Here is a 72,089-nt window from a genome sequence, read left to right as displayed (position 1 = left end):
CACCAGGCTCAAGGTTGACTCAGCCTTCCATCCTTTCTAAGGTAGGTAAATTGAGGAGCCAGTTTGTGGGGGCAATAAGCTGACTTTGTATAAATATACAAAAGTATGAAGGCTATTGCTTAACGCATTGTAAGCCGCCCTGAGTCTCCGAAGAAGGGTGGCATATAAATCAAATTTTTTTAAAAAAAGTTCTCAATATTTTTTTTACATCGCAGGAGACTTCAGTAAGAAACTCAGAAATGTTATAAAAAGATGGTATTTTTGGTCTTGGTCTTCAGAGAAACTTATCTAGGTATTTCAAATCTTTGCTGGAAATGGAAATAACATAAAAGAATCATATTGTCTTATTCAGTGAACATACAAAACAGCTAAAACATTACAGATACATGATTATATGAGCCTATTCAGTGAGTATATAAAACATTATAGATACTGTATACACCAAACAAAGAGATTTCACAGTTTCCTTCAATGGAACTCAAAAGAACTTAATTTGCTAAGAAATTATAATCTTATTAGGAAGCCAGGTCTGGGTTTAGACCAGATAACCTACAGTAGGGGTGTCAAAGTCAATTTAATTGAGGGCTGCATCAGAGTTGTGTTTGACCTTGGGGAGCCAGAGCAGGCATGGCCAGCTTAATGACACTTGTGTCGGGGGCGCCTGTGGCAGCCTAAGTGCTCTGCTAGTGAAAATGGGCTCCCAAGCTCTGTTTTCGGCTACAACGGGCTCCTGCAACCCTCTGCCAGCGAAAATGGAGCTCAGGAGGGCCTGATGCAGCCTTTCCAAGCTCTGTTTTCACTGGCAGAGGCCCTGCAGGCTGGGTCTTTACTGTTGTGGCCCATACATGGCCTGTGTGGCTGGTGGTTGATTCGGACAGCGAGGAGGCTGGTGTGATGCTGCGCCAGCAGCCTGTACAGCTGGCACTCGAGTCGGACAATGAGGCTGGAGAAGATGTGGTGCCAGAGGCGGGGATTCAGCCAGGGCCTTCAGAACTTCCAGAAGCTCTTTTAAGTGAAGAGGATGAAGAGGAAGAACCTCTTCTCGATGCACGGGCGTGTGGAACTGCCAAAAGGCAGTAGTGGCTCCTCAGGAGGAGGTCTCCTCGAGACTAAGGCTTGGGTCTAATTGGCCACTCCCTTAGCCTATTTAAGGAGGAATGCCAACTGAAGAAATCTGCAGGGAACAACTTGTTCACTCTCCTTCGTGCCTTGATCTTAATTCTCTGCAAATTGCTTCTGGGCTTTCTGCCAATCATAGTAAAATTAAGATTATTTATTGTTTGGATTTTTGTAGGCTGTTAAGAAAGTTAATTAACAGCCTTTGTTTGGGAAAAAAAACTTATTTAATTTAGTAAACTAAGGTTTGTACAGACTTTGTGTGTTCTGCATTCTTTGGGGTCCGTAGCTAGGGCAGAACATTCACTGTTTTCAGGGTGACCTCACGGGCCAGATCTAAGCACCCCAAGGATTCTAGCCCCTAGGCCCTGAGTTTGATACCCCTGACCTACAGCATTTTGGATATTACAAAGTTAATTATTTATTATTCTGTTTCAATTGAGAGACTGTATTTGGTCACACTATGACTTAAGCTTTAATTTGTGAGTTGGGTGGACCCAACTTGCTTAGTTGAAAAGTGTTCCTTAAAGGTAGTTGGGATTTTCCATCAAATAAACAATGGATCAGGAAGCAAAATCACATCAAACATTCTAATTCAAATTTTCTAGTTTTTTTTAACCCTCTCTAATAAGTTTCCTTAAATGAGAATGAGTGTCAGTCAGTGGTGGGTTGCCCCCGGTTCTGACTGGTTCGCAAGAACCAGTAGTAAAACTGGTGGGAGGCTCTGCTCACTGCCCCAATGTCATCATCGGCGATCTGCGCATGCGTTGCGAACCGGTAGTAAAGGTAAGTAGAACCCACCTCTGGTGTCAGTGTATTCTCTAATACATAGAATCATTTTGAAAAGTAATGAAATTTTTCAGGCCTTTTTTTTGTAGTTAATCTACAATAAACTGGCCCTTTCCTTCATTAACTCCAGGAAAAAAAAATATGTGTCCAACCCTTTTCTTAGGACTGGAATGTTACTTATGAAATGTACATGTAAATTATGTTCACTGAAATGTCTTTTATCCCAACAGATATGTAAATTCAGACACAATTTCCCCTTTAAAAGAGCCCCCTGGTTTCCCTCTTCAGACAACACCCACCAACCTAAACCTTGTGCTATTTGCTGAACCCTCTCTTGTCAATTCCCTCCATTCATTAGAGGAAGCAAAAAATGGGGCTAAACCTTGTGTCCTTACTAGTACTCCTCAAAGGTAATTATTCCCTCCATATAGAGTTTATTTCCATGTTTTGCTCCTCTATCTCATTTTTTTTTTAAAAAAAAAAAAACACTTTTCTTTTTAGGAGTCCAATCTCAAGTGCAGCTGGTGGAGTCCGGAGGAGATGTGAGAAGACCTGGGGAGTCCCTCCGTCTCTCCTGCCAAGCCTCTGGATTCACCTTCAGCAGCTATGAGATGAGCTGGGTGAGACAGTCTCCTGGGAAAGGACAGGAATGGGTTTCATGGATATATCCAACTTCATCTAGCATTTACTACTCAAAGTCAAGGGTCGCTTCACCATCTATAGGGACAATGCCAAAAGCCATCTGTACCTGCAAATGAACAGCCTCAAAGCTGAAGACACGACAGTCTATTACTCTGCTACATACTCACATACACAGAGAGTGGAAGTAAATATGATGCCATGCAAGAACCTTCCTTTCTTCAGAGAATCTCTTCACCTTGTCTAAGCCTCAAATCCTGGGTTATCAATGAGGTTTGATAATTGTCTAGTGAGAACTTGAAGAAGTTTGGATGTAGGTATTAAAAAAGTTGCTGTAACTAAAATAAAAAAATTCCAATTCTACCAGTTGATTTGACTTCACTGGAATGAAATGTGCTTGTTTAGTGTTGGGCGGAAGGGTGAAAAGGAAACCTTAGGATAATCCTTCTACATATCCAAACTGATAAACAGACATTGGGGAAATACCTGCTGTGAACGAATCTCCTTGGAGAATTAAGAAGATGTGTCCTGACTTCAGTTTTAACTCTGGAAGCCATGTTGCCATAGAAAGTCCAATTGCCCATTTAGCTGGAGGGGATGTGCTAGGGAATAAAATATGTTTAAGTGTCAATTGTCTTTTTGGACAATTGTCTTCAATTGGCCGAAATTCGTTTTCAGTGCCAAAAATGGTCATAAGTCACTTTTTTCAGTGCCATTGTAACTTCCGTCACTAAGCAAACTTTTGTAAGTCAAGGACGACCTGTACTTTATCACTTTTTTCTTTTTTCCTTTTTCTTTTTCTTTTTCTTTTTCTTTTTCTTTTTCTTTTTCTTTTTCTTTTTCTTTTTCTTTTTCTTTTTCTTTTTCTTTTCTTTTCTTTCTTTCTTTCTTTCTTTCTTTCTTTCTTTCTTTGGTCATCAAGTTTTTGACACCTTGCTAGGTGACTGGTGGTACTCGAATATTGCTATAGCCAAAAAGTGGTACAATCTGCAAGAAGTTTGAAAAGCTCTGTTCTAAACCTCCAAACGGCCCTTCTCACATTGAGGAAACATCTGCACCAAAAGAATCTCCTTGGAGAATTAGGAAGATGGGTCCTCTCCTCATTCTGGACACTAGAGGGCAATGTTGTCACATGGAATCCCATTGTCTAGGCACCTGGTGGGGGAGGGGAAGGGAATTTAAAAACTGTCATTAGATATTGTCTCATTGTCAAAGTCAGATAATATATATTTTTTATTTTATTTCTGTAATAATTCACTGTCATTAGGGTAAAGAAGCGATGCCACATGACCACGTGGCCACACCTACCAGGTCACATGGAGCACTACAGTTGTGAAATGAGTGACACGGTTGTTAAGAATGCTGCAACAGGCATAAATGATGAGCGGTCATAAGTGCGAGGACCAGTCAGAAATCATATTTTTCATCCTTCTGGGTAGTCCCTATGTGCATAGAAACTAATTAGAGGGCTGAAAAAGTTATTTTTGACTTGTCCTCACACATTTCACTGGTCTTTGCACTTACGACTGTCCTCACATTTTATATTTTGCGCCCTATCTTGTGACCACGGCAAAGAGAAGCAGTTGTGAAATGAGTGACACTCTTGTTATGAATGCTGCAATGGGCATAAATGATGACCAGTCATAAGTGCGAGGACCGGTCAAAAGTGCAAGAACTGATCAGAAATCACTTTTTCAGCCCTCTGAGTAGTCCCTATGCACATAGCCATGCCCACCTGGTCACATGACCAGCTAGCCACACCCACCTGGTCACAAGACTACCAAGCCATGCTCCCCAAATAAGCCACGCCCACAGAACCATTTGTTAAAAAAGTGGAATTCCACCACTGCTTATAGATTCAAATCGGGGTGGTTTCTACTTACCTTTACTACCGGTTTGCAATAGGACGCGCTTCTATGCATGCACAGATCGCCAATGACGACATCCGGGGCAGTGGGCAGGGCTTCCCGCCAGTTTTACTACCGGTTCTTGCGAACCGGTCCGAACCGGGGGCAACCCACCACTGATACAAATGCTATACAGCAATCCAGAAGATTTTAAACTTTTTCCCCATGGAACTCAAAACAACTTCACTTCTTCTTCACTTCACTTTAGGAGTCCAATCTCTTTAATCCATACTGGGAAACCATGTCTGGGTTTACAAAAGAAAACTCAGAGCAAACAGAATCTTTTGGATAATACAAAGAGAATTATTTATCATTCTGTTTGAATTGAGTAATTGTATTTGGTCACAATATGAGTTAAGTTTGACTTTGTGAGTTGAGTGAACCCAACTTGCCTAGCTGAAAAAGTGTTCCTTGATTCTAGCTGGGATTTTCCACAAAATAAACAATGGTTTAAGAAACAATCTGATAGCAAACATTTTAATTCAAATATAGTAGCTTTTTTTAACCTCTCTAATAAGTGTCCTTAAATGGGACTAACGTGTCCATTTATTCCGTATTACTAAAATCATTTGGAAGTGTAGTGAAATTTTCAAGCCTTTTTTGTAGTTAATGTACAGTAAACTGACTCTTTTATCTATTAACTCAAGGAAAAAAATGTATCCAAAACTTTTCTTAGGACTAGAATGTTGATTACAAAATGTAGATGTAAGTTATGTTCACCCAAATGTCTTTTATCCCAACAGATATGTAAATTCAGACACAATTTCTCCTTTAAAAGAGCCCCATGGTTTCCCTCTTCAGACAAAACCCACCAACCTCAACCTTGTGCTATTTCCTGAATCCCATCTTGACAATTCCCTCCATTCATTAGAGGGAGCAAAAATGTGGCTAAACCTTGTGTCCTTACTAGTACTCCTCAAAGGTAATTATGTCCCAAATATAGAGTTTATTTCCATGTTCTGCTCCGCTATGCAGGAGATCTCATTAATTTTTTTTTCTTTTTAGGAGTCCAATCTCAAGTGCAGCTGGTGGAATCTGGAGGAGATGTGAGAAGACCTGGGGAGTCTCTCCGTCTCTCGTGCCAAGCCTCTGGATTCACCTTCAGCAGCTCCAACATGAACTGGGTGAGACAGGCTCCTGGGAAAGGGCTTGAATGGGTTGCATGGTTACGTTATGATGGAGGAGATGTCTACTACTCTGACAAAGTAAAGGGACACTTCACCACCTCCAGGGACAATGCCAAAAGCCAGCTGTATTTACAAATGAACAGCCTCAAAGCTGAAGACACGGCAGTCTATTACTGTGTAGGAGACACAGTGAGAGGAAGTGAATCTGAGGCCAAGCAAAAACCTTCTTTTCTTCAGAGCAGTCCTTCAACTTGATTGAGCCACAGATCCTGGATTATTCAACGAGGATTTATTATTGTTATTTCCTTCACGATATGATGTCACCGAACCGGTGCTGGGCCCTCCCCCCACGTTATTCTTACGTTTTATTTGGCCCCATTTCCAATCTATTGCTGCCTCCTGAGTCCCAGCTGATGGCTAAGGGAAAAAAACTGTTTAAACTCTGGCCGCGGGGCTTCAAAGGGCCGCCCTACAGTGTTAAAAGAAAACAAATGCGTAGACATGAGTAGGTGTCTTAGGGGGGAGGTAAGAGGCAAGGGGGGCGGCAGGGGGGCGCTAGAGGCAAAAGGGAGTGACAGGGGGGCGCTAAGTGGCAAGGAAGGGTGGCCCCCACCCTTTGGCCTGTGCCTCACAGCAGTTACCTCCTTGCAAGCAAACAGCAAGAAAAAACAAAAGAAAAGCTTCAGCATAGGCTAATTAGCCCGTTGATTAGATATGCCTCCCAACTCTCAGCTGATTTGGTCTCAGCTGTTTTGCGCAGGGCTTAGCTGCTTGCTGCAAAGAGCTAAATTGCTGGAGCAGATATTTTTTTTCTCCTTATGCAAATCAAGCTGAAAGCGAAACTGAAAGTAAAGCGGGTGTTGGCTGTTATGTTGGAAAATTAGGCAGAGGCAGATTTCTTTTCTTTTTCCTCACCAAAAAAGATAGGTGCAAACAATGGGAAATTTAGGGCAAAAGAGGAGAGTTCAAGATTTTAAAACACAAAAGAAAAAAAGCTCTATTTAACTAGGGAATTGTAATAATTGAGATACTATTAATTGTACAGTATATTGTGTTGAAAGCAGAAATGGTTAAGTTGTGGTTTGGAGGAATATATGGGGGAAATTATTTGGTTTATTATTATTGGTAAATATAATTAATTGATTTGTAAGAAATTGGAATGCATGGAAATAATTGGAATATTCATGTTTATATTGATTAATATACGAAAAAGATTGTTAAACTAATTGATTTATATTAAAATGTTGAATTTGTATTAAACAACTGTAATATTACATAATTAACCAATGTGAGGATGGATATAAAAATAGACGACAATGGGAAGGGATATAATATAGAATAGAAGGGAAAAATTGAATTTGATTAAGATTAGAGATGAGGATGAAGGGTAATATTGGTTTTTTAAAAAAATAGATGAGGAATAAATATGGCAAAAAGGAAATATAGAAATTGTAAATTTAATTGAAATGACTAAACACTGTTTAAATTTGTGAACCGGCCAAATATTCTGTTCAAAGAAAATACATTGTATGTTTGTATGTGTGTTTCTAATTATTGCTATTTATTCATATTTGTTCTCTTTTATTCTTTAAAGTTTAACAATTCATTCTTTATCTTAATATCTTTATATTTGTTTGGTATTGGCTTTCTTCCCTTTCATCTTTTTTATTGTACAGCAATCTTTCTCCTCAAACCTACCACCTCTCTCTTTTCTTTCCTTCTTACTTTCTCTTCCCTCCTCTTCTTCTCCTCCCTACTTCCTCTTCCTTTCTCCTTCTCCTCCTCTCTTCCTCCCTCTCTTACCCTCATTACGACTCTAATTTCCCTTCCCTTCCTTCCTCCCTTCTCTTCCTTCCCTCCCTCTCCTTCCTTCTTCCATCTCTCTTCTCCTTCCTTCACCCCCTCTCTATTGCTGTATCCTTTTGTGCATATGGATTACTCAGAGGGCTGAAAAAGATATTTTTGACTGGTCCTTGCACTTTTGACCAGTCCTAGAACTTACGACTGTCCTCACATTTTACGTTTTTCGCCCTATGTTGTTGCCATGGTGAAGAGAAGCAGTTGTGAAATGAGTGACATGGTTGTTAAGAATGCTGCACGGGCACAAATGTGAGGATGGTCATAAGTGTGAGGACCAGCCAAAAGTGTGAGGACCTGTCAGAAATGACTTTTTTCAGCCCTCTGAGTAGTCCCTATACACATAGCCATGGCCAGCCAGTCACATGACCAGCTAGCCATGCCCACCCAGTCATATGACCTCCAAGCCACACCCACAAAATAAGCCACGCCCACAGAACCGGTAGTAAAAAAAATTAGAACCCACCTCTGGTGAACATATAAAACAGCTAAAACATTACAGATACATGATTATACGGGTATATAATACATTATATATACTGTATACACCAAACAAGAAGATATCACAGTTTCCTTCAATGGAACTCAACTTGCTGAGAAATTATAATCTTTACTAGGAAGCCAGTTCTGTTTGACCTAGTGGGCCAGAGCAGGCGTGGCCAGCTTAATGTCACTCGTGTCGGGGTCGCCTGTGGCGGCTTAAGTGCTCTGCTAGTGAAAACGGGCTCCCAAGCTTTGTTTTTGGCTATGACGGCCTCCTGCAACCCTCTGCCAGTGAAAACGGAGCTGGTTGGTCCTTCGCTGTTTTCAGGGTGACCTCATGGGCCAGATCTAAGGGGCTGGATTCCAGCTCCTAGGCCATGAATTTGACACCCATGACCTACAGCAAACAAAATATTTTGTATATTACAAAGTTAATATCCAAACTTTGGCTATTCCAAAGTGAGATTCAAGGTGCTGGTGATGACCTATAAAGTCCTACATGGCTTAGGCCCAGGTTATTTGGCGGACCACCTGCAGCCAGCAATGACACCCCATCGCCCGGTCTGCGCCCATAGAGAGGGCCTGCTCAGGGTGCCGTCGGCTAGACAGTGTCAGCTGGCAGCCCTCAGGGGTAGAACCTTCTCTGTGGGTGCACCCACCCTCTGGAATGGACTCCCCTTGGAGCTCTGGTTGGTGCCTGACCTTTGCACCTTCTGCCGCGAATTAAAAACTTGGTTATTCAAGTTCCCCAACCTGGACTGATGGGGTTTTAAGGGTTTTAAATTTTATTAGGTTTTAGATTTTAACTTTGTATTGTGGCTTGTGCATTTTATTATTGTGAGCCGCCCTGAGTCCATTGGGAGATAGGGTGGCATATAAGCCAAATAAATAAATAAATAAATAAATAAATAAATAAATAAATAAATAAATAAATAAATAAATAAATAAATGAATGAATGAATGAATGAATGAATGAATGAATGAATGAATGAATGAATGAATAAATAAATATTTATTATTCTGTGTCAATTGAGAGACTGTATTTGGTCACACTATGACTTAAGCTTTAATTTGTGAGTTGGGTGGACCCAACTTGCTTCCTTAAAGGTAGTTGGGATTTTCCATCAAAGAAAAAATGGATCAGGAAGCAAAATCACACCAAACATCCTAATTCAAATTTTCTAGCTTTTTTTTTTTTTTAACCCTCTCTAATAAATTTCCCTAAACGAGAATGAGTGTCAGTCAGTGGTGGGTTGCCCCCGGTTCTGACCGGTTCGCAAGAACCAGTAGTAAAACTGGCGGGAGGCTCCACCCACTGCCCCAATGTCATCATTGGCGATCTGCGCATGTGTTGCGAACCGGTAGTAAAGGTAAGTAGGACCCACCTCTGGTGTCAGTGTATTCTCTAATACATAGAATCATTTTGAAAAGTAATGAAATTTTTCAGGCCATTTTTTGTAGTTAATCTACAATAAACTGGCCCTTTCTTTCATTAACTCCAGGAAAAAAAAAAATGTGTCCAACCCTTTTCTTAGGACTGGAATGTCACTTATGAAATGTACATGTAAATTATGTTCACTAAAATGTATTCTCAGCACCGCTAAGCTGCTGGTGCAAGAAGTCAGGAAAGATGCCAAGCCTCAGGCAGTAAACCCAGTTTAATATCCTGCTACACAGCGGCTGCTAGTTGATGCCGGTACAATAACATGTATAAAGTCGGTGCTGAGGGGTCCACCCCTCAGCTATGCTTTATAGGTCCGCCCTCAGCTGATTGCTAGCCAGCGCGTGTTCGTAACTTTCCTCAGCTGAAGGGCGTTCAAATCCGCCGCTGGTGCAGTTGCAGGGAGATGACATCATCGGGGCTTCATCGCTTCTGGCTGTTTTGCTATCTGACACACACCGCACCAGCACCCCACGCGAGCCCCACTATATACCATCACCAGTGTGTATGACACCTAGCCGCCATGTTTCACCCTCCATTGTCACCCGTACTTATGTCCCCCCTCGCATAGCGCCTTTCTTTTCCATCGTAACGTCAGGGTGTCGAGTGTTGCTTGATGCTCAACATGTATTTTATCCCAACAGATATATAAATCGAGGCACAGTTTCCCCTTTAAAGGAGCCCCATTGGTTTCCCTCTTCAGACAATACCCGGCATCATAAACCTTGTGCTATTTCCTTAATCCTCTCTTCTCAATTCCCTGCACTCGTTAGAGTGAGCAAAGATTTGGCTAAACCTTTAATCCTTACTAGTACTCCTCAAAGGGAATTATTTCCCCCATATAGAGTTTGTTTCCATGTTCTGCTCCTCTATGCAGGAGATCTCATTTAAAAAAAAAAAAAGCCTTTTCTTTTTAGGAGTCCAATCTCAAGTCCAGGTGGTGGAATCTGGAGGAGATTTGAGAACATTCTGGGGGCAACATTGTCACAGAATTCAACTGCCTATGCACCCAGAGACAGTGTGATAGGCAGTAAAACATAAATAATTGTATGTTGTCTTATTTTGGAAGTGTAATAACAGAATAACAGATTTGGAAAGACCTTGGAGGAAGAAATGTCCACCTGGGTTCAATTCCAAGTGGGGAGAAAGACGCTGGAAAAATGGAGGCTGCTTGGAAAGATGGTTTAATTGAGCAGAACCATTAAGCACATGGTCCTGGTGCAGTTGAACACAATGAGTGGAGAGTGAGAGATATTTACATCCTCTCTTGGGCCTTGCCCTAGACTAGAGCTTCCTGTTCCTGTGCAAGAAATGTATCCTGTGTCAAGCTTCGTTGTTATCTCCAAATAAATGAATTTCCAAACGTCCGATCTTTGAGGAAATTTTTCTCTTTATTGAGCATAACGAACTGACCCTGACTCAATGTGCAGTTAGCACTGAACTTTGGCCCCCCAAAACCTCTCTTTCCGGTTCCCAATTCTCTGCGTCTCATTGGCCATCTTCCAAGCCACTCTACTCATCCCATCTCTGTCAGTTCACAGGAATGTCCCCCTCCCATCCTATCTCTGTGGAGACAGTTCTTCAGGGGAATTAAGTAGGTGAAAGTTCAAGCCTCTCCTCTCATTCCTTATGGCAGCTTGGAAGCTGACAGCCTGTTGGTTGTCAGACTCCCAAGAGGCTATGCAGCAGTGGTGGGTTCTAACCGCCTTTACTACCTGTTCTCTTCGTGCACACGCTTTGCGTGTGATTGCCTCTTCGTGCACGCACTTCGCGTGCAATCGCTGCCAAACTTGCGCTCCGCCAAGCACGTTACAAATCTGCCCAGCTGAGGTGTGGCAATCCACTCTGCCGCACCTATCGGCTGGACTAAAAAAGAAGAAATAAAAGGTAGGAATAACGTCGGACGGGCGGGAGGGCCCAGCTCCCAGACAAAGAGAACCGGTTCAGTGATGTCATATCGTCACTGCTACCAGCTCGGCCGAATCGGGCCTAACCGGGAGGAACCCACCACTGCTATCCGGGGTCCAGCTGAGGTTGTCTGAATTAAGGTTGGTTGAACCTTGCTGGGTGATGTAATGTAGAGGTTTGGTCGTACCATGTGGTGAGCTACATAATCCTATTTGTGTCCTGGAGGGTCATGTCTTAATCCCATCACCCTGGAGCTGAGGTCCATTGTTCTGTAGATAGGCTGGCACCAAAATGTCTACTGGGGGCAGGGAGGTTCAGGGAGCTGCTCTTTGTCTTTAAAAAACTGTTCCTCCTTTTCTCATCCAGGGAAATATAACATTCTGCCTTTTTAATATTTCCTAAAATATTTCATTCTTCTAATAGGGGGTGGTTGCTAACTTTCTTCATAGTTCAACCTCCTGCATAGTTACAACCTCCTGCATAGTTCAAACTCCTTCTTCATAGTTTCAACCTCCTGCTATAGGAGACCTTATAGATTTTCAAAAAATGGTTATCCAATCTCTTCTTTAAAACCTCCAAGGCTGGAACACTCACAACTTCTGGAGCAGGGGTGGGTTCTAATTTTTTTTTACTACCGGTTCTGTGGGCGTGGCTTATTTTTTGGGTGTGGCTTGATGGTCATGTGACAATTCTTTAGGATTTAGCAGAGGTACTGGTCTACCAGGTTTTTAACTGCTTGCAGAGCTATACCGGTTTACCCATTTATTTTTGCAGGCACTGGTCTACTCATTTATTTTTGCAGGCACTGGTCTACTCATGTATTTTTGCAGGCACTGGTCTACTCATGTTAAAAGAAAAAAGGCCTCTGCCGATCAGGCAACTCAGCTGGGATCATCAGAGCCTTTTGAAACCATTTTTTTACAACCTCTTAAAATGGTTTTAAAAGTAAACAAAAAAAATGGCCACGCCCACCCAGTCACATTACCCACCACCACCAAGCCACGCCCACAGAACTGGGCCGAACCGGGTGGAACCCACCACTAGTTTCTGTGTTGAGTGAATACAACTAGTTTAGCATTTGGGATGTTCCATAAAGTAAACAAAGGTTAAGGAAGGAATTTGGTAGCAAACATTCTAACTCTGATGTTCGAGCCAATCTGTAATGAGTAAGTTTATTATCTAATATCTTGAGTCATTTTGAGAATGGCTGAAATTTTTCAGGCTTTCTTTTTCTTTTTCTTTATTATTTCTTTTTATTTTATTTATTTATTTGTCAAGCATATATAAGATAATAGATAAAAGAATAAACATGAATTATGAATACATGAAATGGATATGAATAAAAAGGGACATTAGGACAGGGACGGAAGGCATGTTGGTGGGTTTATGCACGCCCCTTACAGACCTCTTAGGAATGGGGTGAGGTCGGCAGTAGACAGTCTAAGGTTAAAGTTTTGGGGGTTTGGGGATGAAACCAGAGTCAGGTAATGCATTCCAGGCATTGACCACTCTGTTGCTGAAGTCATATTTACTGCAGTCGAGTTTGGAGCTGTTTACCTTAAGTTTGTATCTATTGTGTGCTCGCATATTGTTGTGGTTGAAGCTGAAGTAGTCATTGACAGGTAGGACATTGTAGCAGATAATTTTATGTACTGCGCTTGGGTCTGACCGAAGGTGGCGTAGTTCTAAGTTGTGTAAGCCTAAAATTTCAAGTTTGGTGGCATAAGATATTCTGTTGCGAGCAGAGGAGTGGAAGACTCTTCTCATGAAATATCTCTGGACTCTCTCGATTGTATTTATGTCCGATATGCAGTGCGGGTTCCAGACAGATGAGCTGTATTTGAGAATTGGTCTAGCAAATGTTTTGTAAGCTCTAGTTAGCAGTACAATATTACCAGAGAAGAAGCTACGGCAAGATTAGGTTAACAACTCTTAATGCCTTTTTGGCAATGTTGTAATAGTGGGCTCTGGCACTTAGATCTTTAGAAATGAGTACTCCTAGGTCCTTGTTCATATACAACAATCTGGCCCTTTTTCCTATTATCTCATAAGGGAAAAAATGGGCCTGAATCCTTTTCTTAGCACTGGAATGTTAATTGCAAAATCACTGAAATATATTAGTCAAGCCCTGAGGGCTCTTTTATCCCAACAGATATGAAAATTCAGACATAATTTCACATAACTCCACCAGAGTTGGAGTGAGACGAAGTGAATCTGAAGCCAGACAAAAACCTTCTTTTCTTCAGAGCAGTTCTTGAACTTGACTGAGCCATAGATCCTGGATTAGTCAATGAGGATTGATTTTTGTTATTTCCATCATAATCCACTGAGACGTAACAAAATTTGGCATCTCAGGAGGGTAGAAGGCTCACAGGGAATATGAGAATTGGTATAAAATAATTTACCTTTGGTGTTTGTCACCAGAGAACGTGTCAAGGTATTTCAAATCTTTCCTGGAAATAAAAACAAAAGGAAAGGATTTTACTACCATATTCAGTGAACAGTCAAAACATTATAAATACAAATCCTGCCTCAAATCTTTGATTAGTCAATTAAAGATGTAATTTTGTAGCAAACATCAGATGTGTTAGATTTTTTATATGCTTTCTAATAAATAAGTTTATTCCCTATTACCTTGCGTCACCTTGAGAAGTATTTAATTTTTTCTAGCCTTTGTTACACTGAATGTACAGTTGAATCTACAGTAAACTCATGGGAAAAATGGAAAAATCCTTTTCTTAGCACTGGAATATTAAATGAAAAACACACATGGAAGATATGTTCACTCAAATATTTTAGACAATGCCATGTTGGGCTTTTTATCCCAACAGATATGTAAATCAAGGCATGATTTCCCCTTTAAAGCAGCCCCGTGGTTTCTTTTTCAGAGGCAATCCACTGATATAACCTTGTGATATTTCCTGGATCCTTTCATGTCACTTCCCTCCATTCACTACAAGGGAGCAAAAGATGTGGTTAAATCTTCTGTCCTTACTAGTTGTCCTCAAAGGTAATTATTTCCTCTTTGTAAACTTTATTTCTATGTTCTGTTCTTGTATGCAGGAGATCTCATTAAAAAAAAAACCCTTTTCTTTTTAGGAATCCAATCTCAAGTACAGTTGGTGGAGTCTGGAGGGGATGTGAGAAGACCTGGAGAGTCTCTCCGTCTTTCCTGCCAAGCCTCTGGATTCATCTTCAGTAGCCATGAGATGGTCTGGGTGAGACAGTTTTCAGAAAAAGGACTGGAATGGGTGGCATATATAAACACCGATTCTGGTACTTCCTACTCAGACAAAGTGAAGGGCCGCTTCACCATCTCCAGGGATGATGCCAAAAGCCAGTTGAATCTGCAAACGAACAGCCTCAAAGCTGAAGACACAGCAATCTATTTCTGTGTAAGAGACACAGTGAGAGGAAGTGAATCTGAAGCCAAACAAGAATCTTCCTTTAGGTTTAGATCTGCTCTTCAACTTCACTGAGCCCCGTCCGGTGATGGAGTACCCACAACCTCTGGAGGCAAGTTGTTCCACTGATTAATTGTTCTCATTGCCAGGAAATTTCTCCTTAGTTCTAGGATGCTTCTCTCTTTGATTAGTTTTGATCCATTACTTCTTCTCCTGAAGCATACACATCTGTGTGGCATTCATAGCAAAGTTTCCAGTAACACTTACTAATATATATATATGTATGTATATATATATATATATATATATATATATATATATATATATATATATATACATACATACATACATACATACATACATACATACATACATACATATATATATATATATATATATATATATATATATATATATATATCTGTTGTGGTGCAGGAGGCCAACTAGGCCACGCCATGGCCACGCCAACCCAGCAACTAAGCAAAAACCCCTTGCTAAATTTTTTGAAGCCCACCCCTGCAGGAGAAGATACAAAAGGAAGAGATTTTTGAGGGTAAAGTGGAAGAAAAAAAAGACAACAGGGAAAGAGAAGATGACAGGCCTCTCTGAGACAAGCAGAGGGAGAGAAAGGGGATAGAACAGTGAGAAGATTAATGTCAGACAAACAGGCACAATTTTCCCATTAAAAGAGGGTGTACAGATAGTTCTCAACTATCTACGACCACAATTGAGCCTGTGGGAAGCCCTCCCTGCTAGAAGAATGAAATATTTTTGGGAAATATTAAAAAGGAAGAATATTATATTTCCCTATAGGAAATATAGGGAAATATAGGAGAAATGGAGAAAAAAAAAATCTTAAGGGAGGCAGGAACCAGCCCCAGTTTCCAAGCAGAAACTGAGGAGGCCAGCTTTTAGAAATGCAGATTTGGTAATTCACTTAGAAAGACTGGGTCAAGAGAGAAACTCAGGTAAGCAACGAACAAAAGGTTGACAAAATTAGCTCAGACAAAGATCTAGGATTTGCATTTCTCCTTTTGCCTATAGAGCCAGCTATGACCCCTACATGACCCCCATAGGAATCTGACAACAGCCAAGGGAATATTAAAGGATATGTTCTTGCCCAGGAACAGGAAGCTCATATACAAAGTCCAAAGAAGGTGTAAAAACCCATGCACTCTCAACTCCATTTTCTCAGCTGCCCAGAATCACGTGTGGTTGGTTCTGCTTCATCAATTTATTTATTTATATTTAGTTAGTTACAGTGGTGGGTTCCTCCCGGTTCGGTCCGGTTCGGCTGAGCCAGTAACGGTGACGATATGGCGTCACCGAACCGGTTCTCCGCCCCCGGCCTCCCCCACCCACCCACCCACCCACGTTATTCTTACCTTTTATTTGGTCCCACCCTCAATCTATTGCTGCCTCCTGAGTCCCAGCTGATGACTAGAGGGAAAAAAACTGTTTAAACTCTTGCCGCTGGGCTTCAAAGGGCCGTCCTACAGCTGATCAGTGTTAAAAGCAAACAAATGAGTTGGGTTGTAAGTGCGAGGACTTGGTCGTAAGTGCGAGGACCTTCCAGAAATGACTCTGACCAGCTAGCCACGCCCACCTAGTCACATGACCTCCAAGCCACACCCACAAAATAAGCCACGCCCACAGAACCAGTAGTAAAAAAATTTAGAACCCACCCCTGGTTAGTTAGTTTGTCAAATATGTACGAAATAACAGGAATAAGTATAAACATGAATGTGAATAGAGGAAATGGGTACGAATAAATGGGGACAGTAGGACAGGGACAGAAGGCACGCTGGTGCGCTTATGCACACCCCCTTACAGACCTCTTAGGAATGGGGTGAGGTCAACAGTAGACAGTTTAAGGTTGAAGCTATGGGGGTTTGAGGATGTAACAGAGTCAGGTAGTGCATTCCAGGCATTGACCACTCTGTTGCTGACGTCATATTTTCTGCAATCGAGTTTGGAGCGGTTTACTTTAAGTTTGTATCAATTGTGTGCTCGTGTATTATTGAGGTTGAAGCTAAAGTAGTCATTCACAGGTAGTAATAAAATAATACAGAATAAAATTAAATAAAGTAATAAAGGGAACCTTTCTTTCCAATCAGCCTCCAGCCCCCATTTTGTCTCCAGTACCTTTCTCCCGGCTTGGAACTGAACCAGATGGATTTTCGTTCAAACAAGCCCAAAATTTATGTTGCTAAGCAGGGCCGGATTTAGATTGAAAGAGGCCCTAGGCTATTCCACTTATGAGGCCCTTTCACCAGTGGTGGGATTCAATTTTTTAACAACAGGTTATGTGGGCGTGGCTTAGTTGGGGGTGTGGCTTGGCAATCATGTGACTGGGTGGGCGTGGCTAGCTGGTCACGTGACTGTGTAGGCGTGGGTAGCTCGTCATGTGACCGGGTGGGCGTGGCTATGTGCATAGACTTTTTTCAGAGGGCTGAAAAAAGTCATTTCTGACTGGGCCTCGCACTTTTGACCGGTCCTCACACTTATGACCATCCTCACATTTATGCCCGTGCAGCTTTCTTAACAACCATGTCACTCATTTCACAACTGCTTCTCTTCACCATGGTGACAAGATAGGGCAAAAACGTAAAATGTGAGGGCAGTCGTAAGTTCGAGGACTGGTCAAAAGTGCGAGGACCAGTCAGAAATAACTTTTTCAGCTCTCTGAGTAGTCCATATGCACAAAAGGACTACCCAGAGGGCTGAAAAAAGTCATTTCTGACTGGGCCTCGCACTTTTGACCGGTCCTCACACTTATGACCATCCTCACATTTATGCCCGTGCAGCTTTCTTAACAACCATGTCACTCATTTCACAACTGCTTCTCTTCACCATGGTGACAAGATAGGGCAAAAACGTAAAATGTGAGGACAGTCGTAAGTTCGAGGACTGGTCAAAAGTGCGAGGACCAGTCAGAAATAACTTTTTCAGCCCTCTGAGTAGTCCATATGCATAAAAGGATACAGCAATAGAGAGGGATGAAGGAAGGGAAGGGAAATTAGAGTAGGAGAGAGAGGGAGGAAGAGAGGAGGAGAAGGAGAAAGGAAGAGGAAGTAGGGAGGAGAAGAAGAGGGGGAGGAAGAGAAAGTAAGAAGGAAAGAAAAGAGAGGTGGTAGGTTTGAGGAGAAAGATTGCTATACAATAAAAAAGATGAAAGGGAAGAAAGCCAACCCCAAACAAATATAAAGATATTAAGATAAAGAATGAATTGTTAAACTTTAAAGAATAAAAGAGAACAAATATGAATAAATAACAATAATTAGAAACACACATACAAACATACAATGTATTTTCTTTGAACAGAGTATTTGGCCGGTTCACAAATTTAAACAATGTTTAGTCATTTCAATTAAATTTACAATTTCTATATTTCCTTTTTGCCATATTTATTCCTCATCTATTTTTGTAAAAAACCAATATTACCCTCATCCTCATCTCTAATCTTAATCAAATTCAATTTTTCCCTTCTATTCTATATTATACCCCTTCCCATTGTCATCTATTTTTATATCCATCCTCACATTGGTTAATTATGTAATATTAGTTGTTTAATATAAATTCAACATTTTAATATAAATCAATTAGTTATATAACTACCTTTTTTGTATATTAATCAATATGAACATGAATATTCCAATTATTTCCATGCAATCCAATTTCTTACAAATCCATTAATTATATTTACCAATAATAATAAACCAAATAATTTCCCCCATATATTCCTCCAAACCACAACTTAACCATTTCTGCTTTCAGAAATATACAATTAATAGTATCTCAATTATTACAATTCCCTAGTTAAATACAGCTTTTTTTTCTTTTGTGTTTTAAAATCCTGAACTCTTCCCTTTTCCCCTAAAATTCCCATTGTTTGCACGTACCTTTTTTGGTGAGGAAAAAGAAAAGAATTCTGCCTGCCTAATTTTCCAACCTTGCAGCAACAGCAAAGCAGTTTCAGTTTCGTTCCTTTGCACGGAAGCAGAAGAGCCCTGAGCAAAACAGTGGAGACAAATCAGCTGAGAGCCGGGAGGCCAATTAGCCTCTGCTGAAGCTCCGGGGGCCAATAAAATTACAAAAAAAACCACCGAACCCTTTGTTAAATTGCTGGCTCCCCCGCCCCTCGCCCACCACTATTTATTGGCAATAAATAGTGGTGCAGAGGGGCGGGGGAGCCAGCAATTTAACAAAGGGTTCGGCCGAGCCACCTAGAACCCCCAGAATCCCACACTGTGTAGGCCCCTCTGGATCTTGAGGCCCTAGGCTGAAGCCTAGTTAGCCTATAGGAAAATCCGGCCCTGTTGCTAAGTGAGAAACTTGTTAAGGAACTTTTGCCCCATTTTACGACTTTTCTTGACGCATTTGTTCAGTGAATCACTGCCATGGGGAAATTGGGTCACACGGTTGTAAAGTGAATCTTGCTTCCCCATTGGCTTTGCTAATCAGAAGTTTGCAAAACACTGTGACCGTCATAAGTATGATGCCAAGCATCCAAATGTAAATCGTGTGACCCTGGGAATTCTGCAATGGTCTTCAGTGCCAAAAATGGTCATAAGTCACTTTTTTCAGCGCCATTGTAACGTCCGTCACTAAGCAAACTGTTGTAAGTCAAGGACAAACTGTACTCTATCACTGTTCTGCCCCAGCTACGGACCCCAAAGAATGCAGCACACACAAAGTCTGTACAAACCTTAGTTTACTAAATTAAATAATTTTTTTTTCCAAACTTTCTTAACAGCCTACAAGAATCCAAAGAATAAATAATCATAATCTTACTATGAAAGCCCAGAAGCAATTTGCAAAGAATTAAGATCAAGGCACGAAGGAGAGTGAATGAAGTTGTTCCCTGCAAATTGCTTCAGTCGGCATTCCTCCTTAAATAGGCTAAGGGAGTGGCCAATTAGCCCCAGGCTTTACTCTCGAGGAGACCTCCTCCTGAGGAGCCACTCCTGCCTTTTGGCAGCTTTCGCGCCCATGCATTGAGAAGAGGCTCCTCCTCTTCGTCCTCTTCACTTAAGGGAGCTTCTGGAGGTTCTGAAGGCCCTGGCTGAATCCCTGCCTCTGGCACCACATCTTCTCCAGCCTCCTCATTTTCTGACTCGAGTGCCAGCTGCACAGACTGCTGGCGCAGCACCACACCAGGCTCCTCGCTGTCTGAATCAGCCACCAGCCACACAGGCTGCATATGGGCCACAACAATCACTTTTTTCCTTTTTTCTTTTTCTTTTTTCTTTTCTTTTCTTTTCTTTTTTTTCGGTCATCAAGTTTTTGACACCTTGCTAGGCGACTGGTGGTACTCGAATATTGCTATAGCCAAAAAGTGGTGCAATCTGCAAGAAGTTTGAAAAGCACTGTTCTAAACATCCAAACTGCCATTCTCATATTGAGGAAACATCTGCAGCAAAAGAATCTCCTGGGAGAATTAGGAAGATGGGTCCTCTCCTCATTTTGGACACTGGAGGGCAATGTTGTCACATGGAATCCCATTGTCTAGGCACCTGATGGGGAAGGGGAAGGGAATTTAAAAACTGTCATTAGATATTGTCTCATTGTGAAAGTCAGATAATATTTTTTTTATTTTATTTCTGTAATAATTCACTGTCATTAGGGCAAAGAACTGATGCCACATGACCACCTGGCCACACCCACCTGGTCACATGAAGCACTGCAGTTGTGCAATGAGTGTCACGGTTGTTAAGAATGCTGCAATGGGCATAAATGATGACTGGTCATAAGTGCGAGGACCAGTCAAAAGTGCGAGGACCTGTCAGAAATCACTTTTTTCAGCCCTCTGGGTAGGCACTACTCAGAGGGCTGAAAAGTTATTTTTGACTGGTCCTCACACTTTTGACCGGTCCTTGCACTTATGACTGTCCTCACATTTTATGTTTTGCGCCCTATGTTGTCAGCGTGGTGAAGAGAAGCAGTTGTGAAAACGGTTGTTAAGAATGCTGCAACAGGCATTAATGTGAGGATTTATGAGTGTAAGGACCAGTCAAAAGTGTGAGGACCAGTCAAAAGTGCGAGGACCAGTCAGAAATCACTTTTTTCAGCCGTCTGAGTAGTCCTGCACATAGCCATGGCCACCCAATCACATGACCAGCTAGCCACGCCCACCCGGTCACATGACCACCAAGCCATGCCCACCCGGTCACATGACCACCAAGCCACGCCCGCCAAAATAAGCCACCCACAGAACTGGTTGTTAAAAAAGTTGAATCCCACCACTGCTTAGAGATACAAATCAGGGGTGGATTCTACATACCTGTACTACCGGTTCGCAACAGGATCACGCTTCTACGCATGTGCAGATCGCTGATGACGATATCCGGGGCAGTGGGTGGGCCTCCCGCCAGTTTTACTACCGGTTCTTGCGAACCGGGGGCAACCCACCACAAATGCTATACAGCAATCCAGAAGATTTTAAATGAAACTCAAATGGAACTCAAAACAACTTCACTTCTTCTTCACTTCACTTTAGCAGTCCAATCTCTATAATCCATACAGGGAAACCATGTCTGGGTTTACAAAAGAAAACTCAGAGCAAAGAGAATCTTTTGGATAATACAAAAAAAAATTATTTGAGTGGACCCAACTTGCCTAGCTGAAAAGATGTTTCTTGATGGTAGCTGGGATTTTCCATAAAATAAAAAATGGTTTAAGAGGCAATCTCATAGCAAACATTTTAATTCAAATGTCCTAGCTTTTTTTTTATTGAAAAGGTTTTTTAAATACAGATTTTTCCCCGTTTTTCCCCCCTCCTCCCTAACCCCCCCCTCACCCTCCCCTCCCCGCATGGCTTCTCCAAAATAAAATCCAAATTGATATCAGATTATATAATACTTTACCATCCTTTTACACCACCCCCCATATGCTAACCATTTCTTTCTAACATTATTATTATATCCCCCCTATACTATACATTTCAAAGCAACATGCAGCTATAAAATTATATGATAAATCCTAATTTAGCATTTATTCAACTCATAATCTACCCATTTCGTCCACCCCCATACATATATCTCTTAATTCAAATCTTTTACGTATATTAATATCTGAACATAACATCCCTTTTCCTAAACTAAACAATCAATAACCTAACCTATCTCCACCCATTTTCCTACAGGTCTACCATACATAATATTTTTAATATCTTTGTTCTTCTGCCCACACCACACCACTAAAAGATATATAAATAAAATCCTCAAATGACTTTAAATTTGTAATCCATATAATATCTTCTGTAATGTCTTTCAACTGGATTGTTTATTCCATCGCCCATGTTAGGGTAACATCAAGTTCTACATCCAACAGTATGTTCAGTATCTTCAATTACCATCTGCCCCCATCAATAATAAGTATTTTTGTATATAAAAAACCACCCGAGTGACTTTATATTGATATTCCATGTAGTATCTTCTGTAGTGTCTTTTATCTAGATTATTAATTCCAACCACCTTTAATCCTCTCTAATAAGTTTCCTTAAATGGGACTAAATGTCCATTTATTCCCTATTACATGAAATTATTTGGAAATATAGTGAAAATTTTCAAACCTTTGTAGTTAATGTACAGTAAACAGGCCCTTTCTCCTATTAACTCAAGGGAAAAATGTGTCCAAAACTTTCCTTAGGACTAGAATGTTGATTACAAAATGTAGATGTAAGTTATGTTCACCAAAATGTCTTTTATCCCATTAGATATGTAAATTCAGGCACAATTTCCCCTTTAAAGGAGCTCCCTGGTTTCCCTTTTCAGACAACACCCTCCAACCTAAACCTTCTGCTATTTGCTGAATCCCCTCTTCTCAATTCCCTCCCTTCATTAGAGGGAGCAAAATGTGGCTAAACCTTGTGTCCTTACTAGTACTCCTCAAAGGTAATTATTCCCCTGTATAGAGCTTATTTCCATATTCTGCTCCTCTCTGCAGGAGATCTCATTTTTTTAAAAAAAAAAACACTTTCTTTTTAGGAGTCCAATCTCAAGTACAGTTGGTGGAGTCTGGAGGGGATGTGAGAAGACCTGGAGAGTCCCTCCGTCTTTCCTGCCAAGCCTCTGGATTCACCTTCAGCACCCATGGCATGAGCTGGGTGAGACAGTCTCCTGGGAAAGGACAGGAATGGGTGTCATACATAAATTACAATTCGGGTATTCTTACATACTCAGACAAAGTCAAGGGCCGCTTCACCATTTCCAGGGACAATGCCAAAAGCCAGCTGTATCTGCAAATGAACAGCCTCAAAGCTGAAGACACGGCAGTCTATTACTGTGCTACATACACAGTGAGTGGAAGTGAATCTGCTGCCATGCAAGAACCTTCCTTTCTTCAGAGCATCTCTTCACCTTGTCTAAGCCTCAAATCCTGGGTTATCAATGAGGTTTGATCATTGCGCTTCAAGGTTTTGGTTACTATCTTTAGAGCGCTCCATGGCTCAGGACCAGGGTACTTACGAGACCGCCTCCTGCCACCAGTAGCCTCTCACCGACCAGTTCGCTCCCATAGAGAGGGACTCCTCAGGGTGCCGTCAGCCAAACAATGTCGACTGACGGCCCCCAGGGGGAGAGCCTTTTCTGTGGGGGCACCTACCATCTGGAACGGGCTTCCCCCGGAGTTACAAAACATCCAAGACTTACGCATTTTCCGCCGTGCCCTTAAAACGTTTCTATTCCAACAAGCTGGTCTGGCCTAACTCTCCCTTTTTAAATTGGCTTTTAAATTGGCTTTTAAATCGGGTTTTAGACCTCTTTTAGATAAATCTGGATGTTTTAATCTTTGAGCCAAATTACTTAATCTGTTTTTTAATAGTTTTTAACTTCTATATGTATTTGTATTTGTTATGGCTGTTCACCGCCCTGAGTCCTTCGGGAGTAGGGCGGTATACAAATATGAATAAATAAATAAATAAATAAATAAATAAATAAATAAATAAATAAATTGTCTAGTGAGAACTTGAAGAAGTTTGGATGTAGGTATTAAAAAAGTTTGCTGTAACTAAAATAAAAACAGTTCCAAGTCTACCAGTTGATTTGACTTCACTGGAATGAAAGGTGCTTGTTTACTTTCCCGATGGAAGGGTAAAAAGGAAACCTTAGGATAACCCTTCTAAGTATTCAAACTGGCAAACACATATTGGGGAAATATCTGCTCTGAACGAATCTCCTTGGAGAATTAAGAAGATGTGTCCTGACTTCAGTTTTTGTTAGGTTGATGGATCTAGCCCAATAACTCACAAGACAATATGATATCTTCCATTAACTCTTTTATTGTAGGCCTGAACTAATCTTAGGCCTATTCAGTTAATAGCAACTGCCCTTTATCCTTCTCTTACAGGTACACATCTGGAACTGCTGGATGGCCTCGTGGTCTGACCTCTTATACCCAAGGGGAGGAGTTAGAGGTAAGGTGGGATTGTGGGAGTAATGGGATATGTGGTTGCGTTAACCGTTGCAGGACTGTGGGGAATTGGGATACAAGTGAGTTAGACATTTTATATGACAAAACCCCCTCTAAATGTCTAACTGATGGCTGGTACATGGCGTTTATATACATAAAATCACATGAGTTACATATAAACACATATTTTCGACATGAGGTATGCGTATTGTTTGGTAGGTAAAGGTTTGGTAAGTATGTCTGCGGTTTGCTCTTCTGTGTCACAGTGTATGGCCTTCATAAACCTGATCTCTGAGAATTGCCTAACATGCTTACACTTAATATCGATGTGTGTTGACCGTTGACTAAAAGCATCGGCCTTCGATATTTCTATGGCTGCTTTATTATCCTCGTGAATGATTATTGGGTATGATGGTTCTGCCCAGATGTCGCTGAATAAGTCATCAAACCAAATTAGATTGTTTGCGGCTTTTGACAAGCAGACGAATTCTGCCTCGGTGGTGGAGGTGGCTACCAGTTTTTGTTTTCCTGTGTACCAATGTATTGGGCTGTTGTTGAGGAAAAACACATATCCGGAGGTGCTTTTCCTACTTTTGATATCTCCTGTCCAATCAGCATCCGCATAACATGATAGTCTCAGGAATGCCGTGCGAGACGCAATCAAAACACAGCTACAGCCTTATTCAGCTCTTTTTGGCACGCTGGTTTATTCGCATCCGCATCCGGCTACACACTGTGATTCGTAAACACGATTGGAATCGGCGCTACGTTACGCCAAGAATGGGGCGTTTATATAGCCCATCTTTCCATTGACTCATTAGGACCGTGCCCTTGTTTGTTACTATGCCCCTCATTTAGGGGCGTAGACCGCGCCCTTGTTTATTACCACGCCCCTCTTTTAGGGGCGTAATTGGTCTTCAGCGTGTTCTGGAAGGTGCTGCTGCTGTGTTCTCCGGAATGGCCCTAATCCCGTCACACCCAATACCACCACCCCACACCCCGCATACGGCCACCTTCACCCAGTGCCACCACCACCAAGTATGTATATGTCCCTCGATGCTTTCGGCACGTGTTAGCGATGTCAAGCAGGTTGCCAGGCTCGACAGATAGTTTTGGTTTCGTGGATAAGTCTGGTTTAAAGCATAAGTGGGCATTAATACTATATTTTAAGTATCTGAGTAACCTTTTAATGGCATCCCAATGGAAAGTTGTGGGTTTACTCACATGTCTGGATAGTAAGTTGACAGCTAAGGCAATGTCTGGTCTTGTCTATATACAGTAGTGTATATAGCTATTACAGTAATAGTATATATATATAGTAATTAGCTATATACAGTAGTGATCCTATGGTAGACCTGTATAATTTGTTATCAGTGAAGGGTTCTGCTTCATTATACATATTCTTTAAGAAGTCTGGTTGCATGGGAGTTTTGCTTCTGACATATTACATTTTGATTCCTTAATTCAGTGGCGAACTAGTCACATTTGGTTTTTTGCTTACCTACGTATAATATGTCATCCATGGAGACAAGGATGCCTTCAAATGATTCTTCTTCTCTCTTTATGAAGAAGCATTTGTCTGCTGAGGTGGTGGTGAAGCCCATAGAGTTGAGGGCTTTGGCCAGGCAGTCGTACCATCTCTTGCCTGACTGTTTGAGCCCATATAAACTTTTGTTTAGAAGCCACGTATTGTCTTTTCCTTCATTATATCCCGGTGGGGCCTTGACATAAATTTCCTTGTCCAATTCTGCATGAAGGTATGCAGTTTGTACATCGAATTGAAATACTTCTAGCCCTAGGACGGTGGCTATCACTAGGGCGCTCTTGACGCTCTCAGCCCTGACCGTGGGTGAGTAGGTGTCTGTGTAGTCCTCTGGGTATTTTGGGGCAAAGCCTTGTGCGACTAGCCTTGCTTTGTATAGTACTTTGTTTTCTTCTAGGGTCTTGATCCTGTATACCCTCTTGGTCCTGATGGGTTTTTTATTTTCTGGTGCTTGGGCTGGTGAATATACTTGCAGGTCCCTGAGGTTCTTCATTTCTCTTTCCATAGCTTGTTCCCATTTTTCTTTCTCTTCTTGGGGAAGGTTGAGTATCTCTTCATAGGAGCTGGGTGTGGTGTTGTTTGTCTGTATGGACATGACATAGTCCTCAAGTCTTTTTGGCATCCTGTTTCTGCTTGCTCTGACTGGTCTGTCAGGTGGCGTGTCTGTTTCATGCAGGCACTTTGCTTCTTTGTTTGTGAGACTATCTAAGTTTAAGGTGGGGTGCCCTTCCTTCCATTCTTTGGTTTTTAGTTCGTGGCGTTTGGGCTTGTGTGTTTTGGTCTCTGTTGCTTTTTCAATGGCTTGGTTCTCATCTCTTTGATTATGTGGGTGTACATTCCCACCAAGGAAAATGTCATTGGAGTGTAATCTTGACCAATTAGAATGTTCATGAAAGTCCGCTGATCTTGAGACAATAAATTTGTTATTGCAGTCTACAAACCTGAAGCCTTTTGTTCCTGGTTCATACCCCATGAATCTTAGTCTTTTGGATATCTTTTCCCCCTTTTTTCTTAATTGTCTGGGGATATGAACATCCGCTGGGACACCGAATATATGCAGGTGGGCTATGTTAGGTTTCCTTTTATGCATTAACTCATATTCGGTTTTATTGATTGAACTAGACCATAACCTATTCAATGTATAGTTTGAGTAGTGCAATGCTTCTGACCAGAATGATTGGCCCATCCCTGCATCTTCTAGGACACATCTCATCATTGTTTGGAGTACGCCGTTTTTGCGTTTTACGACTCCATTTTGGAAAGTGGAAAAAGGCAAAGAAGTGAAATGTAATATGCCTCGTTCTTTTAACCATTTCATAAAGACTCTGGCCATAAACTCTGAACCTCGGTCAGTCATTATCTGTTTGATCTTAGTGGCTTGTTGTAATTCCACCCTTTTATAGAATTCTTTGAACCTTTGGAATGCTTCATTTTTGTGTCTGAGTGAGTATCCATAACCGTATCGACTATAATCATCTACGATGGTTAGGAAAAACCTTTTTCTACACCTAATGGATGGTTTCAGTGGCCCTACCAGATCCATGTGCACTAATTTAAAGATAGAGTCAGTAGTTCGCCCTGATTTCTTTGGCCTTGCTTTGACTTTAATTTTTGAGCACTTACAAATGGAACACTCTAGGTAATTCTTACAATCCTTTACTTTTAAACCCTCTGCACATTCCAACATTTTATTAACAACTGGAAAACTGATGTGTCCTAGTCTTCTATGGAAAAGATGAGCACAATTGTCATGGATGGGCTTTCCCATGAATACAGTACCTTTACCTGGTGACTTACAATTGGTTGTCCCCTGGTGTGTCCCCCGTTTCTTTGTTTCCCTTTCTCTCATTAACAGTACTTATGTTTACACTTCCTCCGTCACTTTTGTTAGGTGTAAAGTAAGGTAGTCCATCGTGTATTGTTACTTCCCCAACATTTTCCCCTTCGTTGGATATGTATGCCTTGCCTTCCTTGAACATTATCTCGGTGTCTGTGTCTTGTGTTAGTTTAGTGGTGGCTAATACGTTATATGGTATCTCTGGCACATATAACACCCCCTCTATTTCTCCCATTCCTGGGATATGTACACTTCCCTTTCCTATTACTTTGGCACTGCTCTGGTTGGCCACTCTTATCTCAAAATCTGTCTCTGTAAGGGAAATGAATAATTTTGGGTTATACATGGTGTGGTTAGTGGCTCCTGAGTCTAAGAGCCACATGTCCTCATTTATTTCTTGCCTGGTGTTTGGCCCCCCATGTCTAAAACCATACATTGACCATGGGTTGATTTCCCCGGGAACTGTCCCTACGTTCACTATTTCATCTGGGGTTGGGAGACCACCCACACCCTTGTTCCTTAAAGGACCTGCGGTCTGGTGATTGCCTTCCCTGGTGCTTCCTCCCGGATTCAGGTCTCTCTCTGTGATTATTGTATCCCTGTCTCTGTTATTCCTGGGGCAATGTCTTTTTAAATGGTTTCTAGATCCGCAAGAGAAACATTCTGGACTATTGTTTATCCTATCCTGGAACTCAACCCTCTTAACAGGTCTAGGATCTCTCCTGGATAGATGGCAGTCCCTTCTTAGGTTATCTTCTGCAATTAAGCGATTGGTGAGTGTGTCTAAAGATATGTGTTCTATGCTAAGGCTGTCCAGTTCTGTCACAAAGTTGTCCCAGCTGGGGTCTAATGAGTTTATGATAATGCTCATCATGCTCTGCTCTGTGATTGCTTCCCCCCTCTGTAGCAATTCTGCCCTGGTGGCATTGAGCCTCAACAAATGCTCACTCATGGGAACCCCTGGTCTGAGTCTGGCAGAATGAAAGTCCCTGGATATCCTTGTAGTGGTGGCTCTACTTCTACTGTAGAATAGGCTATAAAGTTTTTGCATGACCTCATGTACCATCATGTCATTACCTATGCTTGGGACCCATGGTGGGTGAAATGCTAGTTAACAATAGACAAAAAGCCTTGTGATGGATACAATCAATTTCAAATGACCAAGGTTTCTGGGGTGGTTTTGAAATTAGGAAAAGTACATTTTCTTTCATAAATATTAATTGTAGTTGCTGACTCCACTCCAAAAGGTTTTTCCATCTACTTGGAGTTTAGGGAAATTAACTGGTAATGTTCCAGAATTATGTGGATTATTCCTTACTGAGGGCAGCTGTCCATGGTCCTGGATGTGAGTGAATTCACAATAGGGGATGGGTATGCTTGATGCTAGGTTAAAAAAATAGTCAGTAATTTTTTTTCTCTCTTCTCTCCCAGCAGGTGAAGACTGAGCATGCATGAGGCTCATTTGTTGCTGGAAGTCACTGGGTGAGGAGCTCTCAGCCGCGGCTCCTAGGTCTAGGCCCAGGCCTGCTGGAGGGAGGTCGGATTCACCCCTGGAGTACCTGGACTGGGTGCTGGATGTCCGGAGTTGCTCCTGGATGACCATTTCTCCGCTGGGCATTGATGGAAGGCACGGGAACATCGTGGTCACTGAGCAAGGTCTCCAGGAGTCCAGCGGCTCGGTGGCGGCAGCAGCAGTGGCGGCGGCGGCGGGCTCCGATCCACAGATGCTGGATTCAGGATGAGCAGGGAAGCCTGGTGTAGGTCGTAGGATCGGTGAGTATCTGGCTCAGTCTTCTTCTCTTGGGTCTCGTGCCAGTGGTAGGTAGTGTGGCTCATCTGGGGTTCGTTGCGGGGCCGGTGTGGTGCCCGTTGTTGATCGGTGGCTGCTGCAGGCGGTGGTCGTTTCCCCGTTAGTCCTTCGCATCTCTGAAGTCTCCTCGCAGTTTGCGGTTTGCGGTTTGAAAGTGGAGCCAAATGCTGCCGCTAGAGTTTCAATAGCTTTTTCTATCTCGAGCTCGGTAGGTGAGCTCCTGGTGTTTTGAGTTTGTTCTTCACTGTTGCTTTTGAAACATTCTTCGTTCCTTTTGGGGTTCTCGCTAGTTCGTGCTATTGGATTTAAATCCAGTTCCCCATTGGTTGCTGGCCGTTCAAAGATGGCCACCGGGAAAAGGGCGCAAAAATGAATTCAGCCCGGTCCGGTGTGTCTGGTTGAAAGAGCCCCTCTCTTACCGGGGTGGTGGTCTCTTGTGCTTGTTCCTGGGCTTCCATCACTGCTCCACCATTTCCTAGAAGGCTTTGGAGTTTCGTGATGAGCTCTTCATTGCTGGCAGGCATTTCCATCATTTTTAGTATGGATAGCCTGAGTTCGTCTCTCTCTTGCGGTGCGTCCCTTTTGTGATCACTTGTTATTTCCTGTTGTCTCTCGTTCCTGAGTAGTGAGTCCGGCTCGATGCCCTGCTCACTTTCAGCTGGTGTGGCTCTTGATATGGCACCTCTGGGTGTCAGTTGTGCAGCCATTTGCCTGGTAAACGTTCTGGTGTTTATTTTGCTCTTCTTTTCAGAATAAACAATTCATTCAGTCATTACTCAGAGTTATGGGTAACCATCCTCTGCTACCATTCTGTTAGGTTGATGGATCTAACCCAATAACTCACAAGACAATATGATATCTTCCATTAACTCTTTTATTGTAGGTCTGAACTAATCTTAGGCCTATTCAGTTAATAGCAACTGACCTTTATCCTTCTCTTACAGGTACACATCTGGAACTGCTGGATGGCCTCGTGGTGTGACTTCTTATACCCAAGGGAAGGAGTTAGAGGTAAGGTGAGATTGTGGGAGTAATGGGATATGTGGTTCCGTTAACCCTTGCAGGGCTGTGGGGAATAGGGATACAAGTGAGTTAGACATTTTACGTGACAGTTTTAACTCTGGAAACCATGTTGCCATAGAAAATCCAATTGCCCATTTAGCTGGAGAGAATGTACTAGGGAATAAAATACGTTTAAGTATCAATTGTCTTTTTGGACAATTGTCTTCAATTGGCCAAAAATGATATTCAGTGCTAAAAATGGTCACTTTTTTCAGTGCCATTGTAACTTCAGTCACTTAGCAAACTCTTGTAAGTCAAGGCCGACCTGTATTTTATAACTTTTTTCCTTTTTCCTTTTTATTTTCTTTCTTTCTTTCTTTCTTTCTTTCTTTCTTTCTTTCTTTCTTTCTTTCTTTCTTTTTTTTTTTTTTGTCATCAAGTTTTTGACACGACTGGTGGGCGACTTGCTAGGCGACTGGTGGTCCTCAAATGTTGCTATAGCCCAAAAGTGGTACAATCTGCAAGAAGTTTGAAAAGCACTGTTCTAAACCTCCAAACTGCCCTTCTCACATTGAGGAAACATCTGCACCAAAAGAATCTCCTTGGAGAATTAGGAAGATGGGTCCTCTCCTCATTTTGGACACTAGAGGGAAATTTAAGTGCTAGGACCAGTCAAAAGTGTGAGGACCTGTCAAAAAACACTTTTTTCAGCCCTCTGGATAGTCTCTATGTGCATAGGGACTACTCAGAGGGCTGAAAAATTTATTTTTGACTGGTCCTCACACATTTTTAATCTGTTTAATTATGGGGTATTTTAAAATTCAGCATAAATTATTTAATTTGTTTTAATTTATTTTAGATTTTGTATTTCCTGTGTTTTATCTTCTGGCTGTTCACCGCCCTGAGTCCTTCGGGAGAAGGGCGGTATAGAAATTTATTAATAAAAATAAAAAATTTCACTGGTCCTCGCACTTACGACTGTCCTCACATTTTACGTTTTGCGCCCTATATTGTCACCGAGGCGAAGAGAAGTAGTTGTGAAATGAGTGTCACAGTTGTTAAGAATGCTGCAATGGGCATAAATGATGACCAGTCATAAGTGCGAGGACCGGTCAAAAGTACAAGGACTGGTCAGAAATCACTTTTTCAGTCCTCTGAGTAGTCCCTATGCACATAGCCATGCCCACCCTGTCACATGACCAGCTAGCCATGCCCACCCAGTCACATGACCACCAAGCCACATTCCCCAAATAAGCCACGCCCACAGAACCGGTTGTTAAAAAAGTTGAATCCCACCACTGCTTATAGATACAAAGCAGGGGTGGGTTCTACTTATCTTTACTACCGGTTCGCAACAGGATCACGCTTCTATGCATGGACAGATCACCGATGATGACATCCGGGGCAGTGGGCGGGTCCTCCTGCCGGTCTTACTACCGGTTCTTGCGAACCGATCCGAACTGGGGGCAACCCACCACTGATACAAATGCTATACAGCAATCCAGAAGATTTTAAACTTTCTCCCCATGGAACTCAAAAAAACTTCACTTCTTCTTCACTTCACTTTAGGAGTCCAATCTCTATAATCCATACTGGGAAACCATGTCTAGGTTTACAAAAGAAAACTTTTAGATATTATCTTTTGGATAATACAAAGAGAATTATTTCTCATTCTCTTTGAATTGAGAGACTGTATTTGGTCACAATATGACTTAAATTTTACTTCGTGAGTTGAGTGGACCCAACTTCCCTAACTGAAAAAGTGTTCCCTGATGGCAGCTGGGATTTTCCACAAAATAAACAATGGTTTAAGAAACAATCTGATAGCAAACATTTTAATTCAAATATACTAGCTTTTTAAACTTCTCTATAAGTGTCCTTAAATGGGACTAATGTGTCCATTTATTCCATATTACTAAAAGCATTTGGAAGTGTAGTGAAATTTTCAAGCCTTTTTTGTAGTTAATGTACAGTAAACTGACTCTTTTATTTATTAACTCAAGGAAAAAAATGTGTCCAAAAATTTTCTTAGCACTAGAATGTTGATTACAAAATGTAGATGTAAGTTATGTTCACTGAAATGTCTTTTATCCCAACAGATATGTAAATTCAGACCCAATTTCCCCTTTAAAAGAGCCCCATGGTTTCCCTCTTCAGACAACACCCACCAACCTAAAACTTGTGCTATTTGCTGAATCCTCTCTTGGCAATTCCCTCCCCTCATTAGAGGGAGCAAAAATGTGGCTAAATCTTGTGTCCTTACTAGTATTCCTCAAAGGTAATTGTTTCCCCCGTATAGAGTTTATTTCCATGTTCTGCTCCTCTATGCAGGAAATCTCATTTAAAAAAAAACATTTTTCTTTTTAGGAGTCCAATCTCAAGTACAGTTGGTGGAGTCTGGAGGGGATGTGAGAGGACCTGGAGAGTCTCTCCGTCTCTCCTGCCAAGCCTCTGGATTCAACTTCAGCAGCTATGGGATGAACTGGGTGAGGCAGGCTCCAGGGAAAGGCGTGGACTGGGTGGCCTACATAAACTCTGCTTCCAGTGATATCAAGTACTCAGACAAAGTGAAGGGCCGATTCACAGTCTCCAGGGACAATGCCAAAAGCCAGCTGTATCTGCAAATGAACAGCCTCAAAGCTGAAGACACGGCAGTCTATTACTGTACAAGACTCAAAGTGAGAGGAAGTGAATCTGAAGCCAAACAAAAACCTTCCTTTCTCCTGAGCACTTCTTCAAGTTGTCTAAGCCTCAAATCCTGGCTTATCAATGAGGTTTGATTATTGTCTAGTGAGAACTTCAGAATGTTTGGGTGTAGATCACGACTCTCCATGCCCCTCTGTCTCACACTGCCTTCTTTAGGTCCTCCATGGTCATCCCAGTGTCGTCCTTTATAGTGTCCACTCAGTGGGTGCTAGAGTGGCCCCTTCTTCTTTTTCCACTGATTATTCCCAGCATGAATGATTTTTCTGAGTGAATCAGCTCTTGCAACATGATCAAAGTATGATCTGTGTTTGGTGATCTTGGCTTCCAGCAGTGGTGAAATCCAATTTTTTTTATGACCGGTTCTATGGGTGTGGCTTGGTGGGTGTGGTGTGGCTTGCTGGTCATGGCTTGGTGGGTGTGGCAGGGGAAGGATACTGCAAAATCCCCTTCCCCCCCCCACTCCTGGGGGAAGGATATTGCAAAATCTCCATTCCCACCCCACTCTGCAGCCAGCCAAAGGTGGTATTTGCCAGTTCTCCGAACTGCTCAAAATTTCTGCTACCTGTTCTCTAGAACCTGTCAGAACCTGCTGAATAGCACCCCTGATGTAGGGCTCTTTTATCCCATCAGATATCAAAATGAAGGCACAATTTTCCCTTTAAAGGGACCCAATGTTTTCCCTTCTCAGACAACTCCCACTGGCATAAAGGTTGTGCTATTTCATATTCATTGAACATGTAAAACAGTTAAAGGATTATGGATGCAAATATGTCCAGGAACCAAGAAAATATTGGAGTTTCTCTCAAGGGATCTCAAAAGGATTTAATCCCTCAAGACACCGAAATCCTTACTGGGAAGCCCTAGAGATAATTTACAGTAAACAAAATATTTTGGATAACACAAAGAGAATTATTTATTATGCTCTCTGGAATAAGAGAGCGTATTTGGTCACAATAGGACTGAAGTCCGACTTTGTGAATTGAGTGGCCCCAACTAGTCTAGCTGAAAATGTGTTCCTTGCGGCTCAACTGCCATTGAATGTATTTGGGATTTTCCATAAAATAAACAAATAAAACAGTGCAAATAAAACAGTGCATTTAGTGTATTTTCCAGGCTTTTCTTTTAGTTAATGCTCAGTAAATTTGCCCTTTTCCCTGTTAATTCATAAAATAGATAGATAGATAGATAGATAGATAGATAGATAGATAGATAGATAGATAGACAGACAGACAGACAGACAGACAGACAGACAGACAGACAGATAGACAGATGAGTCACAATCCTTTTCTTAGGACTGCAATGTTATTTACAAAATGCACATGGAAGTGATGTTCATAGAAGTGTTTTAGCCAAGGGCTCTTTTATCCCAACAGATATGTAAATCGAGGCACAATTTCCCCTTTAAAGGAGCCCCATGGTTTCCCTTTTCAGAAAACACCCACCAACCTAAACTTTCTGCTATTTGCTGAATCATCTCTGATCAATTCCCTCCACTCATTAGGGGGAGCAAAAATGTGGCTAAACCTTGTGTCCCTACTAGTACTCCTCAATGGTAAATTATTTTCCCCATATAAAGCGTATTTCCATGTTTTGCTCCTATATGTAGAAGATCTCATTTAAAAAAATCACTTTTCTTTTTAGGTCCAGTTGGTGGAGTCTGGAGGAGATGTGAGAAGACCTGGAGAGTCCCTCCGTCTCTCCTGCCAAGCCTCTGGATTCACCATCAGCAGCTATGGCATGCACTGGGTGAGACAGGCTCCAGCGAAAGGTCTGGAATGGGTTGCACTCATCTCTACTGATTCCAGTGGAAAGTACTACTCATAAAAAGTGAAGGGCCGCTTCACCATCTCCAGGGACAATGCCAAAAACCAGCTGTATCTGCAAATGAAAAACAGCCTCAAAGCTGAAGACACGGCAACTTATTTCTGTGCTGGAGACACAGTGAGAGGAAGTGAATCTGAAGCCAAACCAAAACCTTCCTTTCTTCCGAGCACTTCTTCAACTTGTCTAAGCCGCCAATCCTGGGTTATCAATGAGAGTTGATTATTGTCTAGTGAGAATTTAAGAAAGTTTGGGTGTAGATCACGACTCTGCATGCCCCTCTGTCTCACACTGACTCCTTTAGGTCTGCCATGGTCATCCCGGTGTGATCCTTTATAATGTCCATTCAGTGGGTGCTAGAGTGGCCCCTTCCTCTTTTTCCACTGATCATTCCCAGCATGATTGATATTTTTGAGTGAATCAGCTCTTGCGACATGATCTAAGTATGATCTGTGTTTGGTGATCCTGGCTTCCAGTGATATTTTTGATGAGGTTTAGTCTAGGACATATTATTATTATTGGAAAAGGGCTGTTATAAGGAATTGGGGGTCAATCTATTCTACAAAGCCCCTGAAGGCAGAACAGGAAGCAATGGATGGAAATTAATCAAGGAGAGAAGGAATCTAGTACTCTGGAGAAATTTCCTGACAGTGAGAACAATTAATCAGTGAAATAAATTCCCTCCAGAAAATTTTTCAAGTTAACTACATTTGATAGTTAATGTACAGTAAAGTGACCCTTTCTCCTATTAACTCAAAGAAAAAAAAATGTGTCTATGCCTTTTTTTTAGGGCTGCAATGTTAATTACAAAATGCACATGTAAGTCATGTTCACAGAAGTGTGTTGGTTAAGGGCTCTTTTATCCCAACAGATATGTAAATGGAGGCATGATTTCCCCTTTAAAGGAGTCCCATGGTTTCTCTTGGAGAACTCTAACCAAAGTAAACCTTGTGCTATTTCCTGAATCCTTCCCTATCACTTCCCTCCATTCACTACAAGGGAGCAAAAGTGTGGTTAAATCTTCTCTCCTTACTAGTTGTCCTGAAAGGTAATGATTTCCTCTATGGAAAGTTTATTTCCATGTTCTGCTCCTGTATGCAGGAAAACAACACTTTTCTTTTTAGGTGTCCAATCTGAGGTTCAATTGGTGGAGTCTGGAGGGGATGTGAGAAGACCTGGAGAGTCCCTCCGTCTCTCCTGCCAAGCCTCTGGATTCACCTTCAGCAGCTACTGGATGGCTTGGGTGAGACAGGCTCCTGGAAAAGGACTGGAATGGGTTGCAAGCATGGGTACATCTACAATTTACTACTCAGACAAAGTCAAGGGACACTTCACATCTCCAGGGACGATGCCAAAAGCCAGCTGTATCTGCAAATGAACAATCTGAAACCAGAGGACACAGCTGTCTATTACTGTGCGAGAGACACAGTGAGAGGAAGTGAATCTGAAGCCCGTCAAGAACTTTCTCTGCCTCTGAGGAGCTTTCCAAGTTGATTCAGTCATACACATTTGTATTAGCATACTAGAACTGAGAAAAGTCTGATCAATCTATATCACAATAAGACAGATCTTGGTATATGTTCTCCAAACTGTCTTGGAATAAGCCACAGGGAAAATTATTAGCACTTGGTTGAGGGGCAAGTAGGAAACTTCCTGGTAATAGAAAAAAATTGAGAAGTTTAAACAACAAGAAGAACAACAAAGTAATAATAATAATGATTTTCCTAAGTGGGAGAAATGTGGATTCCTAGCTTGCTTTCTTCATTCTTTTGTTATTTTGAAATTAAGTCTCCAATCATTCTTTCCATATCACCAACTCTCCATTTAATACTTCTTTTTCATTGCTTCTCCATTCATTTATACACAGTCTGCTTTGTTTCTGTCAAATTGACAAATCCCTTCAGTTTCTTTCTTTTTGTATCTGTGGCTTCCTTTTGCCACAGTCATCGTATTACTATGTCCAGGTCTTTGCATTTTGTTATCTTCTTTATTTCTTTCTCTTCTATTCTGCTGTCTCCAAGGACTGCCAAGTCCACTATCCAGAGTTATTAATGCCAATAGTATTGGTACTGTGAATCAATCAGAATAGCACTAGAAGGGACCTTGGAGGTCCATATACCATTTCTTTCAGGCAGGCTGTCCAGTCTCTTCTTAAAGTCCTCCAGTGACGAAGCACCTACAACTTCTGAAGACAAGCTGTTCTACAGTCAACTGTCCTCACTGTTAGGAAGCTTCTCCTTAATTCCAGGTTGCTTCTCCCTTGATTAGATTTCATCCACTGTTTCCTTTAAAAAAATGGAATGGAATATTGTTCTTTAATATCATGGCAGAACTCTGGAAGTGAAACTTCAGGATAAACCTTCTAAACATACAAACAGCCTTTCTCATATTGAGGAAACATCTACACCAAAGAATCTACTTGGAGAATTAGGTAGATGGGTCCAATGGTGAAATCCAATTTTACTACCAGTTCTGTGGGTGTGGCTTGGTGGGGGTGGTGTGGTTTGATGGGCATGGCAGGGGAAGGATAGTGCAAAATCTCCATTCCCACCCCACTCCAGGGGAAGGATACTGCAAAATCTCCATTCCCACCTCACTCCAGGGGAAGGATATTGCAAAATCTCCATTCCTTCCCCACTCTGGGGCCAGCAAGAGGTGGTATTTGCCGGTTCTCCGAACTACTCAAAATTTCCACTATCGGTTCTCCAGAACCTGACAGAACCTGCTGGATTTCCCCCCTGGATGGGTCCTATCCTCGTTTTGGACATTGGGGGGCAATGTTGTTACATGAAATCCCATTGTCTAGGAACCTAGTGGGGGTGGGGAAGGGAATTAAAACAATTAGATATTGTCTCATTGTGGAAGTCATATTATTATTTATTTTATTTCTGTAATCATTCACCGAAACATTCTCAAGAAAATTTTACATCTCAGAAGTCATTAATTAATATTTCAAATCTTTTCTGGAAATGGAAACAAAATGAAAGGATCACATTATCATATTCAATGAACTTATAAAACAGTTAAAACATTATAGATACAAATACTTTACAGCAATCAAGAAGATTTTAAAGTTTCTCTCCATGGAACTCAAAAGAACTTCACTTCTTCAGATAGTATAATCCTTATGGGGAAGCCATTTCTGGATTTACAACAGAAAACCCAGAGCAAAGAGAATCTTTTGGATAATACAAAGATAATTATTTCTCATTCTGTTTGAAGTGAGAGACTGTATTTGGTCACAATATGACTTCAGTTTTACTTTGTGAGTTGAGTGGACCCAACTTGCCTAGCTGAAAAAATGTTCCGTGTTGGTAGCTGGGATTTTCCACAAAATAAACAATAGTTTAAGAAACAATCTGATAGCAAACATTTTAATTCAAATATATTAGCTTTTTTTAACCTCTCTAATAAGTGATCTTAAATGGGACTAAAGTGCCCATTTAGTCCCTATTACTAAAATCATTTGGAAGTGTAGTGAAATTTTCAAGCTTTTTTTTGTAGTTAATGTACAGTAAACTGACTCTTTTATCTATTAACTAAAGGAAAAAAAAATGTCCAAACCTTTCCTTAGGACTAGAATGTTGATTACAAAATGTAGATGTAAGTTATGTTCACTGAAATGTCTTTTATCCCAACAGATATGTAAATTCAGACACAATTTCCCCTGTAAAAGAGCCCCATGGTTTCAGACAACACCCACCAACCTAAACCTTGTGCTATTTGCTGAATCCTCTCTTGGCAATTCCCTCCATTCATTAGAGGGAGCAAAAATGTGGCTAAACCTTGTGCCCTTACTAGTACTCATCAAAGGTAATTATTGCCTTGTATAGAGTTTATTTCCATGTTCTGCTCCTCTATGGAGGAAACCTCATTTAAAAAAAAAAAAACACTTTTCTTTTTAGGAGTCCAATCTCAAGTGCAGCTGGTGGAGTCTGGAGGGGATGTGAGAAGACCTGGAGAGTCCCTCCGTCTCTCCTGCCAAGCCTCTGGATTCACCTTCAGCAGCTACAGAATGAGCTGGGTGAGACAGGCTCCAGGGAAAGGTCTGGAATGGGTTGCATTCATCTATACTGATTCCAGTTCAATCTACTCAGAAAAAGTGAAGGGCCGCTTCACCATCTCCAGGGACAATGCCAAAAGCCAGCTGTATCTGCAAATGAACAGCCTCAAAGCTGAAGACACGGCAATTTATTACTGTGCAAGAGACACAGTGAGAGGAAGTGAATCTGAAGCCAAACAAAAACCTTCCTTTCTCCAGAGCACTTCTTCAACTTGTCTAAGCCGCCAATCCTGGGTTATCAATGAGGTTTGATTATTGTCGAGTGAGAACTTAAGAAAGTTTTGGTGTAGATCACGATTCTTCATGCCCCTCTGTCTCACACTGCCTCCTTTACGTCTGCCATGGTCATCCCGGTGTCATCCTTTATATTGTCCACTCAGTGGGTACGAGAGTGGCCCTTCTTCTTTTTCCACTCATCATTCCCAGCATGATTGATTTTTTTGAGTGAATCAGCTCTTGCGACATGATCAAAGCATGATATGTGTTTGTTGATCCTGGCTTGCAGTGATATTTTTGATGAGGTTTAGTCTAGGACATCTTACTATTATTAGAAAAGGGGTGTTATAAGAAATTGCTTAACACATTGTGAGCCGCCCTGAGTCTCCGGAGAAGGGTGGCATATAAATCGAACCAATAAATAAATAAATAAATTGGGGGTCAATCTATTCTACAAAGCCCCTGAAGGCAGAACAAGAAGCAAGGAGAGAAGTCATCTAGAACTAAGGAGAAATTTCCTGACAGTGAGAACAATTAATCAGTGAAATAGATTCCCTCCAGTAATTTTTCAACTTAATTACATTTTTTAGTTAATGCACAGTAAACTGACCCTTTCTCTTATTAACTCAAAGACAAACAATGTGTGTAAGTCTTTTCTTAGGGCTGCAGTGTTAACTACAAAATGCACATTTAAGCCATGTTCACAGAAGTGTGTTAGTCAAGGGCTCTTTTATCCCAACAGATATGTAAATCGAGGCATAATTTCCCCTTTAAGGGAGCCTCATTTGTTTCCCTTTTCAGACAACTCTAACCAAAATAAGCCTTGTGCTATTTCCTGAACCCTTCCCTGTCATTTCCCTCCATTCACTACATAGGAGCAAAAGTGTGGTTAAATCTTCTGTCCTTACTTGTACTCCTCAAAGGTAATTATTTCCTCTGTGGAAAGTTTATTTCCATGTTCCATGTTGTCACATGGAATCCCATTGTCTAGGCACCTGATGGGGGAGGGGAAGGGAATTTAAAAACTGTCATTAGATATTGTCTCATTGTGAAAGTCAGATAATATTTTTTTTATTTTATTTCTGTAATAATTCACTGTCCTTAGGGCAAAGAAGCGATGCCCCATGACCACCTGGCCACACCCACCAGGTCACATGAAGCACTGCAGTTGTGAAATGAGTGACACGGTTGTTAAGAATGCTGCAATGGGCATAAACGATGACCGATCATAAGTTCGAAGACCGGTTAAAAGTGCGAGGACCGGTCAGAAATCACATTTTTTATCCTTCTGGGTAGTCCCTATGTGCATAGGAACTAATCAGAGGGCTGAAAAAGTTGTTTTAGACCGGTCCTCACGCTTTTCACTGGTCCTCTCACTTACGACTGTCCTCACATTTTATGTTTTGCGCCCTATCTTGTCACCATGGCAAAGAAAAGTAGTTGTGAAATGAGTGACACGGTTGTTAAGAATGCTGCAATGGGCATAAATGAGGACCAGTCATAAGTGCGAGGATAGGTCAAAAGTGCAAGGACTGATCAGAAATCACTTTTTCAGCCCTCTGAGTAATCCCCATGCACATAGCCACGCCCACCCAGTCACATGACCAGGTAGCCACGCCCAGCTGGTCACAAGACCACCAAGCCACGCTCCCCAAATAAGCCAGGCCCACAGAACCGGTTGTTAAAAAAGTTGAATCCCACCACTGCTTATAGATACAAATCAGAGGCAGGTTCTACTTACCTTTACTACCAGTTCGCAATAGGATCGTGCTTCTATGCATGCGCAGATTGCCGATGATGACATCTGGGGCAGTGGGCGGGGCTTCCCACCAGTTTTACTACCGGTTCTTGCGAACCGGTCCAAACCGGGGGCAACCCACCACTGGTACAAATGCTATACAGCAATCCAGAAGATTTTAAAGTTTCTCTCCATGGAACTCAAAACAACTTCACTTCTTCTTCATTTCACTTTAGGAGTCCAATCTCTGTAATCCATACTGGGAAACCATGTCTGGGTTTACAACAGAAAACCCAGAGCATACGGAATCTTTCGGATAATACAAAGAGAATTATTTATCATTCTCTTTGAATTGAGAGACTGTATTTGGTCACAATATGACTTAAGTTTTACTTCGTGAGTTGAGTGGACCCAACTTGCCTAGCTGAAAAGGTGTTTCTTGATGGTAGCTGGGATTTTCCATAAAATAAAAAATGGTTTAAGAGGCAATCTCATAGCAAACATTCTAATTCAAATGTCCTAGCTTTTTTAATCCTCTCTAATAAGTTTCCTTAAATGGGACTAAGCGTCCATTTATTCCCTATTACATAAAATCATTTTAAAATATAGTGAAATTATTCAAATCTATTTTCTAGTTAATGTACAGTAAAATGACTCTTTTATCTATTAACTCAAGGAAAAAAATGTGTCCAAAACTAAAATCATTTGGTAGTAGTGAAATTTTCAAGCCTTTTTTGTAGTTAATGTACAGTAAAGTGACTCATTTATTTATGAACTCAAGGAAAAAAATGTGTCCGAAACTTTTCTTAGGACTAGAATGTTGATTTCAAAATGTAGATGTAAGTTATGTTCACTGAAATGTCTTTTATCCCAACAGATATGTAAATTCAGACCCAATTTCCCCTTTAAAAGAGCCCCATGGTTTCCCTCTTCAGACAACACCCACTAACCTAAACCTTGTGCTATTTGCTGAATCCTCTCTTGTCAATTCCCTCCATTCATTAGAGGGAGCAAAAATGTGGCTAAATCTTATGTCCTTACTAGTATTCCTCAAAGGTAATTATTTCCCCCGTATAGAGTTTATTTCGATGTTCTGCTCCTCTATGCAGGAGATCTAATTTTTTTTAAAAAAATCACTTTTCTTTTTAGGAGTCCAATCTCAAGTACAGCTGGTGGAGTCTGGAGGGGATGTGAGAATACCTGGAGAGTCCCTCCGTCTCTCCTGCCAAGCCTCTGGATTCACCTTCAGCAGCTATTACATGAGCTGGGTGAGGCAGGCTCCAGAAAAAGGACTAGAATGGGTGGCATCCATAAGCTCTGGTTCTAGTACTTACTACTCAGACAAAGTGAAGGGCCGCTTCACCATCTCCAGGGACAATGCCAAGAGCCAGCTGTATCTGCAAATCAACAGCCTCAAAACTGAAGACACGGCAATTTATTTCTGTGCTGGAGACACAGTGAGAGGAAGTGAATCTGAAGCCAAACAAAAACCTTCCTTTCTCCAGAGCACTTCTTCAACTTGTCTAAGCCGCCAATCCTGGGTTATCAATGAGGGTTGATTATTGTCCAGTGAGAATTTAAGAAAGTTTGGGTGTAGATCACGACTCTCCATGCCCCTCTGTCTCACACTGCCTTCTTTAGGTCCTCCATGGTCATCCCAGTGTCATCCTTCATAGTGTCCACTCAGTGGGTGCTAGAGTGGCCTCTTCTTCTTTTTCCGCTGATCATTCCCAGCATGATTGATTTTTTTGAGTGAATCAGCTCTTGCGACATGATCCAAATATGATCTGTGTTTGGTGATCCTGGCTTCCAGTGATATTTTTGATGAAGTTTAGCCTAGGACATATTATTATTATTATTAGAAAAGGGCTGTTATTGGGAGTCAATCTATTCTACAAAGCCCCAGAAGACAAACAATGTGTGTAAGCCATGTTCACAGACGTGTGTTGGTCAAGGGCTCTTTTATCCCATCAGATATGTAAATCGAGGCATAATTTCCCCTTTAAAAGAGCCCCATGGTTTCCCTCTTCAGACAACACCCACCAACCTAAACCTTGTGTTATTTCCTGAATCCCCTCTTATGACTTCCCTCCATTCATTAGAGGGAGCAAAAATGTGGCTAAACCTTGTGTCCTTACTACTACTCCTCAAAGGTAATTGTTTCCCTCCGTATAGAGTTTATTTCCATGTTTTGCTCCTCTATGCAGGAGATCTCATTTAAAAAAAAAAAAAAAAACATTTTCTTTTTAGGAGTCCAATCTCAAGTACAGTTGGTGGAGTCTGGAGGGGATGTGAGAAGACCTGGAGAGTCCCTCCGTCTCTCCTGCCAAGCCTCTGGATTCACCTTCAGCAGCTATGGCATGAGCTGGGTGAGACAGGCTCCTGGAAAAGGACTGGAATGGATTGCACATATTTGGTCCGATGGCAGTAAGCAATTCTATGTAGAGTCTGTCAAAGGACGCTTCACCATCTCCAGGGACAATGCCAAAAGCCAGCTGTATCTGCAAATGAACAGCCTCAAAGCTGAAGACACGGCAATTTATTACTGTGCCAGAGACACAGTGAGAAGAAGTGTATCTGAGGCCAGTCAAGAACTTCTCACAGAGCAGCTCTCCAAATTGCCTCAGTCACAGATGGTTGAATTTGAATGAGAAGGGGTAAACAAATCTCCATGATACTATGTGGAAACTGAGAACTGACCTTGGAGTAAGCAGTGGGCAGCCTGGTTACCACTTTGGTACAGGAGAAAAAGAAATTTTCTGGTTAGTAGAATCAACTGGTTAGTTTATAAAAAGTTAAAGTTTATGTTGCAATATTTTCAGGATCAGACTCAATAAAGATAATAGGAGTTAGAGCTTTAAATATATTTCTCTTTAATTATGATAGGCATTCTATATTCACTGAATATTCAAGGTAGAAGCGACGAGAATGGTGAGGGTGGCTCCTTATATATACAAGGGGTGGAGCTAGGAATGGGAGTGGTAAGTTATGAATACATTAAAGTCCAAAGAATAAGTTAACCTCTGATGTTCCATATATACATTATTTACACATTGGAGAATAAGGCATTTACATCTGACAAATCCCCCTCTAAATGCCGGTTCGTTACACAACACCAATTACATTCTGATTCAGGACAATATAATACATATAATTTAGAAGTTAAATATTTGTGTTGTTTAGAAGGTAAGGGTTTTGTTAATATGTCAGCTAATTGTTCAGAAGTATCGCAATGTATTGCTTTAATGAATCCGTCTTGAGACAGTTGTCTCACATGCTTAAACTTTATATCAATATGCCTGGACCTTTGTCCAATTGCATCGGATCTGGATATTTCAATGGCCGCTTTATTGTCTTCATGCATAATAAATGGTAAGGTGGGTTTCTTCCAAACATCAGTGATCAGATCATTGAACCATACAAGGTTATTTGCAGCCTTGGACAAACAAACATATTCCGCTTCTGTAGTAGAAGTGGCTACTAGTTCTTGTTTACCAGTATACCAGTAAACTGGACAATCATTCAATAGAAAAACATAACCAGAAGTACTCTTTCTGCATGATGTATCACCAGCCCAATCTGCATCAGCATAACAAGTAATTTTTGGTTCTCTGTCATTATTGGGTTCCAACATTAAACAAAAATCTAATGTACCCTTCAGATATCTTAGAATTCTTTTGACAGCTTCCCAATGATACAAGGTTGGTTTACTAACATATCTTGACAATAGATTGAGAGGTAATGCAATATCTGGCCTAGTCCAATTAGATATATAAAGGAGTGAACCTATAACTGATCTGTAAAATGTGTTGTCTTTAAACTCAGGGGAAGATTCATCAGTGTTTCTAAGAAAATCAGTTTGCATAGGGGTGTCACAGGTTTTAGCATTATTTAAGTTACATTTGTTTAGGAGTTCGATGATTTTATCTTTCTGTGTAAGTTTGAATCCCCTTTTAGTTTTGTTAATTTGCACACCAAGGTATTTATTCACTTTACCCAGAGATTTCAGTGAGAAGTGTTCATTTAACTTATTTACAAAGATTTCCCTGCTCTCTTTATGCTTTCCAATGTATAAAATATCGTCCACGTAAATTAATACAAATTCAATATGATCATTACTCTTTTTTACAAAGAAACAGTTATCAGCAGTGGAGGCGTTGAAATCCATGGTCTTAAGTACTTTTACCAAGCAATCGTACCATCTTTTGCCGGATTGCTTTAATCCGTACAGACTCTTATTTAATAACCAAATTTCGTTCTTATTAGTGTATTGACTGTGTGGTGCTCTTACATATATTTCCTTATCTAATTTTGCATGTAAGTATGCGGTCTGTATGTCATATTGGAATACGTCCAGATTGAGTGCAGATGCTACTACAAGGGCTGTTTTGACACTCTCTGTTCTCACTGTGGGTGAGTATGTATCAGTATAGTCTTCTGGATATTTTTGTGCATAGCCTTGTGCAACTAGTCTAGCCTTGTATAAGGTATTGCCTCCTTCTAAGTTCTTAATTTTATAAATCCACCTGGTACCTATAATTGTTTTATCCTTAGGTGCGATCGCAGGTGTGAATACATTTAATCCTTGTAAACTTTCCATCTCTTTTTCCATAGCTAGTTCCCATTTTTCTCTTTCTTCATGTGGAAGTTTCAATACTTCTTCATATGTATTAGGTGTTATTTGTTCTCCATTCATATGCATTATGTAATCTTTGTATTTATTTGGTATTTGGTTTCTATTGTTTCTAATAGTTCTTTCAGGCTTGCTATGGTTATCATGCAAATATCTAGCTTCCTTTTTTGTTAATGTGTCTGTCTTTATTTTATGCTGACTATTAGTCCAAGTTTTGGTTTTGTTCTTACTTTTGTTAATATTTTGATTTTCTGTTGTTCCTTCCTCGCAAGATATCGTATCTTTACATTTATTAGGAAATATTTCATTAAGGTGCAATTTTGACCAATTGGCCTGTTCATGGAACACAGCTGTTCTGGATACTATAAATTTGTTATTACTATCAATAAATCTGTACCCTTTGGTTCCAGTTTCGTATCCCATGAATCTTAATCTCCTGGATACGTTTTCTCCCTTTCTCCTCAATTGTTTAGGTATGTGTACGTCTGCAGTGACTCCAAATATGTGCATGTGTGATAATTTGGGTTTTCTATTGTACATCACCTCATATGGTGTCTTATTCACAATACTGGACCAGGTTCTATTTTGAGTGTAATTCGAATAATGTAATGCCTCTGACCAAAATTGTTTGCCTAAACCAGCATCCTCTAATGTGCACCTAATCATGGTTTGTAGTGTGGAATTTTTCCTCTCTGCAACTCCATTTTGAAATGCAGAAAAAGGATTGGACGTGAAATGTAACATTCCTCTATCCTTTAACCATTGGGAGAATTCTTTAGACATGAACTCACATCCCCTATCTGTCATAATTTGCTTTATTCTGATATTATGTTGTGTTTCTATACGTTTGTAGAATTCCTTAAATTTCTGAAATGTTTCATCCTTGTGCTTTAATGTGTAAACAAAACCATATCGGCTGTAGTCATCCACTATTGTTAGGAAGTAACGTTTTCTATAGGTAATTGAGGGACTTAATGGACCAACTAAGTCCATATGTACCAAATCAAAAATATTGTTAGTTGATCTGTTAGATTTTTTTGGTCTTGGACTGGTTTTTAGTTTGGTGGACTTACATACTGAGCATTCCAAATAATTTTCACAATTTTTTATTTTGACACCTTCTGCGTGTTCAGTCATTTTTTGTACTACAGGAAAGCTTGCATGTCCTAACTTCCTGTGTAAGATGTGAGCACACTCATCATGAATTGGTTTACCTATTTTTGGTTTCTTTTCCTTGTATGTATTTTTGTGATCATGAGTTATTCTACACTCATCATTGTCACTGTTACTGACATTTTCATCATCTGCTTCAATACAATCTTCCATATTTGAATCAATGTTATGTAAACATCTTTCTTTAGTTATCAGATAGGGTAGACCTCCTTTTATCATTACAGTACCTACATTTGTTTTGTTCTTTTCTATAGTTGCTTTCCCCTTTGAGAAAACTATATTGATATCAGATTCTCTGCTTAATTTTATGGCACTTAGTATGTTGTGAGGTATTTCTGGGATTAATAATACCCCCTCTATTTTCCCTAGACCAGGCAAGGTCACATTTCCTTTGCCTAGTACTTGAACCTTTTCTTGATTAGCTACCTTTATCACAAACTTATCTTCTATAAATGAAGATAATATACTTTTGTTGTTGGTGGTGTGATTTGTTGCACCAGAATCAATAAGCCAATTGTTATTCTCATCCTGCTGTGTTCTGGTGCTGTCTTGTTTATTTAGCCCATTCAGTGACCCAGATTTCCTCTCTTTTGAATTTTCTCTACCCCTTCTACCTTCTTTGTAATTTGGTGGACTTCTATATTTGTGTCTATCTGTGGAAGATTGTCTGTAATTATATTTGCTCCTATATTCTGGTCTATGTCTCTCTCTTGAGACTTTGGGGCAGTCTCTTCTACTATGTTCCCTGGATCCACAATTGTAGCATCTAAAGGCCTCATTATGTTTATCTTGAAAGACTACTTTCCTAAAAGGTTTGTGGTCTGTTTGGTTACTGGATCGATTTTTTCTAGAATTGTCTTCTGCTATCAATTTGTTAGATAGACTTTCTATGGATAAATATCCCAAATTAATGGTATCTAAGTGTGACATAAAGCTATCCCATGATGGATCAAGTGAATTGATAATAACACTTTTCATTGTTTGATCTGAAATCACTTCCCCCCTCAATTGTAGCTCAGCTCTTATTTTGTTTAGATTTATCAAATGCTCACTTATAGAAACCCCTGGTTTTACTCTAGAGGAAAAGAAATCCTTAGACATTCTTGTGGTTGTAGCTACGCTATCGCTGTGAAATAGATTAAACATGCATTGAATTATTTCTGATACAGTTAGGTTTGGTTTGATGCTATGATACATTGCAGGAGACACGCTAGATATTATTATGAAAAATGCTCTATGATGTAAACAATCTATTTTTAAAGTCCAAGGTCTTCTTGGAGGGCTAGTTATAAAGAATAGTAAATTTTCTTTCATGAAAATAACCTGAAGCTGTTGATACCACTCTTGTAAATTAATGCCATCAATTCTAAGTTTTGGGAAGTCACTGGGTAAGTTACCTACATTATTCTGTCCATTACTTACAACCTGGGGCAGTCCGTGATCTCTCAAGTGCAGGAAATTACAGAACGGCATTGGGATGCTTGCAATGAGTCTGCGCGGTTCTCTGGCCAGTTCAAGTCCTTCTGGGTCGTCTACGTAGTTTCGCACATGCGCGTTGCTCATTTCTTCTTTGGTGGCGTCGTGGAAGGTTCTCTCCCTTTCAGCTCTCTCGATCCGCTCCTCCTCAGATGAGTCGGTCTCTGGCTCGGTTTTTGGGGTTCTGGTGGTGGCGACGGTTCTTTTCTTCTTTTTGTGTGCGTTGGTATTCGATTTTGTCTGTGGTGTAGGGCGAAATCGGCATGGCTCTCTGGGCTCGGGCGTCGTCGCTTTCGAAGTCAGGATGGGAGCGTGCAGGTCTTGAGTCGCCGGTTTGATTTCTTGCTTCTTCGTAGATGTCTTGGTAATTTTCAGTCTTGGCCCAAAAGCAGCAAAAAGCGTTTTCATTGCTGATTTTACTTGAGATTTTGTTAAATCGTCTTCACTTTCTGATTTTGGATCATCTGAAGAGTTTGAGACTTCTTTCTCACTTTCTTCGTCTGATAGTGTTTTTCGCGCCAGAAATTTTGAACTGAGCGTTTTGATTGGCTCTGCTCCATTCTCTTTTGAAGTTCGTTGAAACCAAGATGGCTGCCATTCAAAATTTCGCGCGGGATCACATCTTTTCTTTTTAACAACTATTTTCTCAGTAGTCATCTCACTTACGGTTTTTTGATCTTTGGGTTTTTCTTTAATGACGTTTTTCTCTTTCGCTGCTCCGCTGTTCTTCAGCATCTCCTGGAGGTCCGCGATGAGACTTTCATCATTCTTTTGGCTTTTTAGTATCTTTAATATCTCTGACCTGAGTTCGTTATTTTCTATTTCGATTTCTTTCTGGTCATTATTTTCACTCATTAGTTCTTCTTCTTCAGTGGTGTATTCTTCGGATTCTCTCGAAATCGCATTGGTGGATTCGTTGATCATCTCTTGATCAGTTTCTATTTCTTTGCTGTAGGCCCTGGTGTTGGGCCTATCTTTCTTGGACATTTTTAATTACTTATTGAGTCAATTAACCATCCTCTGCTACCAGCTTGTTGCAATATTTTCAGGATCAGACTCAATAAAGATAATAGGAGTTAGAGCTTTAAATATATTTCTCTTTAATTATGATAGGCATTCTATATTCACTGAATATTCAAGGTAGAAGCGACGAGAATGGTGAGGGTGGCTCCTTATATATACAAGGGGTGGAGCTAGGAATGGGAGTGGTAAGTTATGAATACATTAAAGTCCAAAGAATAAGTTAACCTCTGATGTTCCATATATACATTATTTACACATTGGAGAATAAGGCATTTACATCTGACAGTTTAATTCTAGGTACTAAAATGGAATGTGTAATTCCTTGATATATTTTACAATTCAGGCACCTTTGATTCTTAGTGCTGCCAATTCTCCTGCATTTAGCTATTTTCTGTATTTTCCTTCCTTTTACAGTAATATATATTTGATGCCCTTAATCCTCAAGCTCTCTTCTGTCAGTTGGGTTGAATCAAGGGTGGAAGATATTGGTTATATCCAACCTCCCTTCCAAGAAGCCCTCTGAGATTAAATATTTGGGACTGTCTTCCTATCTTGATGTAGTTGCTTGGGAATTCCTGCTATAATCCCTCTAACTTCTTGGGGTGAGTAAAATTGCAATCCCTCATCTACCTTGCTTAATAAGGAAATTAATGTGAGAAAGAATGTGGTGCCCTCATCCTTTACACCTTCACCATTTGACTAAGGAATATCAATCCCATAATGTCCACATCACAGAAATATAAAGGTAAAGGTAAAGGTTCCCCTTGCACATATGTGCTAATCGTTCCCAACTCTAGGGGGCGGTGCTCATCTCCGTTTCAATGCTGAAAAGCCAGCACTGTCCGAAGACGTCTCCGTGGTCATGTGACCGGCATGACTTAATGCCAAAGGCGCACGGAACGCTGTTACCTTCCCACCAAAGGTGGTCCCTATATTTCTACTTGCATTTTTTACCTGCTTTCGAACTGCTAGGTTGGCAGAAGCTGGGACAAGTAACGGGAGCTCACCCCGTTAGGCGGCATTAGGGATTCGAACTGCTGAACTGCCGACTTTTCGATTGACAAGCTCAGCATCTTAGCCGCTGAGCCACCACTCAGAGCTATACACTTACTCAAATGAAATCACTCCCATTGACCTCTCTACTAATAATTAAACATGTCTATCTGTACATCCTCTACAACCCATAAGAGAAAAACTGTTCTAAAGGTATTTTCCTACCATAAAACGAAAGTTGGGTTTTGGATGATTTAGTAAACCTAAAAAAATCTCCCTGATTTTCTTCTCTTTCCTTCCTGCCCCATAAAATTATTTTTGGAAATTAACTTTTTGTATCCAGTTTCTATTATATTTCTTAAAACATGCCTTTATGCACATGTAATCTCCATTATATTGGGTCATTTTTGAGCAGTGGTGGAATTTTTCAAATCTTCATTCTATGGATGACAACTCTCCATGCTCCTCTGTCTCACAGTATCTTTTTTAGGTCCGCCATGGTCATCCCAGTGTCATCCTTTATTGTGTCCAGTCAGCGGGTACTAGAGTGGCCACTTCTTTTTATGCTGGTCATTCCCAGCATGACTGATTTTTAGAGTGACTCAATCCTCATGACATGCCCAAAGTATGACCTCTGTTTGGAGATCTTGGCTTCAAGTGATATTTTTGATGAGGTTTGGTCTAGGACTTATTATTATAATTATTATTATTAAAGGGCTGTCAAAAAAAAACATGGGGTCACTCTATTCTACAAAGCTCCTGAAGGCAGAACAAAAAGCAATGGATGGAAATTAATCAAGGAGAGAAGCAATCTAGAACTAAGGAGAAATTTCCTGACAGTGAGACTAATTAACCAGTGGAACGACTTGCCACCAGAAGTTATAGGTGTTCCATCACTGGACATTTTAAAGAAGTGATTGGACAAACATTTGCCTGACATGGTATAGGTGACATGATAGCAGTGTTCCAATATCTCAGGGGCTGTCACAAAGAAGAAGGAGTCAAGCTATTCTTTAAAGCACCCAAGGGCAGGACAAGAAGCAATGGGTGGAAACTAATCAAAGAGAGAAGCAACTTAGAACTAAAGAGAAATTTCCTGACAGTGAGAACAATTAATCCTTGCCTCGAGAAGTTGTGGAGTTTTTAAGAAAATGTTGGATAACCATTTGTCTCAAATGGTCAAGGGTTTCTTGCCTGAGCAGGGGGTTGGACTAGAAGACCTCCAAGGTTCCTTCCAACTCTGTTATTTTGTTATTCTATTATTAATACTCAAAGGAAAATAAATGGAAAGTCTGCCTTGTATCAGATTTCTTAAGACTGGAACACTATTTGAAAACGACATATGTAGGTCTGTTCAAAGAAATATGTAGATGAATGCACCGAGGAACTCTTTTATCCCAAGTGATATGTAAAGCAGAAAACAATTTCCTCTTTAAAGGAGTCTACTTTTTCCGTTTTCAGGCTACACACACCAGCACAAAGTTTGTGTATTTCTCTGCATCTTTTCCTATTGATTCCCATCCATTGGTCAGAGGGAGCAAAAATGATTCTGTGGCTCAACTTGTTGTCCTTACTAACAGTCCTGAGAGGTCATTCTGTCTTCCCTAGTCAATTTCGTTCCATTTTAATTCTTCTATGCAGGAGAACTGACTCTAATGTCTTTTTTTTTTTTTTTAGGTGTCCAATCTGAGATCCAACTGGTGGAATCTGGAGGGGACAGGAAAAGACCTGGAGAGTCCCTCCGTCTCTCCTGCCAAATCTTTGGATTTGACATTAGTGGTTATTCCATGCAGTGGGTAAAACAGACTCCTGGGAAAGGACTGGAATGGGTGGCAGAGAGAAGCTATAATTCTGGTAGCATTAACTACTCAGACAAAGTGAAGGGACGCTTCACCACCTCCAGGGACAATGCCAAAAAACAGCTGTATCTGCAAATGAACCGCCTCAAACTGGAAGACACGGCAATCTATCACTGCACCACGTACACAGTGAGAGGAATTGAATCTAAAGCCAAACAAGAACATTCTATGCTTTGACTTGCAACTTTGTTCAGCTCCAGATCCTGGATTAATCAATGAGGACGGGTCACCATCTACTGAGAATTTGAAGTGTTTGTGTTTTTGATGTCCAATTACGCCAGCAAGAACAATTATTGGAAGAAAATGAAAAATTTTCTTGAAAATTTGAAAATTCCAGTTTACATTCCTTGTTTACCTTGTTTACCAGGACTGGCTTCAAATAAAAAGAAAAAAGGAAGGAAGGAAGGAAAAAAGGGAGGGAGGGAGGGAGGGAGGGAGGGAGGAGAAAAAAAGGAAGGAAGGAAGGAAGAAAGAAAAAAAGAAAGAAAGAAAGAAAGAGAAAGAAAGGAAGAAAGGAAGAAAGAAAGAAAGAAAGAAAGAAAGAAAGAAAGAAAAAGAAAGAAAGAAAGAAAGAAAGAAAGGAAGGAAGAAAGGAAGAAAGAAAGAAAGAAAGAAAGAAAGAAAGAAAAAGAAAGAAAGAAAGAAAGAAAGAAAGAAAGAAAGAAAGAAAGAAAGAAAGAGGAAAAAAGGAATGGAATGTGGTCTATTACTATAGAAATAGCAATAACACTTAGACTTATATACTGTGTTTCCCCGTGTTTCCCTGTCTTATATTTTTTTGAACCCTGAAATAAGTGCTTGGACTTATTGCCATGCACTCAAAAGCCCAATTGGGCTTATTATCAGGGGATGTCTTATTTTGGGGAAAACAGGGTACCACTTCATAGTGATTTACAGTCCTCTCTAATCACTTTACAGAGTCAGCATATTATCCCCAACAATCTGGGTCCTCATTTTACCAACCTTGGAAGGATGGAAGACTTAGTCAACCTTAAGCCAGTGAGAATCAAACTGTGGGCAGTTGGCAGAATTAACCTGCAATACTGCATTCTAACCACATTGCCACCATGGCTCTTGGTGTGGCAAGATCAAATATTTTGGCATTACCCCAGAAATAATGTATGACTGTGAGAGTTGGGTCATAAGGAAGACGTAGTGCCAAAGAATTCATGCTTTTGAACTTTGGTGCTGGAGAAGACTCTTGAAGAGACCTGTGGATTGCAAGGAGATCACATTATCAGTCTTAAAAGAAATCCAATTTGACTGTTCTTCAGAAGGACAGATCCTGAATCTGAAACTCAAATACTTTGGCTACCAAATGAGAAGAGAGGATTCATTGGGAGAAATCTGTGATGTTGGGAGAGATTGAAGGCAAAAGGAAAGCAGAGGATGAGATGGTTAGACAGTGTCATTGACACAGAGAACAAGGTTTTGGGCAAACTTTGGGGGACAGTGGATAACAGGGGGCTGGTGTCCTATGGTCCATGGGCTCACAGAGAGTTGGACACAACTTAGTGACTGAACAACAACAAGAACAAGATTATCATGGAATAAGGCAAGAAATGAAAGTTTAGGTTGATATTTCTGGCTATTAAAACTGCCATAACATATTGAGGAAACACCTGGACTAAAAAATCTCCTTGGAGAATTAGGAAGATGTGTCCTAATAATCACTTTTGAGACTTGGTGGCAATGTTGCCACATGAAACTCCATTGCCCATGCACCCAATAAAGGTGGGGGAGGGAATAAAGCAAGCGTCATCAGATACTGTCTCATTTTTTTGAGTCATGACCATTTTGTACGTTCTTTCTATTTAATATGTGTCCCCTTTAAAGGATCATTGTTGAGTGAGAACTTGAAGAAGTTTGGATGTAGGCATTAAAAAAGTTTGCTGTAACTAAAATAAAAAAAGTTCCAAGTCTACCAGTTGATTTGACTTCACTGGAATGAAATGTGCTTGTTTAAGTGTTGGGCGGAAGGGTGAAAAGGAAACCTTAGGATAATCCTTCTAACTATCCAAAGTGGCAAACACAAATTGGGGAAATACCTGCTCTGAAGGAATCTCCTTGGAGAATTAAGAAGATGTGTCCTGACTTCAGTTTTAACTCTGGAAGCCATGTTGCCATAGAAAATCCAATTGCCCATTTAGCTGGAGGGAATGTGCTAGGGAATAAAATATGTTTAAGTGTCAATTGTCTTTTTGGACAACTGTCTTCAATTGGCCAAAATTGGTTTTCAGTGCCAAAAATGGTCCTAAGTCACTTTTTTCAGTGCCATTGTAACTTCCTTCACTAAGCAAACATTTCTAAGTCAAGGACGACCTGTACTTTATCACTTTTTTCTTTTTTCCTTTTTCTTTTCTTTCTTTCTTTCTTCTTCTTTTCTTTTCTTTTCTTTTCTTACTTTTGGTCATCAAGTTTTTGACACCTTGCTAGGTGACTGGTGGTACTCGAATATTGCTATAGCCAAAAAGTAGTACAATCTGCAAGAAGTTTGAAAAGCACTGTTCTAAACCTCCAAACTTCCGTTCTCACATTGAGGAAACATCTGCACCAAAAGAATCTCCTTGGAGAATTAGGAAGATGGGTCCTCTCCTCATTTTGGACACTAGAGGGCAATGTTGTCACATGGAATCCCATTGTCTAGGCACCTGATGGGGGTGGGGAAGGGAATTTAAAAACTGTAATGAGATATTGTCTCATTGTGAAAGTCAGACAATATTTTATTTTATTTTATTTCTGTAATAATTCACTGTCATTAGGGCAAAGAAGCGATGCCACCTGGCCACACCCACCCGGTCACATGAAGCACTGCAGTTGTGAAATGAATGACAAGATTGTTAAGAATGCTGCAATGATGATCGTAAGTGCAAGGTCGTAAATGCAAGGACCATTCGAAAGTGCAAGGACCTGCCAGAAATCACTTTTTTCAGCCCTCTGGGTAGTCCCTATGCACATAGCCACGCCCACCCGGTCACATGACCAGATAGCCACGCCCACCCGGTCACATGACCAGATAGCCACACCTGCCCGGTCATATGTCCACCAAGCCACGCCCCCAAATAAGACCTGCCCACAGAACTGGTTGTTAAAAAAGTTGAATCCAACCACTGCTTATAGATACTAATCAGGGGTGGGTTCTACTTACCTTTACTACCTGTTCAAAGCAGGATCGCGCTTCTATGCATGTGCAGATCACCAATAATGACATCTGGGACAGTGGGCAGGGCCTCCCCCCAGTTTTACTACCGGTTCTTGCGAACCGGTCCGAACCGGGGGCAACCCACCACTGGAATAAACAGAATCTTTTTGATAATATAAAGAGAATTATTTGTCATTCTGTTTGAATTGAAAGATGTATTTGGTCACAATATGATTTAAGTTTTACTTCATAAGTTGAGTGCGCCCAACTTGCCTAGCTGAAAAGGTGTTCCGTGATGGTAGTTGGGATTTTCCACAAAATAAACAACGGGTTAAGAAACAATCTGATAGCAAATATTTTAATTCAAATATACTAGCTTTTTTTATCCTCTCTAATAAGTGTCCTTAAATGGGATTAAAGTGTCCATTTATTCCGTATTACTAAAATCATTTGGTAGTAGTGAAATTTTCAATCCTTTTTTGTCGTTAATGTACAGTAAATAGGCCCTTTTTCTTATTAACTCCAGAGGGGGGGAAGTATCCAAAATTTTTCTTAGGACTAGAATGTTGATTACGAAATGTAGATGTAAGTTATGTTCACCGAAATGTCTTTTATCCAGAGGCTTGTGCCTCTCGTTATTCCCGCGCTACAACATTTAGTATATTTTCCAGGCAAAACAGCCCTTTTGCCTGTTAATTCATGAGAGAGAGAGAGAGAGAGAGAGAGAGAGAGAGAGAGAGAGAGAGAGAGAGAGAGAGAGAAAGAGAGAGAGAGAGAGAGAGAGAGAGAGAGAGAGAGAGAGATGATAGATAGATAGATAGATAGATAGATAGATAGATAGATAGATAGATAGGTCACAATCCTTTTATTAGGACTGCAATGTTATTTACAAAAAGCACATGGAAGTGATGTTCACAGAACTGTTTTAGTTAAGGGCTCTTATATCCCAAGAGATATGTAAATCGAGGCACAATTTCCCCTTTAAAGGAGCCCCATGGTTTCCCTCTTCAGACAACACCCACCAACCTAAAACTTGTGCTATTTACTGAATCCTCTCTTGTCCATTCCCTCTGTTCATTAGTGGGAGCAAAAATGTGGCTAAACCTTGTGTCCTTACTAGTAGTCCTCAATGGTAATTGTTTCCCTCTGTATAGAGTTTATTTCCATATTCTGCTCCTCTATGCAGGAAATCTCATTTAAAAAAAAAACCACTTTTCTTTTTAGGAGTCCAATCTCAAGTACAGTTGGTGGAGTCTGGAGGGGATGTGAGAAGACCTGGAGAGTCCCTCCGTCTCTCCTGCCAAGCCTCTGGATTCACCTTCAGCAGCTATGGCATGGATTGGGTGAGACAGGCTCCTGGAAAAGGACTGGAATGGATTGCAGGCATTTGGTACGATGGCAGTAATCAACTCTATGGAGAGTCTGTCAAAGGACGCTTCACCATCTCCAGGGACAATGCCAAAAGCCAGCTGTATCTGCAAATGAACAGCCTCAAAGCTGAAGACACGGCAATTTATTTCTGTGCTGGAGACACAGTGAGAGGAAGTGAATCTGAAGCCAAACAAAAACCTTCCTTTCTTCAGAGCATTTCTTCAACTTGTCTAAGCCGCCAATCCTGGGTTATCAATGAGGGTTTTATTGTCTAGTGAGAACTTCAGAACGTTTGGGTGCAGATCACAACTCCCCATGCCCCTCTGTCTCTCACTGCCTTCTTTAGGTCCTCCATGGTCATCCCAGTGTCATCCTTTATAGTGTCCAGTCAGGGCGTACTACAGTGGCCCCTTCTTCTTTTTCCACTGATTATTCCCAGCATGATTGATTTTTCAAGTGAATTAGCTCTTGGAACATGATCATGCAGTATGATTTGTATTTGGTGATCTTGGCTTCCAGCAGTGTTGAAATCCAATTTTTTTTACGACTGGTTCTACGGGTCTGGCTTGGTGGCTGTGGTGTGGCTTGCTGGGCATGGCTTGGTGGGTGTGGCAGGAGAAGGATACTGCAAAATCCGCATTCCCTTCCCACTCCTGGGGGAAGGATATTGCAAAATCTCCATTCCCACCCCACTCTGCAGCCAGCCAAATGTGGTATATGCCAGTTCTCCAAACAGCTCAAAATTTCCACTACCGGTTCTCTAGAACCTGTCAGAACCTGCTGAATGGCACCCCTGATGTAGGGCTCTTTTATCCCATCAGATATGCAAATGAAGGCACAATTTCCCCTTTAAAGGGACCCAATGTTTTCCTTTTTCAGACAACTCCCACTTGCATAAAGGTTGTGCTATTTCATATTCACTGAACATGTAAAACAGTTAAAGGATTATGGATGCAAATATGTCCAGGAATCCAGAAAATATTGGAGTTCTTCTCAAGGGATCTCAAAACGATTTAATTTCCCAAGACACCGAAATCCTTACTGGGAAGCCCTAGAGATAATTTACAGTAAACAAAATATTTTGGATAACACAAAGAGAATTATTTATTATGCTCTCTGGAATAAGAGAGTGTATTTGGTCACAATAGGACTGAAGTCCGACTTTGTGAATTGAGTGGCCCCAACTAGTCTACCTGTAAATGTGATCCTTGCAGCCATTTAATATATTTGGGATTTTCCATAAAATAAACAAATAAAACAGTGTATTTAGTGTATTTTCCCGGCTTTTCTTTTAGGTAATTCTCAGTAAATTTGCCCTTTTGCCTATTAATTCATAAAATAGATAGATAGACAGATAGATAGATAGATAGATAGATAGATAGATAGATAGATAGATAGATAGATGATAGATAGATCACAATCCTTTTTTTAGGACTGCAATGTTATCTACAAAATGTACATGGAAGTCATGTTCACAGAAATGTTTTAGTCAAGGGCTCTTTTATCCCAACAGATATGTAAATCAAGGCACAATTTCCCCTTTAAAGGAGCCCATGGTTTCCCTTTTCAGAAAACACCCACCAACCTAAGCCTTGTGCTATTTGCTGAATCCTCTCTTGGCAATTCCCTCCATTCATTAGAGGGAGCAAAAATGTGGCTAAACCTCGTGTCCTTACTAGTACTCCTCAATGGTAATTGTTTCCTCCATATAGAGTTTATTTCCATATTCTGTTCCTCTATGCAGGAGATCTCATTTAAAAAAAAAACCACTTTTCTTTTTAGGAGTCCAATCTCAAGTCCAGTTGGTGGAGTCTGGAGGGGATGTGAGAAGACCTGGAGAGTCCCTCCGTCTCTCCTGCCAAGCCTCTGGATACACCTTCAGCAGCTATGGCATGAGCTGGGTGAGACAGGCTCCTGAGGAAAGTCTGGAATGGGTTGCACATACCTATTCTGATTCCAGTGGAAAGTTCTACTCAGACAAAGTCAAGGGACGCTTCACAATCTCTAGGGACAATGCCAAAAGCCAGCTGTATCTGCAAATGAACAGCCTCAAAGCCGAAGACACAGCAGTCTATTACTGTACAAGACACACAGTGAGTGGAAGTGAATCTGCTGCCATGCAAGAACCTTCCTTTCTTCAGAGCATCTCTTCACCTTGTCTAAGCCTCCAATCCTGGGTTATCAATTTGGGTTGATTATTGTTTAGTGAGAACTTAAAGAAGTTTGGATGTAGGCAATTGTGAAATATAAAATTTGTTACTACCGGTTCTATGGGTGTGGCTTGGTGGGGGATGGTGGTGGTAATGTGACTGGGTGGGTATGGCCAACTTTTTTTTTTTTTACTTTTAAAAGCATTTTTTCTACAACTTCTACAGCCGAAGAGGTTGCAGAAAAAGAAATGCTTTTAAAAGCCTCTGCCAATCAGACAACTCAGCTGGGATCGTCAGAGGCTTTTAAAAGCATTTTTTTCTACAACCTCTTGATGCTTTTAAAAGCTTCTGACGATGCCAGCTGAGCCGCACAATCATTACAGGCTTTTTTTTTTTTTTTTACTTTTTAAAGCATTTTTTCGGCCGAAAAAAATAAAAATAAAAATAAAAGCCTCTGATGATTGCGTGGCTTAGCTGGGCATGGGGGGGGGGCAGGGATTTTTGCTACTGGTTCTCCGAACCACCTGCCGCCATTGCTGCTGGATCGGGTGATCCGGTCTGAACCGGGAGCATTTCACCCCTGGATGTAGGTATTAAAAAAGATTGCTGTAACAAACTAAAAAAAGTTCCAAGTCTACCACTTGATTTGACTTCACTGGAATGCAATGTGCTAGTTTAGTTTCCTGGCGGAAGGATGAAAAGGAAATCTTAGTATAAGACCTACCCTCTGGAACAATCTACCCCCAGAGATACGAGTGATCCCAGACCTCTGGACTTTTCGTCGGGCCCTTAAAACTTCTTCTTTCAGTTAGCCGGACTGTCCTGATTTTATGGTGGGTTTTTAAAATTTGAAATTGGTTTTAAATTGAAATGTTTTAAATTATGGGCCAAACTTTTTTAATTATTTAAAATCTATTTTAACTTTTGTGTACAAATGTTTTACTTTGGCTGTTCACCGCCCTAAGTCCGAAAGGAGAAGGGCGGTATAGAAATCTGATAAATAAATAAATAAATAAATAAATAAATAAATAAATAAATAAATAAATAAATAAATAAAATCGTTCTAAATATCCAAACTGGCAAACACACATTGGGGAAATATCTGCTCTGAACGAATCTCCTCGGAGAATTAAAAAGATTTGTCCTCACTTCAGTTTCAACTCTGGAAGCCATGTTGGCATAGAATTATTATTGGAGGATATTGAAGACCAGAAAGAAGAAACTAAATGGAATAATGAAAACTGATTTATTAAACGTGGCAAAAAAGAGAAAAAGGGCGTGGCAACAAAAGAAGAACATGATGATAACATATATGGAATAGTCAATTCAGAATTAACTTTATAGAACTTACAATTTTGAGGACATTGAAATGGAAAATAAATATATTCAGAGAGATTGGAGAAGGGGGAAAAATGGAATATAAAGTAACAAGATAACAAAATACCTTTGTTTGAATTAAATGGATGTAATGGTGTCTGGGAGTTTGATCTTTGAATAATTTTAGGAGATACCTTCCTTCTTCTCTGGGCTCTCTCTCAATTCTATTTTATCTTTTTTTTTTCCTTTTTCCTTTTTTTTCTTTAATCCCTTTCCCCCTCTCTATTTTTTCTAATTCTCTTTTCAATTTCTTTTGTTATATTTCTATTCTCTTTCCTATTTTTATTCTTGTTTTTTTCTTTTGTTTTTATTTTAACTATTATTAATATTGTTACTATTCTCTCTTTTTTCTCACTATTATTTTTATCTAAGTTGATTTTATGAATATACAACAATTTGACTTGGAAAAAATGAGTATAAATGATTGAAAATTATGATTTTTGGATGTTTTAATACTTTTTTAAACTTGGAATTTTTAAGCTCTATTTACAGACCTAATAATTTAGAAGAAAATGTTTTCTAAGGTGCTGGATATTAAAAAGAATTAATTACAGACTTAATAATTATAGAAAATTGATTTTAAAGTGATTTAAAATGTTGATACTCACTGGAAATAAATATGGCACAGGAGAAAGCCTAGGAGAGAATAGGAGCTAAGATATTTGTCAATATACTTTTTTAATTTTTAATCCGTTAAAGACATAGAGGAGAATGGATTTAAAAATGAATATGAGTAATATATTGTGAATTAATTTAAAGTTAAACAATTGAATAAGAGATGTAGAAATGGAGGAAAACATAAAGCTGGACAATAATTAAAATAAAATGTTATGAGTTAGTTAAACAAATGAAGTTAGGAGTGGAGCGAAGCATGATTCTGGAGAACAGTGAAAGTAAAGCTGTGATCTAGTCTTACAAATAAGGGAGGAGTGGAGGAAAGCATCGTACTGGAGAACAGTTAAGGCAAAACTGGGAACCAGTTAAAAATAAAAATAAGAGTTAGGAGTGGAGGAAAGCACGGGCTGGAAAACAGCCAAAGTAAAGCTGTGAACCAGCCATTAGAGTTAGGAGTGGAGGGAAGCATATGCTAGGTCACAGTTAAAACAAAACTGTGAACTAGCCAAAAAATAAAAAGTTAGGAGTGGATGAAAATCTATCTGGAGAGCAACTGAAATACAGTTGTGAACCAGTTAAAAATAGAGGTTGGAGCGGAGGAAAGCATTGCTGGGAAGCAACTATTTGAGTTGCGAACCAGTTTCATAATAGATTTAGGAGGACTGAAGGAGATAACATTGGTATGCAGTTAAAATTATACTGTGAACCAACTCAAATAAGTAAGGTCAGGAGTGGAGGAAAGCATCGCTGGAAAGCAACCGATTAAGTTGCGAACCAGCCAAAAAATAAACTCAGGAGGAAGTGGAGGAGACAATACTGGAGAATAGTTAAGCCAAACTGTAAACCAGTTAAATAAATAGAGATAGAAGTGGCGGAAAACACTGTTGGGAAATAGTTATTATGAATCAGTTAAATATTAGACTTTAAAATAAAGTATTTTGGGAGTGATAAATTTTAGATGGAAATGTTGATTGATTTAGAAACAATTAAGAGAGGAGGAAAATATTCTTTGTCAAGATTATGAATACTAGTTGCCATTTAAAAGAGGTACAATATAGACTCGATGTAACGGGTCTTAGAAATGAGGAATATATATGAAATATTGATTGTTAAAATGACAAAGATTTGGAATGATGTCTATTTGGAAATAATTGTTTAGAATTTAGGGTGACATAGTAGAATGTTCAAAATTTAAATGTTTAGAATAAAATTTCTTTTTCTTTTTTTTTTAAAGAGGTAAACGGATAAAATTTGGAACAAAATTGGTTGAGGGAATGTGAGTAATTGTATTTACTTTATACCAGATCAAATCCTTGCTCTAAAAAGATGTATTTTATGTTTCATGTTTAAAAAAATAAAAAAAAAAACTTTTCAAGAAAAAAAAAGCTGACTTCACTTTTTTTAGGACTAGAAAGCTATTCAAAAATCATTCATCAGAGACTGTTAAAGGAAAAGTAAGAGGACATTGCACTGAGGAACTCTTTTATCTCAACCAATATGTAAATCAAGGCCCAGGTTCCTCTTTCGAGGAGCCCCTTGGATGCATTTTTAAAGCTACACCCTCCAACACAAAGTTTGTGCACATTCGCGAATTGATTCTGGTCAATTCCCTTCCATCCATTACAGGGAACAAAAATGATCCAGTGGCTAAACTTGGTTTCCTTATTAGCAGTCCTGCGAGGTAATTATTTCCTCCTTATTCAGGATCATTCCGTTTGTTGTTCCTGTATACAGGAGAGTTTCTTGATACACATTTCTTTGTAGGTGTCACATCTCAAGTCCAGTTGGTGGAGTCTGGAGGGGATGTGAGAAGACCTGAGGAGTCCCTCCGTCTTTCCTGCCAAGCCTCTGGATTCACCTTCACCAGCTATTACATGGGATGGGTGAGACAGGCTCCAGGGAAAAGCCTGGAATGGATTGCAAGTATAGCTGGATCTACAATTTACTACTCAGACAAAGTCAAGGGACGGTTCACCGTCTCCAGAGATGATCCCCGCAGTCAGCTGTTTCTGCAAATGAACAGCCTCAAACCAGAGGACACAGCTGTTTATTACTGTGTGAGACACACAGTGAGAGGAAGTGAATCTGAAGCCCATCAAGAACTTTCTCTGCCTCTGAGGAGCTTTCCAAGTTGATTCAGTCATACACATTTGTATTAGTATTCTAAAACTGAGAAAAGTCTGATCAATCTATATCACAATAAGATGGATCTCGGAATGCGTTCGCCAAGCTGTCTTGAAATAAGCCACAGGGAAACCTATTAGAATTTGGTTGAAGGGCAAGTAGGAAACTTCCTGGTAATAGAAAAAATTGAGACGTTTAAAAAACAAGAACAAAATAATAATAATGGTTTTCCTAAGTGGAAGAAATGTGGGTTCCTAGTTTGCTTTATTCATTCTTTTATTATTTTGAAATTCAGTCCCCAATCATTCTTTCCATATCACCAACTCTCAATTTAATGCTTCTTTTTCATTACTTCTCCATTCATTTATCCATAATCGGCTTTGTTTCTCTTGATATTGCCAAATCCCTTCAGTTTCTTTCTATTTTTATCTGTTGCTTTCTTTTGCCACAGTCATCCTATTACTATGTGCAGGTCTTTGTATTTTGTTATCTTCTTTATTTGTTTCTCTTCTGTTCTGCTGTCTCCAAGACTGCCATGTCCACTATCCAGATTTATGAATGATATTAGTATTGGTAGTTTGAATCAGATTAGAGACCTTGGAGGTTTTCTAGTCCAACACATTGATCAAACAGAAGAATCGATACCATTTCAGACAGGCTGTCCAGTCTCTTCTTAAAGACCTCCAGTGATGAAGTACCTACAACTTCTGAAGGCAAGCTGTTCCACAATAGTTAATTGTCCTCACTGTGAGGAAGCTTCTCCTAAATTCCAGGTTTCTTCTCGCCTTGATTAGTTTCCATCTGTAGTTTATCTCCTGCCTTCTGGTGCTTTGGAAAATAAATTGACATCCTTTTCTTTGTGGCAGCCCCTCCAATACTGGAATACTGCTATCATGTCTCCCCTAGTCCTTCTTTTCTCGGACCACTTGTTAGGCCAGGATCATTATTTGAAAATCACACATGTACGGTCTTGGCAAAGAAATCTCTAAGTGGGACTCTTTTATCCGAACAGATACGTAAATCAGGGTGCAATTTTCTCTTTAAAGGAGGCCCACAGATTTCCTTTTTAGGTTATACCCACTAACACAATAACCTGTGCCATTGCCCAAATTCTGTCCACCTCCATTCATTAGAAGGAGCAAAAGATGATCCTATGGGTAAATGTGATGTCCTTACTAGGAGTCCTTGGAGGTAATTCTTTCCTCCCTGTTCAGCTTTTTCCTTTTTGTATACTGGCGAGCTCACTGAAAGTCCTTTCATTTTAGGAGTCCAATCTCAAGTACAGTTTGTGAAGTCTGGAGGGGGCGTGAGAAGAATCTCTCTGAAGAATCTCTCTGTCTCCCCGACCGTCAGCTGGGTCCATCCGCCCACCTCTGCACTATATCTACCTTTATTTCGTTCTGTTTGCAGCCCAGCTGATAGGCGCGGCAGAACGGATTGCCATGCCTCAGCTGTTTTTAGTGCTTTTAACACTGCTTTTAATGGTGTTTTCTAATGGACTGTAAGCAAACTGATTGTTACACCAAATAAATCCCACCACTGCATCCGGCCATTAAACACTCTGCTAGCTGCACTCAGTTGCCCAGACTCCACCCCACGAGGGATTATGGGTCGTTAAAAGATGATGATGATGATTTATTTTATTTTATTTATTTATTTTAAATTTATATACCGCCCTTCTCCCTGAGGACTCAGGGCGGTGTACAGCCAGAATTAAAAAACATAAAATACAAATATTAAAAAACAATTAAAATATATATAAATTTGGCCCAAAATTAAAAATACAAACCCATTAAAACATTTAAAATTTCTTCTTAAGCCAGCCTGGCTTGCTGGAAAAAGTGAGTTTTAAGGGCACGGCGGAAGGCACGAAGGTCTTGGATTCTCCTTATCTCTGGGGGCAACTGATTCCAGAAGGTAGGTGCCCCCACAGAGAAGGCCCTCCCCCTGGGGGTCACCAGCCTACATTGATTGGCTGATGGCACCCTGAGGAGGCCCTCTCTGTGGGAGCGCACGGGACAATGGGAGGTCATCGGTAGCAGCAGGCGGTCTCGAAGATAGCTAGGCCCGATGCCATGGAGCGCTTTAAAGGTGATAACCAGCACCTTGAAGCGCACCCGGAAGACCACTGGGAGCCAGTACAGCTCACGCAGGAGCGGTGTTACATGGGATGATGCAGGGATTCGTGACTGATGATGCCTTTGACTCCTCCATCAGGTTCAGCCCTGGTCATTTTCTACATCTTCCTTTTTTCAGAGCAGTTCTGCAATTTGAAGCAGTCATGGATCCTGGTTTTATCAACAAGGATTTGATCACAGTCTAGTGAAAACTTTAGGATTATTTCTCTTTCTAGCCAATTAGAGAGTTTGTTTGGAGAAAATGAAAAAAAAAATATGAAAATGACTTGACAATTCGCAATTCACCTTCCTGTCTATAAGGCAATCAGGCTTTAGAAAAAAAACAAACACTTGAAATGGAATGCAGTCCTTTAGTATCCTAGCAAAAGTCTGGAAATGAAACTTCAGGATAATCTTTCTAAATATCTAAACTGCCATCTACATTTTGAGGAAACATCTGATGCAGAGAACAAGGTTTTGCGCAAACTTTGGAGGACAGTGGAAAACAGGGGGGAATGGTGTGCTGTGGTACAGGGGCTCACAGAGAGTTGGACACAACTTAGTGACTGAAGAAGAACAAGAACAACAGTGTCATGGCACAAGGCAAGAAATGAAAGTGTAGGTTGATATTTCTGGCTGTTAAAACTGCCATAACATATTGAGGAAACATCTGGACAAGAAGAATCTCCTTGGAGAATTAGGAAAATACGTCCTAATAATCACTTTTAACACTTGGTGGCAATGTTGTCACATGAAACTCCATGGCCCATTAGGGGTGGGGGAGGGAATAAAACAAGTCTCATTAGATATTTTCTCATTTTGGACTCATGATAATTTTTTTTTTTAATGTTACTTTAGTAATGTCCACACACACACAAAAAAAAAATCCTAGTGAAAATTTCACATCTCCGAGGCTTCAGTGCCAATAATGTAACTGAATATTGGAAAATTATTTATCTGGTGTTTGTCACCAGCAAAGCTCTAGAATGTATCAAGAGGCTTCAATTTTTTTTTAATGAAAATGGAAATGATGTGAAGGGATTTCTTTTATACAGTTTGATGTACGTGCAAAAAATGTTGTATACAAATACATGCATTCTCTCTCTCTCTCTCTCTCTCTCTCTCCCTCTCTCTCTCTCCTTCCTTCCTTCCTTCCTTCCTTCCTTCCTTCCTTCCTTCCTTCCTTCCTTCCTCTCTTCCTTCCTTCCTTTCTGTTTTTAAGAAGATGTTGGATAACCATTTGTCTGGGGTGGTGTAGGGTTTCCTGCCTAAGCAGGGGGTTGGACTAGAAGACCTCCAAGGTCCCTTCCAACTCTGTTATTCTATTCTAAGAGTTGTCAGGATGTTGAGTCATGGCATCTGGACTTCTTTCCTTTTTGGCTTGAAACATTTCACTGCTTTTTCAGGTCCTGGTGCCATAACTCAACTTACAGGGGAGAGGATTGTTTTCAGCTGAGTCAAGGATGAAGAGAGAGCACCTTCCTGGAACTAAGGTGAAAGATCCTCAACCTCCATCTGAAAACCATTTTGGACCTTCAAGACATTCAAGCTATTTCTTCCCCAGATCTTCTCTTTGAATGTTAGATGAAGCTGCATCTCCATTCTCTGAGTAAAGAGCTTCTACCATATAGAAGGGTTGCCCTCTTTATACTAATCCATATGTAAATTCAGAAAAGGCTTCCTGTTTAAATATCTCCTCTGAAAAATCTCCAGAAATAGCTATGTCCTGTGTCATTTGGACCACTTTCCAGACAACAAACATATTGCTTCCCTCCAAAAAAATGAGTAATGGTATTTTTCTTTTACTGCAGTTAATTTTCAGTTCATCTCTCTTAAGAGGTGAGTTTCCTTTTTCTTCTGTCTCTCTCTCTCTCTCTCTGTATACCTATAATTATAATAACTTAACTATATCTAAGTATGCTGTAATTATTAACTATAAACTATAACTATTAAATACATACAGTCTAAAGATAAATGAATGTAGCAATGCTTATTGTTTCTCAGGTATTAAATGCAGCATTCAGCTGGAACAATCTGGAGTATATGTGAAAAAACCTGAAGAGTCCACCTCGCTTTCTTGCAAAGGTTCTGGTTTTAACTTCGGAAGCTATGGCATGCATTGGGTGAGAAAGGCTCCAGAAAAAGGACTGGAATGGATTGCAGTTATTTGGTACGATGCCAGTAGGCAAGAATATGCAGAGTCTGTCAAAGGACGCTTCACTGTAACCAGGGACAATGCCAAAAGTCTTGTGTATCTGCAAATGAACAGCCTCAAACCAGAAGACATGGCAGTCTATTACTGTACGAGGGGTCACAGCGAGAGGAAGTGAATCTGAAGCCTGTCAAGAACTCTCTGAGCACTTCTCCAAATTGATTCAGCCATAGAGGTTTAGATTTGTGCTCTCCAACTGAGAAGCAGCCCATAAATTTACATCATAGCAAGTGGAAAGCAAGATCTGAACTTGGATTAATCTGAACAGAACCTGATTAGCATTTGCCTGGTGGGGGAAGGGGGGAAAAGGGGGAAATTTCTTGGCACTAGAATTAACCGTGTAGTTTCATTTAAACCAAAATAAAGATTTTATTAGAGGTAGAAATTAGGGGGAGAGCCTTCTCTGTGGGGGCACCAGCCCTCTGGAATGAGCTGTCCCTAGAGCTCCGTCTTAGCCCCGACCTGCGTACTTTTCGCCGCGCCCTTAAGACCCTCCTGTTCCAGCAAGCCGGACTGGCCTAATATGAATTTTATTATGGGTGTATGTGTGTTTTAAATCTGCCGGCCAATTTTATATATTGATTTTAATTTGGTTTTAAATTTTATAAATCTATGTGTTTTAATATGGCTGTACACCGCCCTGAGTCCTTCGGGAGAAGGGCAGTATAGAAATTTAATAAAACTTAAAACTTGAAACTAGAAATTGAATTTCAATATCTAAAATTATTCTCTCCTATATTATTATGTAGTTTGATCCCCTTTCATGCTCTTAGTTTCCACCAACTATTGTATTGTATTGTATTGTATTGTATTGTATTGTATTGTATTGTATTGTATTCTATTCTATTCTATTCTATTCTATTCTATTCTATTCTATTCTATTCTAAATGAGGCACTTTGTACTCACTGATTCTCTGATTTGGAATGTCACAGAAATACCATTTTTTATTGTCTCTTATTGTCTATTCTATTCTATTCTTATATTATGGAATGGAATGGAATGTGATATAATATAATACAATACTATATTATATTGTTATGTTATGTTATGTTATGTTATGTTATGTTATGTTATGTTATGTTATGTTATGTTATGATATGATATGATATGATATGATATTATCAGGTTATATTAGTTATAACATGACTAGGTGGCTCGAGTGGCTAAGACACTGAGCTTGTCGATCAGAAAGGTCGTCAGTTCGGTGGTTCAAATCCCTAGTACAGGTCACCTGCATGAGCAGGGGGTTGGACTAGATGACCTCCAAGGTTCCTTCCCACTCTGTTACTGTTAATTCTCCCCTGCTTAATTCTTTTCTACCTGTCATACATTTTCCTTTCCTTCTACATTAATTTATATTCTTTTGTACCTGTTGTCTCAAAGTTGCTTTTTCAAAAAGCAGCTGGACTGTTGTTGTTTTTTCCTTGAGGAAGACAATTTGCTTCTCCTTCAAGAACCTTCATCAGTTCTGGTGAAGATGGGTGTGAAACCTTCTTGGAACTGCTAAAATAATTACATTGTAGACAGGAGATAAGTGGTGTCTTATTCCCCCTCCTTTGTTGAGAGAGGGCTATTTAATGTTAATGTGATGACCCAGGGCATGGCACAGAGATAACACAAACAGCTGGCCATTCAAACTGCCCCTTTATTGATCCAATTTTTCTCCAATGCTCCCATGTCCCAGAGAAAAGTGATAACAAACTGCCACACAAACCTCAAGCAGCCTCTGGCTGAAATTAGTCCAGCCCAGTGCTGCGTACACCAGGGCAATAAATCCAGCAGGGCAAATCAACATATTCAGAAAGCAAAAGATCCAGGTAATTAGTCCAGAATACCAGAAAGAATGCAAGGACTCTTGGAAAGTTCAAATGTCGGCACTCAACACTTCAGGAACTCAACGCTTGTTCCTGACAAATGCCCCTCCCCGCAGCATCTCCTTAAGTCTTGTTCCCCAGGTGTGCCTTGTGAAGATGGGCGGGGCACTCTTCTCCCGAGTAGCCTGCTCAGTCTGCGCTGTTCTCACCTTCTCTCCACTCTCCGAGCTCTTGGATCAGGAGGGGGTGGTCCTTGCTCATTGCCTGAGCTCTGTTCATCCTGCCCCTGTTCCTCCCTGTCTACAATCTGTCCTAATCCTGAAAGACCCTGGCCTTTCCCATTTTCTTCTGAAGACAATGAAGCCGCTCCCTCAATCTCTGTCAGTTCAGGTTCCAGCTCGTCTCCCCCCCCTCAGATTCAGGCTCCGATGGGAGCATGACAGTTAGCATAAATGGCCTATTTGATCCCTCTTTCAAACCAGTGGTCCTCTCTGTCCAAAATGTGGACTTTGCTGTCTTTAAAAGAGTGACCTTGGTCTTTCAAAGGCAGATGGTTTGTTGAATCTTGTCCTGATGGGTTTGATCTCCTGAGTTGTGTCATGTATTTGTGAAGTGGTTGTTTTGTTTCACCAATGTAAGGATCTGCACATGTCTCATTCCATTGTACTCATTGCATTGTCATATTGGTCAGTTTGGGCCTGGGTGTTTATTCCAACGGCTACACCATCCTGCCAGAACCGATGAAGCTTCTTGGATGAAAAGTAAAACCCCTTCCTTGAGGGGAAAAAAATCCAGCTGCCTTTGAAAAAACATCTTTGAGACAACTATGACCTGGATGACTGAGAATCTCCATAGACATTTTCTACCTGTTACACGTTTTTCTTTCCTTCTATATTAATTTATATCTTGAAATTCTCTCCCCTCAGCTGCAAGAGGCAGAAAAGCTAGATATTGGTCATTGCAAATATCCAATCCCAGAATCTATCTGGGTCTCTGCTTTTTGGGCAAAGTTTTTCTGCCTTTGTGTAGTTGTGTGCTGCCACCACCTATTGGCCAGTAGATGCCTTAACCTGGTGTCCTTCCCACTGACTTCTGAGAAAGACTGTAATCCAGGCATGAAATCTACTTATCTTCCCTACCGGTTCAGAAGTGCACGTGCCAACTCTCTGCGCATGCGCAAACCCTTCTGTGCATGCGCGGAGGGTAAAAAACAGGTTACTTCCTGGTTCAAATCAGGAAGTAATGATGACCATGCGGGTGGGCGGAGCCTCAAGCTGCCATCACTACCGGTTCTCTGAACCACCGTCTGTCATTGCCAGCCGAAGCGGGAGCATTTCCCCCCTGCTGTAATCCCTGCTGAATAGGGAAATTCAAATAAAACACATTAGTAGTAGGTTGTCATCTTGTGCACCTGTAATTTTTGTGTATGTGACTAAAGAAACTCAGTACCACAACTTCACATCGCAAAACAAGGTATTTATTTACCAAATGGACTGATCCCCCTTGCCATATTTACTAATATTTAAATGCATCTGTCTTGTCTTTGATGAAATTCTCAAAATTGTTGGATAGATATCTATAACATTAATGAAGAGAAGGATGGATATAACTTTGGATACAGATAAAACAATTGTCTATTCTAGTGATTATGTATTACATAAACTACAACTTCTAGTTTAATGAAATCTTAGGAAACAACCAGAAGCGGCCTAGTAATCCACCTAGGAAAAATGGAACAGGGCTTAATGAAAAATGAAGAAAAATAAGTGAAGTGGAAGACAAACTTATTTTTCCCCACGTCTAGTGCTAATGAAGTATACACTCAGCCAGTGGCAATGAATACTCCGCGATGAACAAGAGGCAGTAAGAATGAATCCTTTATCAAAAGAACATAAAAGTGGTACAAAACAGATCTTGCTAAATGACATATCCATGCAACTCTGACTATTGGAGTAAACCTAGAATTTGGAGAAGATTAGAGGGTCCTTTCTCAATCTGGCTAGAAGAATCTTTTTTTAATTAGAGGGGTGCTAACAACATGTGATTGGATTCTGCTTTCTACTTAATTATCTACACGTCAGCTAATTCATCTCTTGATTATATGAGATTTAAGAGGAAAAAAATTAGAATTCCACCCTCCCATCCAGAAAATGTAACCCATGGGAGAGAAATTTTTATCTTTCTTTCTCTTCCTCCCTCCCTCCCTCCCTCCCTCCCTCCTTCCCTCCCTCCCTCCCTCTCTCTCTCTCTCTCACACACACACACACAGACACACATCAGTTTTGGCCTACCCACTAAACCTGCTTCATCTCCTAATGATCCCTAACCCCTCACAGTCTCTTTTAACCCAAGCAATATTTAAATCAGGGTACAATTTGCCCTTTAAAGGAATCGCAAGATTTCCTTTTTTGGGCTACACAAAATTTAAGCCCTTCCCTGAATCCTTTTCTATCAACTCCCCTCCGTTCATTCGAGGAAGCAAAAATGGTTCTGTGGCAAAACCTGTTGTTCTTACTTGCCCTCCTCAGAGGTATTATTTTTTCCTCCTTATCCAGCTTATTCCCTTTTAATTCTTTTATATAGGAGGGCTCACTGAAACTCCTTTCATTTTAGGTGTCCAATCTCAAGTCCAGTTGGTGGAGTCTGGAGGAGACGTGAGAAGACCCGGAGAGTCCCTCCGTCTCTCCTGCCAAGGCTCCGGATTCACCTTCAGCAGCTCCTGGATGACCTGGGCGAGACAGGCTCCTGGGAAAGGCCTGGACTGGGTGGCCCGCATAAGTACAGGATCATCTCCTTCCACTTACTATCCAGATAAAGTCAAGGGACGCTTCACCATCTCCAGGGATGATTCCCGCAGCCAGTTGTATCTGCAAATGAACAATCTGAAACCAGAGGACACAGCAGTCTATTACTGTGTGAGAGACACAGTGAGAGGAAGTGAATCTGAAGCCCGGCAAAAACTTTCTCTGCCTCTGAGCAGCTTTCCAAAATGATTCACACCGGTCTGTATTTGTGTTCTATTTATGTTCTATTTGAATTGTGTTGCTGCCTTCTTTTATTGTTTTGAAATTCCATCCCTTTTGACTCTTTGATCAGTCTCGTAATGGAGCTTGCTCCATTACGAGACACTCAAGTCTCGAACCTGGCCTATTACTTTTCCAGCTGACAAGCTCAGTGTCCTAAAGAGCCAT

The 72,089-nt window shown here is 40.5% G+C and overlaps 1 long non-coding RNA gene and 1 pseudogene across 1 annotated transcript; both read left to right on the top strand.

Moving 5' to 3' along the window:
- The first annotated feature begins 2,109 nt into the window (after positions 1–2,109).
- Positions 2,110–2,906, top strand: LOC117659584 (uncharacterized). The gene is made up of 2 exons (XR_015733659.1): positions 2,110–2,315; positions 2,407–2,906. It is a non-coding gene; the product is annotated as an uncharacterized LOC117659584 (long non-coding RNA).
- A 46,937-nt stretch (positions 2,907–49,843) lies between these two features.
- LOC148113721 (immunoglobulin heavy variable 3-9 pseudogene) lies at positions 49,844–52,152 on the top strand (annotated as a pseudogene).
- Positions 52,153–72,089: the final 19,937 nt, after the last annotated feature.

Source organism: Pantherophis guttatus, chromosome 4, assembly GCF_059756535.1.
Source record: "Pantherophis guttatus breed Tessera chromosome 4, ASM5975653v1, whole genome shotgun sequence".
NCBI lineage: Eukaryota > Metazoa > Chordata > Lepidosauria > Squamata > Colubridae > Pantherophis > Pantherophis guttatus.
Note: the sequence above shows the minus strand (reverse complement) of the source record. Positions and strands in the feature narration are given on the sequence as shown.